The sequence below is a fragment of the Rhipicephalus microplus genome, chromosome 2 (genome assembly GCF_043290135.1).
Source record: "Rhipicephalus microplus isolate Deutch F79 chromosome 2, USDA_Rmic, whole genome shotgun sequence".
In the NCBI taxonomy this organism is placed as follows: Eukaryota; Metazoa; Arthropoda; class Arachnida; order Ixodida; family Ixodidae; genus Rhipicephalus; species Rhipicephalus microplus.
This window is the reverse complement of record NC_134701.1, coordinates 256,105,844-256,177,932: the sequence shown is the minus strand read 5'-3', so window position 1 is coordinate 256,177,932 and position 72,089 is coordinate 256,105,844. Positions and strand designations below refer to the sequence as shown.

General features: G+C 45.2%; 1 long non-coding RNA gene across 1 annotated transcript; it reads left to right on the top strand.

The window, feature by feature from the left end:
• The first annotated feature begins 41,952 nt into the window (after nucleotides 1-41,952).
• LOC142776461 (uncharacterized) lies at nucleotides 41,953-60,715 on the top strand. The gene is made up of 2 exons (XR_012887553.1): nucleotides 41,953-42,225; nucleotides 57,494-60,715. It is a non-coding gene; the product is annotated as an uncharacterized LOC142776461 (long non-coding RNA).
• The last annotated feature ends 11,374 nt before the right edge of the window (nucleotides 60,716-72,089 follow it).

Sequence of the window (72,089 nt, the reverse complement as noted above, 5' to 3'; positions counted from 1 at the left end):
ATTTGCCTTTTCATTGCAATAGCAATTGTACGGACACTCTCGGTGGATTTTGTCGTTGCCGTGACTGTTTGCGTCAGGTCCTGTTTTGTATATAGATATATGTGTGCATAAAAAGGCACTCCAAAAATTATTCACAACACAAAAAAGTTCACAGCATATCCATAGAGTCAAGGATGATGAGTGGGGTGAAAAGCCCATTTGTTTGTGCGTCCATTTGCTCTTCTGTCCGTGCGTCTGTCTGTCCATCCATCCGCCCGTCCATCCGTATGGTCGCTCATCTATCTGTCTGTCTGTCTGTACATCCGTCCGTCCGCACGTCCATCCGTCTAATAATCCGTCCGTCACCTATACAAAACTATCAGCTGTACGAAAACTCACTAACACCATCTAGTATTATTATTACTTCTTGGGACATATATACACATTGCCCTCTATTGAGCAATTCACAAACTAGAGGTGAATACTTACTACTACTACTGCTACTACCACAACTACTAGAGAGGAGGGAACAACTCACAGCCTAAGGATCTCCAGCACTAAAATTCTGAAGCATCCGGCCGGGCATCCAAACCAAACTCTACAGTGCGCATCGTTAGACAACTGGACCGCGCGCCATGTACGTTGTGGCATAATAACCTTGAGCTATTCACACACGATCCACCACTGGCGGTACGCAGAACTCGCTGAAGCTTCAGTGTGTATTCTAGAGAGCAACTTCCCTCAATTTTCTCTCGATTTTGAATCTGCTCCTTGGACGGCACAAAAAAGTTGTCCCTTTCTGTAACCACTCGTGATGTGGAACAAGAAGATAACACCGGATACACTTGCTGCTAAATCATACAATATAAATATTGACGCTCATGCGACTAGTTTACAAAGACACTGCAAAAAAGCAAGGCACCGTCTGACGGTTATTTTTATGTTTCCCGCGATTATCTCGAAATAGAGTGCTGTTCATGTTGGAAACGAGGTTTCTGAAAAAAAAACGAAAAAAGTAAGAAAACTTAGAAGGAACCATCACCTTAACCATAACAAGAGAGATTGTCTTGACTGAGGGAAGTTTGAATTCTGTTGCGCACAGATGTGTTCTAAGCCCGGGGCGAATAGAATGTGCGATTAGCGCCACTTTCAGAAGCAGAAAAAAACTGAAACTTTATTCGCTTTCTCCTTGAATCAAAGTTAAACATAACGCTCTTGTTAAACGCGGCTGTCACCCTTCCACTACTTGAATAGCACCGTTTAAATCCTGTGAGAAACACTTTTGCCGGCTCCGAAGCCTTTTTCCACACAACGCTTCCCTGGAGATTCTCGCAAGGCGACGTTGCTAGTGCCATTTAGAAGAAGTATTGTAATTTAGTTACAAGAACGCAAGAGTGTGGAAAGAACCTAACTTACGAGAAGCCAGCGAAAAAACACTTCGTAAAATAGACTACTGTGTGCAAAGCCCTTTCGCCTAATTAACGAGACGCGCGTCCATAAAACAGGATGCGACGGCTCATGCTGAAAGATCCACCACCACCACAGGGGGGCGCTACGAAACGGTCCTTTCTAGTCCTTCGCGCTCTCACCAAGAGCTATCAAGCGAGCAAAAGAGGGTTACGGCACCGGGTCTCATCATGGGTCGGGCACGGAGTATTTAGAAGAGGCGCCCTGTGACGCACTAAACAGTAAGCACATATAGGAGGCAGCAGTTCGAGAGTGCAGTAAAGCGGGGCCTCTTTCTGCTTTTCCATCAGAGAAGGAGCGATACATAGCGCGGACTCGAGCTTATACCGTGTACACAGCCAGGCGTGCGTCGCATGGCTAGCTAACAGACAGGCATCCTCGTCGTGATCGCTATTTGCCTCCACGTCTCCTCCATCGGGAATATATACAACCCGGTGCGTCTGACAGCTCCAAATCACACTGAAATTCGGGAGCGTAACACGGCAACAACCGAGCCGGCACCATCCCTTTCCAGAGGCGACACCGTTCTACGAATTAATCACGTCCGGGGATTCGTAGCACGAGCCTCGATACTTGTTCTTGTGTCTCTTTTTTTCCTTGACAAAAGCTTCCTCCCATTTACTTTATTTTCTTATTCTATGTCTCACTTTTTTGTGAAACTCGTCCTACTTCTGTATTTCACGCCTAACATTTATTTTTTAAACGCTTTCTCTTTGTCTGTAGGGCAGTCGTCACATTAATTAATCTGCGACAATTATCTTTTTCTCACTTTCTTACATGCTCCAAGCTCACTTTTCACTCTATAGATTCACTTGCCATGCTGTTGCGTCGCACAGCGATGTTAACGAACTTCGCGTAGCAAAAAAAATGCACCACCAAATAGCTTTTGTGGACTCAGTAGCGGCAGTGCTTGGCGCTTTAGTGGAGCCACTGAGCGAGCAATTTAATGACTCCAATCGTTGTATGGAGAAGATGATCATCAGCCCTGATACAGTTTCTCTTTTGTTTATTTCGCTAACTTTGGTGTATACTGTTTTATTTGCTCGCAATAGCTGTGACGTGATAGTCTCCACTGCTGATCTACCACTCGTTCATCACCCTCAGAATTCTTTAAGGGCGTAGGTGATCGGAAGAATTTTCGGTCTTTGCATTACGGTGGATCTTCCAACTTTTTGAGCTGCGCATGGTTTTTTGAAGTTACATCATATGTTCACTAACCACCAGGACCCCCTTTCTCCCCTTCCCTCAGGCCGGCGGCCGACCCCACAAGCGGTTCGATCGCGCACTTTTTTTGCATTTTTTTTCTTGCATTTCACACCGCAGTTTTATTTCCCCGAAAATTTCACCTCTTGGTAGTGATAAAGTGCTTCAACTTGTGATCAACGCGCTACCAGAGCTAAGGCTAGGGGTATGGCTGTTCTAAAGTAAAATAAAGAAAATGAAATGTTCCGTTTTGTAAATTGTTACAATACTAATTTTTAATCTCTTGTTGTACTTGTAGGGCAATTTATTCAGACTAATATTCTAATGATGAATGTTTCAAAAAAAGTTTGAGGCCTAATGATAACAACGAATTGCTTGCAGCTGAAATCGCGGAATGACACCATGCCCATAAATCTTTACTGGTATGTCTTTCATATCTAACAACGCTGAACAACAAAACAGCACTGTACATTGTATCAGAGGACACCAAGAAACTGCATCTTGGCGTTCGGTTTGCACAGTGTGCCGGATGCAACGGATCTGGGTGTGCACGAATATTTACGAAAATCTCCAGACGTCATGAAATATCGCTGGTGATTCGTTTCCACTTGAAATGGTCTGAATACACCAACCACGAAGGAAAGTTTGTTTTGTTAAGTGTTTGACAAAATCCTCCTAAGGCCCTCACGATCAGCAAAAGGAGAGTCATTGAAGCTTGCGGAAAATTAAGAGCAGTTTATTATAGCAGCGCAGTTTTCGTCTTAATTTCATCATTTTCCTCGCGGAGGTTGTCCAACAATCTGGGCACCTGGCCGGAGTATTCAATATTCAACATCACTTTAATGAAACCCCGACAATAAACACGTACTAAAGAGAACCCTCTTACATCAATGTCATCGACAACCGCAAGACGTCGTCGCCAGATGCGCCATTCGAGGGCCCCTCTCGGCGTGATTGCGTCTGTGTGAATTTTTTTCATATTGCCTCCCTTACTCTGACATAATGCTAAGGGCAGCATTACAGCGAGAAACCAGTTTATTTTAATGCAATAAAATAAGCCGAGCTTAGAACCACAGCACATTGAAGCCCGGCAGGCCGTGGCCGCATCGATAGAAGGCTTATTACGCATGCTTCGCTGTTGGTGGAGGTATGCATATCAGCCTAAGTTTGCGGCGAATGCAGCGAAGGAACTGTGGTAGTAAGCCCCTGGAAGTGCATTCTGACAGAATGACCTCTGTTTTCTTGCTCCGCTAATCTGCTTATTTTTTGCAGTATCATTTTTTAATCTAAACAATCTAAACAAAAAACACTTGATTTTAATATTCTCCTCCCAACGTTTATCACGTTCTCTTTGAACCATTTGGGTAGACCCACTTTTGCGAATCCTTTATTCACTGGGCCAAGCCATATTTGCCACCACATCACCAACGCCATTTTGCGCAGGAGTGATGAAACTACTAGAGGCGCTTAAAAAATATTGAGTTCGACTAACGCGGCGATCATTCCAAAGGTGTATCCTTTGTTTTCACTCACCTGTTTCTTTGTATCTGCTTGAAAAAGGTGCTCTTTTATTATATACGTTTTCTAATTAATACTTTTTCATGTCATCATAAGGAACTGTGCTATTCCGTGTGCGGCAAAATGTAAACGGTAAGAAATTATCCTCGAAGTAAGAGTAAAGAAAAGCTTGAATACAAGAGACAGACACGCACACAGTCCCTCGACAAAAATATTTCCCTTTCGTTCACTAAGAGCGAGTGCCTCCTCCTCGGCAGACTTAGTGAATAGTATGCGAGGATTTATTGGTCTGCAGCCGCCTCGTAAAGCGATTACGTACCATGTGACTTCCTCTGACTAGAATTAACAACCTTGTCTATCAGTGACAGTGGCTATCATTACCAGAGATAACAATTACGTAAATACCCAACAAAGTGTGTGTGTTTGTGCCTTCCACCGTATCTCAATTGGTAGAGCAACGGGCCAGTAATCACAACGTTATCGCTTCTGTTCCAACGTATAGACAGGGTGATTTTTCATTCAATTTAAATCATTTTATATAATGTATTTCTTACAACACTACAGATAGAAAGAAGTATTGTCATTCTAGAAAAAACAAAATAGGCGTCTGGATAAAAAGATCACGTTCTTTCGGGCAGATGGGCAGAGTGACAGACGCATGGATGAATGGAAGTAAAAAGGACAATCGAAAGATCTACTGAAATTTAAAGATAGTGTAAGAAACAGCCGTAGTTCAATGTAAAATATTTACTAACAAGGTAACAAAGCAAACACATATTTGTACATCATGAAGGCAAATTAGGAATGTCATTACATTTCTATTTACAGCCATCTTACAGAAGAATAATAACTTATACAATAGAACAAGGAGCAGGTCATCCTAACGTAGTGACCAGTATTCTTGAACAACTACATCGAAAAGTATTCTCTGCCAACCAGCTTTTCACCGCACATATATTTTCTTTTCATGGCCTTCTTTTCGGTTTTCAGTCACCTATTTGGTGGATACATGAGAACAGAAACCCATTCGGACCAGAAGGTACGTCTTGAGGTCCACCTATTTTCGTTTGAAAAATCGACATTTATAACAAACAAGTAGGCAGTCAATGCCTGGCGTAAAACTAGTCCCATCGCCCTATGCCGATATAGGACGGATATCAAAATATTCCCAGCATCCGGAGCTATACCGTTTCATCGGCGAGGAATGTAATCTACGCGGAAGCGTTCAGTCGTGGCAGACATCAAAAGGGCGTTCCCGCGTGTCTGCAAAATTTGCATGCTCGGCGCATTGATGTATGCATATACAATCGCAGACATGCGAGTTGTCCTCCTCTTTTTTTTTTTTCTATGGTACAGAACAGAGAGTATCTTCCGATTGCTGCTGAAACAGTAAAACGACCAATTTGCCTTCCCAGTGTGTGTTTGGTGATGCGGACTATGTAAGCTTTCTGGTTTGTTCTTTTATGAGTAGTTTGAATTATTTCATTTGGATAAGCCACTTAAAAAATTAGGGCTGTGTTTTAACAAGTTTACAGTGTTTTCAAACAGTACAGCTAAGTAGTTCAGGGAAATGCCGACTAATAATATGAAGTAAGTCACTTGGCTTAGTAAAATCTTGCACAACCATATTCGCTTGACCGAGGACTAATGCGTGCGGATTAAATTAAAAAGACGGCAAAGAAGAACGACTGTATGATGAGACGTTGCAACGTGAATGTATGATTGAAATACGCATAGTGCACCCTAATATAACTACTACTGGAATATCAGGTCCTTCACTGTTTCTTGTAGCTACTATCGTCTTCCGCTTTATTTATTTATTTATTTATTTATTTATTTATTTATTTATTTATCTGTTTATTTATTTATCTATTTATTTATTACCAAACCAACGACCGTTCACCCATGCTCTTTTCACAAATATACTGCACCATCGTTTTGCGCAGTACTACATTAGAGGGACAATTATGGGCTGTCCAATGGTCCCGCGAAGCGGCTGAAAGGCTTGTTCTTTCAGTCCCAACGTGTCAGCGGCCCGCTTTGGGCTAGGACACTAGCACGACCTATTGGATCTTAGTAAAATTCTTTCATTCATACCACTAAAGGGAACCATGTGGGGATACGGATACATAAACAGGAGAGAACAAAAGAAACGGAGGAAGCGCTCTGCCGCCACCTCCACCCCACCTCCTTACGCTCACGTGAGGAGAGGGAGGGAGAGTTGGTGCATGCGCAGTGGTAGACTGGACGATTGCCGAGGGATGGGCACGGCCACGAGCATAAGCTGCTTTGCATCTAAAAAAGCAACGAGAATTTCGTGAGAGAAGGGGTAGCAACTAATGCATAAATCTATAAGGGGGAAGGAAAACGAAAAATTAGGGTATTTTCGTTAAAACAGATAATGGATTTGAGCCCTAGTTTCAGAATCACACAGATGAAATAATGAGAAATCCCCGTATTCCACCCTTATAGGTTCATACAGGCCCTCATGAGCCCCATGGCAGGCCGTTTTTCACGGATATCTCCACCTCTTCGTCAATCTTGCTCGATAGTCCTTCTGTTGCCCTTTCTGCAGGCCTGCACTATTCCCTCTGTTATATGAAGTGAAGGCAAACATTGAACGACCGGTTTTATTGGCACTCTTCTCGTACTGGTTTTCTTCACTGCAGTGTGGCATAAGTAGATGCTTTTGCAGGAATTTCCATTCTCGGATCTTTCTCGCTCTTCTCTCGTTCTCCCCATTGCCGAAATGCACGAGATGAAAACGTGTTCTTGCAGAAGGAGGAAAAAAATGTACCCATGAAACGGCAGGAATGCCACTGTTTTGACCAAAGTAGAGTTCCTGAACTGTAATATTGTGGCCTCGAGAAGAACAAACAAAAAGAGCTAGTGAGATACAAATGCGTAATGCAGAACGCATTCCTGTCCCACCCCAGGGCTATTCACTCTCAGATTCCTTTAAGGCTATCAAACGCATTTGAATATGTCGACCTTCTATGATTCAGAAAGGTTTTCTTCGACGTGATTGCAGCGGTGATCTAGTTTAGGAGAACCGCGAAAAAGTGATGGCGGCGAAAGTGGCTCTTTTGTTGTTTCTGGCTTTCGTATTGCTTCCTGAAATGCACTTTCTGAGACGGAAGCGCAAAGTGAATGGAGTAATAGCAGTGAACACGCTCATCACACTGATGTGTTTATCTATATTGCTATGATGATAAAAACTGAACTGTTATCGCTTTCCTTTCATCGGGTTCGTTCCATTCTTCTGCCCTTCTTTGTTTTTTTTTTGCTCTTCTAATGTCTTGTTTTGCTTCTTTCTTTTTCTATTTTTGGCGAAGCTGTGATTGGACCAATGCATTGTACCATTGCTTGAAACTATCACTATTGCCACCTCTACTTTCATGTCACTACTTTTGAGAAAAAATAGGGACTCAGTGCGTCTTTGGTAAGCAGAAATCGCTTAAAACTTCCTCGTTCTTTATCAATCTGATAACATATTTTTGATAAAATTCTTGATGAAATGATAAAATATTGTGCGTTATTTATGAAAACTCGGCTCACAATTGTGTCGTGATGAGTTTTGATGACTTCGTGCTATTTTATGAAAAGAAATAGTGGCGCACCTTCACATTAAGTATAACGTAAACGTAGAAATAGCCCAAGATTTCGTTGTTGTTAGCCCCAGTATAGTAAAATAAATGTCCCCTTAGTGTACGTCAGCTTTACAAGTGTGGTACTGAGTCTTCAATATTACTAATAACATGACCGTGGTGGTCTAGTAGCTGAGGTGGCCGGCTGCTGACCCGCGTGTCGTGGGATCAAATCCCACCTGCCGCGGCTTTATTTTCGATGGAAGCGAAAATGCTGTAGGCCCGTCTGCTCAGATTTGGGTACACGTTAAAGAATCCCAGGTGGTTCCGGAATTCTGGAGCCCTCCACTACGGCATCTCTCATGATCATATGGTGATTTTGGGACGTTAAACCCCACATATAAATTAATTCGATAGTACTAATAAAACTTACAGTAGTCTTACGCTGATTTCGTGCTGGGAGTACTGGCTCTAGTAGTTGGTTACATGTACTGCGAGCAAAATAGTACATGCGAACAGAAACAGGCAAGAAGTGAACAATTATACGAAATACAAGGTCTTAGTGATGCGTGTGACGTTTTGTGCTCGCCGGCCCTTGTTTTCTTTTTTTTCCTCCAATAGGCGGCTGCTTTGAGTGTAAATGATGTATTATTAACATTGTCTGGTGTGTTGATACCATGATTTTTATATCATTGTTTTGTGTTTTGCTTTGCTATACATCTACAACGTTTACGCTACGCGACAAAGACTTATATGTCCTCGCTTTCCTGAGGTAAATCGTAAGCATGATGCGTACACTCCTCCACAGAATGGTGACCCAGTGATCTTGAGATTCACTGCAAGTACTCGGTACTCTATAGGATGGGTTCACAAGCTGGGTTTCGCTGAACTAAAAATTCTACCCTCTTTTCTTCTTCTGCTTTGCTTCCTCCCCCGTGTGAGATATCTTATCGTGAGAAACCTGGTTAACCTCCCTGGTTAACCTTCTTCTATTTTAATATTTGGATTGAAGTCATACATGTTGGGAATGTCATACATCACAAAGTGCTCATTTTACGGTTAGAGTCACTGCCACGCCACCCCGGAAGACTGTATCACGGCCGGGCCAACGGTGTGGCACGCGCACACTCTTTTGCGCGCATGCCGCTTCTCTAGCCCGGCCATGACTGAATATTGTTCACTGTGTCGCTGCCTATAGGTTGGTAGAAAAGTAACGTGTAAATTGCTCTAAAGCGAACATCTGTGTAGCTGATTTTTGCTTCCTGTCAGGTAGTAGCCGTACACATTATCTGTGGTTCGGTACATGGAACCAGCGGCGTTTTTAGGCTGAGCCACTCAAAAGCAATAAACGTTTCACATGACTTAACATACGCCTGTTTACAAAAGATCTTTACCACCACTCGTCAACATAACTGAATCAAGAACAGGAACATTGTTCTATTTTTAGGCGTGGTAAATGCCGAAGAAACGTATGCCGCTATTTTGTAAAGTTCAAAAATAAGTTCAAAATCTTATTATGTGCTACCACCCAAACTCCAGCATTTTCGATTGAAAAGTGCGTTATGTTTTGAGTGAGAGCTTTTAAACGTGTTCGCTGGCGCAACAGTTGCATTGAAACACAGAAAAACCTGGTCTGGCTGATACGGTCCAAGCATGCGACCCGTTCTTAACGAGCGCAGAAATGTTCTTTATGAATATTTAAAACTTTTTTCTCCCGTATTGGATGCGTACTGCCTGATTTTTCGATCACTGTACGTGGTTTTTTAATCTGTTTTGTTATGCTATTATTCGTTTCTTTTTTTTCATGCACGTGCAACTTTTCATCTTTGTAACCTCACTCCTTTTCAACGCTTCTTTTGTCTTCTGCTTACACATTATTTTTTTTAGATCAGTGCATTCACCTTAACATATTAAGTCGTGTAAGATATACATTTTAAACTTTTCACCTTTTTTTACACTTGTCAGGGTGCGTGTTTTTTTTTTTTGGTTGCGGTGATCATTTGGGCCATTTTTATTCTCGAGGCTAACCAGTGATGCGCGAACGGCTCAGTTTGATGCTGCAAATTACAGCCGATGGCTTTTTGATGGAGTGCCTGTACACCTCCAACAGCACTCAACGCGAGCGGACAGGCCACCTTGGTTCGATAAAACAGCGCAGTGGTTGGGATTCCAAAACAAGCAAGTTATTTTAATACGCGGTTGTTGATAGAAAAAAAAAACAATGTATAATCGCTCTGTTTGAGGGATTTCCCAAGCTATAAGGACATCTAACCACACAAGCCAGATTCTCTAAACGAAACATGTTTTATTATCAATGGCTTAGCAAGCTCTATTGATGAACGGTGATGATTATGGTGTGCGCACGCCATGACAACACGCAGGACTTGTACTCTAAAAGATAAGCACTTTACGACCTGAAGGTATACGTAGTTTCGTTGAAGGCTATTGTACTGACCCAAAATCCTTACGCAGCTTTAATTCACACATTTCCATCCACAGAGAGTGGTTAGTTAAATTGTAGAAAACTAGAAGTAGTGTATTCATTTATGTTTGTGGCGGACATACGGTATGTGTGCTTTCGTACTATGGGTGTATTGCGATCTTGGTATACACCAAAGTAGCAAGCTTGACCTATCTGTTATTTTCATAATGCGGGTGAAAGGCCAGGAAGAAGCGGTCACGTCATGCATGTTGGCGCGAAATGTATCTAGGCTTGGGAACATGGGTAAAAGCAAGCAAACGTGTCGCGCTTTACGCCTGCGAGTACCTCTTCTTGCAACAGTGTTCCTTTCTTATGCCAATTGCGTCGAGAGTAATGGGCCACACGCTTTAAAGTGCTAATTAAAGAGAGGTGCGACCCCACTCAAAGTCATATAGTGTATAAGGATTGGATAGGTACAGGCCCTCCAAAACCATCTGTCTTCCCTTTCATGAATTGGTGGCATCGGTTATTCGCTGCGACATGATTGGGAAGGCAAACCGTCACGGATGTCACTTACGAAGATGACCAGGTGAAATATAAATGTTCTCATTAAGTCCAGTCATTTGTAGCAGTCCAGATAAATGAAAATTTTTTCGCGCCCCGCTGCGCGTTGAGTCGTGCACCTCAGGACTTAAAATTTAGTTTCGCATCCATCCACCCATCTCGGCCATTAACTTCCCTCTACCTTAGAGGCTCGCTCAGAACTCGATTGAATGTTGAGTGAGAGCAGCCTCCACCATCTACTAGACTCCACAGCACCCCACACCGAATAACTTTATACTGGTTGTAAGGTCAGTAAATGTTATCTTTTAATGCTTGGTGAGAACTCTGGCACTTTTCTCGAGCTTGACAAGTTAATGTTGAAATACCAGAACGTCTGGTACTCATATTATAGGACGAATTGAAATATGATTAGATTGGAGAAGAAAAGCCTAATATGTCATGCCTAATATGACATTCAACATATTCCTCTTTATATATGCAAATCTGTTCTTATCTATCTAATGTTAATTCATTTAATACTTTTTTGACGTTGGTGCTGGCGAATGGCGTTGTGTTCCGCATATCATCTCACTTTGTAACAAAATATGTTGTGTTTTATTATTTCAATTCCTTATTGTCCCATGTTTTGTGTACTCAGCAACGAAAAGTAGTGGGTGCTGCCGTATAAGCGTAAACTTTGTTTATTAAAAACTTAAAATAATAAAAGTGAAGCAGAAAAGCGACGAGACGCACTATGCAAATTTCGGTTGTTCTGCGTAGGCTATAAGTGGGCTGCCTAACACAAGCCGTAGAGATTTGCCAATATTGGAGAGTTCTAAACGACCGAAAATTAAGGGCCTATTGACCACCTCCTTCTTTAGCTTACTCTTTCTTCATGCACTCGTGCCATAAGCGTCACACAATGCTGCAGGAAAGGCCACGCCTCAGGTATTGATTTTTAATGACGGCTTGGATCGGCTGCCACGCCCACCATAAAACTTTTTTGCCCTAAAAACATCTTTTTCGGAACGCAAACAAAAAATACGATAAAGTAAACATCATTCTGTTTATAAAATCCAGATTTGCCTAGACAGGAGCAGGAATTTCACTAGGACAAAGAAAGAAAATGAACGCTCCGAAGAGGCGTTCGCGATTCATATTTAGAAGTCTATAAAAGTTTCGACAAGTGTGCATGCACGAGTGCTCGCGTAATTCTTATTTTTTTAACAACTTATATGGTGGATAAACTTGAAAAAAAGAATAACAATTCTTCGGGAATTATCGAGTAGGGCATTTATCTTGAATCAGGTCAACGCAAAAAAAAAGAACAACATACCGCACAATACGCTGACCATAAACTGAAATTTATTTTGACAAAAGACGTACGGTACCGTCCACCGTTAGAGAGAACACACTAGTGTGCGGTGGCGCTCCGCGGAGCGCTGAATGCTGGCGATATTTTGAGATGCGGCGCATGCGCACCGCTTCATCAATGTGGTGGATGGCCCACGCCATCTGCTGCCCCTCTGCCCATGCACTCGGCACGCACTAACAATCCATGATCCTTCTCACTATTTGTTTTCGCCCTGCAAAACAACTGATCACAACTCGGCCACCAGCTTCTTTACTAAGCCGATATTTCATAGTCGCGAAGGCGAGGTTGGAATGTTCGCTGCATCAGACTTTAACTGCCTTATCTGTTATCAAGTGCGGCCATTTGCTGTATAGGGGAGATATGACGGGCTCAACGATTAGAGCTTGTGAATAGCTGCAGGATTGAATAAAAACATACATAATCTTACAAGAAAACGTATATTTACAGATATTTACAACGATTACACGCGATGACAATGCCTGGCGCACTGGCGGGCTGGAACCAGTCTCTATCCACTTCGTAGTCTTTTCTTTTAGCCAGGGACCCTCTACCGCTTTATGTCCCAATCCCACTACTGCCTTGTGGCACTACCCCGCGGCGTCAAAGCGCCGACCCGGCGCTTGTCACGAAAGGGGAGTGTTGGGTGACACATAAGGCTTCAGTCTTACGACGTGCACAACAGTGGATGGTGGTGGCATTGAGTGCGCTTCGTCGACGACTCGCTGTATCTCGTAGGTGAGGTTGCTGATCTTGCGAAGGACTTTGTATGGTCCGTCATAGCGAAATAAAAGTTTTTCGGAGAGGCCGATGTGGCGACATGGGGTCCACAAGAGTACGAGAGAACCTGGTGCATACGAAACTTCACGGTGGTGACGATCGTATCGATCTTTCTGAGAGGCTTGAGAAAGCATGAGTCGTTCTCGGGCAATCTGTCGTGCTGCGGCGGCTCGCTCTATGGCATCGCGGACGTATGTGACAGGGGAGCTTGAACCAGCGGGAAGGAGTGTATCAAGAGGCAGAGAGGGTTCCCGTCCATAAAGAAGGTAGAACGGGGAATAGCCTGCGGTGTCATGTCTGGAGGAGTTGTAAGCGAAGGTGACGTAGGGTAACGTTGCGTCCCAGTCACGGTGGTCTGGAGAAACATACATTGACAACATGTCCGTGATAGTGCGATTCAGGCGCTCTGTAAGTCCATTAGTTTGTGGATGGTATGCCGTTGTGAACTTGTGGTTCGTGGAACAGGAACGTACGATATCCTGGACGACGCGAGATAAAAAGTATCGGCCTTGGTCAGTAACGAGCTGTCGAGGAGCGCCGTGATGCAATATGATGTCATGTAGCAGAAAGTCGGCGACATCGGTAGCGCAGCTGGTTGGAAGAGCGCGGGTGATCGCATAACGTGTCGCGTAGTCGGTCGCCACGGCAACCCATTTGTTCCCGGATGCAGAAGTGGGAAATGGCCCGAGAAGGTCGAGCCCTACGCGGTAGAATGGTTCAGCAGGGATCTCAATAGGGTTAAGAAGGCCAGCTGGAAGCGATGTTGGTCGTTTTCGACGTTGACAAAGGTCGCAGCTGGCAACATACTTTTGCACAGAGCGATATAGGCGTGGCCAGAAAAAACGGCACCGGAGGCGATCATAAGTGCGAGTGACTCCCAGGTGACCAGCGGCAGGTTCATCGTGAAGCTGTCGGAGAACATCTACACGCAAATGGGAAGGCACGACGAGAAGGCGGTCAGGGCCGTTAGGGCGCATGTTGTGGCGGTAGAGAACTCCTTCATGAAGGAAATACAAGTTCAGAGAAGTGGGTGGAGTAGCGGAACTCAGGCTTTCTATGATGGGAAGTAAATCCGGGTCGCGGCGTTGCTCAGAAGCGATATCAAGAAAGTCTGATATTGATAAGACGCAAGCCTCCGTAGCTCTCTCTGTGGCGTCTGGTGGATCCACTGGATACCGTGACAGGCAGTCGGCGTCTTGATGGAGGTGACCAGATTTATACACGACCGAGAAGGTGTATTCTTGGAGGCGTAGAGACCAACGACCGAGACGTCCCGTTGGATCCTTTAGCGAGGAAAGCCAGCAGAGTGCATGGTGATCAGTTACAACAGTAAAACTGCGGCCGAAGAGGTACGGGCGAAATTTAGCGACAGCCCAAACAAGAGCAAGACACTCTCTTTCGGTGATTGAATAGTTCCTCTCGGCAGGGGATAAAAGGCGGCTGGCGTAGGCGATGACACAGTCACGTCCATGCTGACGCTGAGCTAAAACAGCACCAACTCCGTGGCCACTCGCGTCCGTACGAACTTCTGTCGGGGCAGTCTGATCGAAGTGGGCTAATATTGGCGTAGTCGTGAGGGCTGCAATGAGCGCCGAAAATGCAGCACTCTGAGGCGAATTCCAAGTAAATGGGACGTCTTTTTTAAGAAGCTCGGTGAGAGGCCGCGCAATATCGGCGAAATTTCGGATAAAGCGGCGAAAATAGGAGCACAAACCAAGGAAGCTCCGGACATCCTTATGAGAAGAGGGCACGGGAAATTGAGTCAATGCGCGAATTTTGTCCAGATCGGGCTGTACCCCAGATGCGTTAACGAGGTGACCAAGTACAGTTATTTCGCGACGGCCGAAACGGCATTTGGAAGAGTTCAGCTGGAGACCAGCGTTCCGAAACACTTGGAGAATACTGGACAGTCGCTCTAGATGGCTTGCGAATGTCGGTGAAAAAACAATTATATCATCCAAGTAGCATAAGCAAGTGGACCATTTGAAGCCGCGCAGAAGGGAGTCCTACATGCGCTCAAAGGTGGCCGGCGCATTACAAAGCCCAAACGGCATTACTTTAAATTGATATAACCCATCGGGGGTTACAAATGCTGTTTTTTCTCGGTCCCGTGGGTCAACAGCGATCTGCCAATAACCAGATCGAAGGTCAATGGACGAGAAAAACTTTGCGCCATGAAGGCAGTCAAGGGCGTCATCTATTCTTGGTAAAGGGTAAACGTCCTTCTTAGTGACCTTGTTGAGATGTCTATAGTCGACGCAAAACCGCCATGTGTTGTCCTTTTTCTTGACAAGCACTACCGGGGATGCCCACGGACTAGATGAGTGTTCGACGACGCCTTTGGCGAGCATTTTCTCGACCTCTTTCTGGATGACAGAGCGTTCGGCGGCGGAGACGCGGTAAGGGCGGCGATGAATTGGGTTGGCATCGCCGGTGTTGATGTGATGGGTCACAACTGATGTCTGGCCTAAAGGGCGGTTGTCAAGATCGAATATGTCCGCATAGGATGTCAACAGACGGTGGAGGTCTTGTGCTTCTGAGGGCGAAAGATCTGGCGCTATCATTTTGGCAATGTCAATGCTTGTCAGGTTGGGCGCATTGAGCAAGTTGACATGCGGAGTAGGTTGCTGAGCCGACAGTTCAGAAATATCACACTCTTGCAGCGACGACATGACACCTAGTTTAATACCAGCAGGCAGCACATGCGTGGAGAAACCAAAGTTCAAAAGAGACAGATGGGTCTGATTGTGGCATACTCTCACCACGGTGTGCGGGACAGCAATGGAGTGCTTGAGCACAACGTCGGTAATAGGTGAAACGACATATTCACCATCGCGCACAGGCGGATCACACACGAGCTGCACGTAAGTCGCGGCTTGCGGCGGAAGATGCAGGAACTCGGTGGCACAAAGGCGACTTTGAGCGTCATGGGCAACAGCGGCGTCAAAAGGCAGTTCCAACTGAAGAAGACCTGTCGAGCAGTCGATAAGGGCGGAGTGCGCAGAGAGAAAGTCGAGGCCAAGAATCACGTCATGTGGGCACTGCTCAAGCACGGTGAACAATACGACGGTCTGGCGCCCAGCAATACATACGCGAGAGGTACACATGCCGAGAACGGCAGATGTGCTCCCATCGGCAAACATTACTGCACACTTAATAGGAGGCGTGATCACTTTTCGCAGTTTAGTACAGAGAGCAGCGCTCATGACTGAAATTTGTGCACCAGTGTCTATCAGGGCTGTAATGGTAACGTCATCCACCAAAAGGTCCAAAATATTGCGGCGTGTAGGAATCGTCAACCGAGGATTTGCAGAATGGGTCGTTAATGCAGCGTCACCTCCGGGAGCTGCATGGTCTAGTTTCCCGAGGTTGAGGGCCCAGGTCGTGCAGGGGACCTGGATCGAGAAATCATCGGCGAGAGAGATCGGCGGCCTTGGGGTGATGGCGACCGGCTGAACCTTCGGCCCTGAACGTTAGTAGGAGCAGGCTGTGGATCGTACGGAGTAGAAAAGCGGCGAGAACTGCCTTCAAAGCGACGCCATGTCCCAGTGTTCCAAGATGAATTGGATGACCAACGATTGCGACAGTAGCGTGCAATGTGGCCGGCGCGAGAGCAGTGAAAGCAGATTGGTCTATCATCTGACGTTCTCCATTCAGCAGGGTTCCGGTAGCGGGAAGGGTAGCGTGAAGGGTACACCGGAATCTGGTTAACAGAAGCCGAGCTCTCGGTGGTGCGAACAGCGCAAACAGGTGTGATGCCGAGATTTGCTATTTCTTGGCGAACGACGGCTTGGATGAGGGAGACGGTGGATGCGTTGTCTTGAGGACCGTCAGAGGCGATGGCTGCCGGAGCCATTGCTTCGAGTTCGCGACGAACGATTCGGGTGACATTTTCGGACGATGTAGCTGGCGTGAACTTGGGGCTGTCTTCACAGGTCGAAGTGGCTGCAGTATTAGGCAGACGCGCAAACTGGCGGGTTATGCGACGGTTCTTGACGTGCTCGAAGCGCTGACACTCCTTCACAACCGCGTCGACGGTGGCGCAATCTTTAGCAATCAACAGATTGAACGCGTCATCGGCAATTCCCTTCAATATGTGAGCGATTTTGTCAGTTTCGCTCATGTTCTCGTCCACCTTTCGACAGAGGCCCAATACGTCCTGTATGTAAGAAACATACGATTCTGTCGATGTCTGCACGCGACATTTCAGGTCTTTCCTCGCGGCCTGCTGTCGCCCAAATGGCCTGCTGAATAACTCGAGAAGCTTCAGTTTGCAAACGTCCCAGCTGGTCAACTCCGACTCATGCGTCTCATACCAGGTGAGCGCCGTATCCCGCAAGTAAAATACAACGTTGGCCAGCATCAACGTAGGGTCCCACCTATAGTATTCGCTCACGCGCTCGTACAAAGCGACCCAATCTTCAACATTCACCTTGTCCTTGCCTGTGCCCGAGAAGGTTCCGGGGTCTCGAGGAGGCAGGAGAATCAGAGGAGGCAGCTGCTGCTGCTGGTGCTGGTTCTGCTGGTGCTGGTGCTGCTGGTGCTGGTGCTGCTGCTGCTGCTGCTGCTGCTGCAGCTGCGGCTGCTGTTGCTCTTGTGGGTGGGCCTGTTGAGCCATTGCAGAAAAATGAAGGTGGCGACCACTCCGAAGTTCCGTGTTGGTTTGCCGGAAAAGCCAGGTAGGCGTACCCCGGCACCTCCACCAATAATCTTACAAGAAAACGTATATTTACAGATATTTACAACGATTACACGCGATGACAATGCCTGGCGCACTGGCGGGCTGGAACCAGTCTCTATCCACTTCGTAGTCTTTTCTTTTAGCCAGGGACCCTCTACCGCTTTATGCCCCAATCCCACTACTGCCTTGTGGCAATATTTTTATTGCGGCAGCAATTATATAGACACTCTCGGCTAGATTTCGCCCCCAGCGTTGGCGTAGACGTGGATGTCGGCTCGATGTCATGCACCGTATATGTATACGTATCTATATACATGTAAACGCAAGAAATAAAAAAATCCCAGAAAAATGACTCTGGCGCGCGGATTCAAACATGTGGACCTCCACGTCATCAATGCGAGGCGTTACTCACTGAGCCACCGAGAGGTACCTCCTTCAACGTTCAAACGGCAAGCTATTCATATCTACTACTTACCGCTGTCGGTGGGTATCTAGTGGGGGGGGGGGGGGAACTATCGTGTTTTCAGCATTATCAACGAGATGACGCAGTGAGGGCGCGGCGGCTCACATATCTCCCGCGTATTTTGGCCCGCGTAGAGAATAAAGGGGTGTATGCTCGATCGCGTGCCCTCATTTTGCAGTGGGGAGAATCATACGTCTTGGCTAGCCTTTGAGTTTCGTCGGATCAACTCTGTTCTAGTTAACGGGCGCACAAAAGTTACTGCAATCGTTGGACAGCGTCTATTTGCGAGAAGCGCGTGCTTTTCAGACACAGCGAAGTAACAACTGAAAGGTTTATTCGTGTTAATCTGTACCTGTGATGACGTGAAAGACTTATTCGCTTTAATCTGTTGCTGTGCGTACGTTTCGTGCGCTCTTTGTGCGTCAGCAACGAGGGGCACGTTGCCCCGCCGCGGTGCTCTAGTGGCTGAGGTACTCGGCTACTGAACCGCAGCTCGCGGGTTCGAATCCCGGCTGCGGCGGCTGCATTTCCGGTGGAGGCGGAAATGTTGTAGGCCTGTGTACTCAGATTTGGTTGCACGTCAAAGAACCCCAGGTGGTCAAAATTTCCGGAGCCCTCCACTACGGCGTCTCTCATAATCATTTGGTGGTTTTGGGACGTTAAACCCTACATATCAATCAATGAGGGGCACGTTTTTATCTGCTTGTCATTCTGCGCGTGACCTTCCAATTTGTTGCTTTCGCGTTCAATGCTTTATTGTGGCAAAGCTGTGACATTTTTTTGTTCTTCCTGTAAATTCGACGAGCGGATGCAGAGTGACAGCTGGGTAAACTGCATTGCAAAAATGCGAAAGCACTTTCCAAGGCTTTATGGGCGCAGGATAAAAAAGCCACAGGCAAAACCGGGCGTGCTGCACTCTTATGATTCTATACGCATGCGCATATTTGCGTATCTTGCCGCTAGTTAGCACCGCACTACCCACCAGCCACGAGCTCACGTGTTCTCCCTGAGAATGGGCCGTGAAGTAGATGAACACATGCTTTAGAGTTCCTCATCACAAACGCTATACTAACCAGGAAAATTACATAAGGGAAAAATACAGGTAAGGGATATCCATCATGATGTCCCAATGATATTTATCTCCAGTACTAGATGGTATAAAATATTACGTGAACTATAATTCCACTCATCGACTGCGTAAATGTTAGTGGTTGTGCGTCATAAATGGTACTCGCGATTGCCCAAGGTAGTAATAAGGTAGTAAAATATATGTAGCTTATTTATGAGATGTTCTCTCATTTACTTTATCATTTTTATTATCTTTTATGGACAACGTTTGTGGTGAATATTACATTGTTTATACTGGAACGCTTAGTAAAAGTCAGTTTGCTTGACATATTCTAACATTTATGACGAAAGAGTGTGCACGAAAGTGACTATTATGACAAAGGGGTTTTATTAGAGTGTGTGTTAGTAAATCGCAGAAAACCAACTATTTTTATTCTCGTGAGACCAAGAGACACTCCGATGAGATCAAAATGTTTCTAGATTCAAGACAAAACTTAGAACATAGATGTAAAGCACAGTCTTGCGTACAAAAAAATTATAAGTTGACCCATCCATCGTAAAAATTAATATTGCCACGTTCCATTTCCCAAGTTTTGTTATCGTCCCAAAACACTTATCGTCAGCCACGTCACGACCCCGTGACAGTATAACACGTGAATAATGCGCTCTTTTTTTTCTATTCTCAGAGGCTGGTGAGAGGCTCTTTAAAAAGCTGGGTACATTTGTTTAAGATATATATATATATATATATATATATATATATATATATATATATATATATATATATATATATATATATATATATATATATATATATATATATCAAGCAAATCAAACGTAACAGCTCAGCGCGCAGTAGCCCCTCCAACTCACATCCTCCCTCTGGGTTTACCCGATCTGACGCAACCTTGCAACAATCAAGGTCACAGATATACTGGTACTTAGGCATCTTTTACATCGTTGTCAAAGCTGCTTGCACGATAGGTTTGACAGTTGTGGCTGAGCTGCAAAAATACAATGTAACAAGAGCGCAAACGTCGGATAGTTTCATCAGCTTTGTTGAATACAAAAACGATCACCACGGGCCATTCTTCTTTTGCTTTGACAGAACCTAACATTGGGACGTTGCAAGATAACAAGTTTTGCGACTACATAACACGGCCATTCCAATCTCGCAAAGCGTTTTCAGAAATGCCATTGATACTTGGGGTACTTAGATCAAAATCACGGAACAAAATATTAAGATCCATGTCCATCCATAGGTGAAGTAAATGTTGTCTGTAAGAGAGAAAGTCCATTACGCACTTAGCTTCACTGATAAGTACACCAAGTAAAATGAAAGCACGTTCCCTTTTACTATTTGCGTTCGTAAAAATGTTTTAAAAACAAAGCCTGTTTTATTCCTCTGACGGGTGGACATTTTACTGCGAGGAAAACAAATCGTCCATGGCTCACAACAATTACACCATCATTTCTTGCGGCCAGGGAAGACACTGTGTCCGTATACCCACGATGCCATCTCTACGCTTTCTCGGTTGATTGCTTTAGGCGTCCACTGCCGTGCTTTTATGATGCAATCGTTCGCTTGCGCAAGATTATTAAGGCCCGCGGAAGCAAACTGAATGTCAGAGAGAATGACTGTTTCCCAAACTATGTTTGCCCCGGGATCGTTATTTTTATTGACCTTCCTGTCTTAGCGTCCCTCGATGAAATTCAAGACGCGCGTAAAGTGGCAACCCTTTTCTTTCGACTTCACTTCCCGAAAACACGAACATTGATGTCGGAAAGTTTTGTTCATCCTTCCAAATTATGCTTTTCGTTTGCTACACATATAGGTTGTAAAGGAAGGTACCACATTGTCCGATACATTTTTGTTTATTGTATCCTATCGGTTTTTTAAGGAATTTCTTCCACATTAGTTGTTACGTTTTTGAAGCTACAGCGTGGTAAAAAATTTAAGAAATTAAAGTAGTGAATGATATGACCAAACTTATCCGTAAACTCTGCCGAAAAATTTCTCAGAAATTTCGCACTCTTTCATCAATACAACTTCGGTTTCATCAGAAGATAGCGAGACACGCCACGAAAGTATCTGTTAAATGAAATTCAAAATGATTAAGCAGGATTTAGGTATATCATTCAACATACAAAGAAGCTATACTAGAATAGCTTTCTGAAATTTATGTAAATTGATGTAGATGGAGGAAGCCAGAATGATCTTGCTGTCAGAAATTATCTAAAAAGGGAGACAGGGAGACTTACGACACAGAACAGAAACTGATGCACAAGATCATGATAATGTTTCATGTTATTGGCATCTGCCACATCCACGTGGAAGCTATGTGCATGAGAAGACTACGAGAATGACTGAGTGGTCTACTTATTAATTCATTATGAAATGCCTGATGATTGAAATAAAAAGAAAAAATGGCAGTATATCTACGGGGTGAATTATGGAGAGTCGGGCGAAGCATCCGTCCGTCCAAGCGTTGTTGCTTCCGTCCGTCCATGCGTCCGCGTGTGTGACCGTTCGTGCGTCCATCCGCCCGTCCGTGAGTGCGTCTGTTCGTGCGTCCACACGTCCATCCGTACGTCCATCCCTACGTTCATCCATGCATCCGCCCCTGCATCCGTCCATGCGTCCGTCCATGAATCTCTCTGTGTGTCCCTTCGTACATCTAGTCAACACTCCCAGTACCACCATCTCGCATTTTTTCATCATATATTCCGCATATAGAAGCGCCGCCATCCAGCGGGCATTGCAAGGACTAAACACACACTTTCTTACGGCTCGCGCTTTTTGTCTTCTTTCCACCTTTAACCCCTTCGAGTTCATGGTGTATACTTGTTCACTATATTCATGGCACTGTGGTCCAACACTCGCTAAACCTTTCGAAAACCAAAGAGGTTACGCCCAGCGTGTATAACGTAGCAACCCTTTCTTGTCAGATAGGGCTCAATGTACATGCCAATGACTGCTAATGGGGAAGGAAAGAGTGGAGAATTCGGCTTTTAGTTAACGTGCACGCTGCGAAATTTTTATTGTTCAACAACGCGCAGGAGAAATCTCCCACCTGCACCACCTTGCAGGTTAAAGCGTAAGACATGTTACGCACTACTACGAGGTACAAACGGTTGCCGCTTTTTGACGAGCTTCGCCCCTTAGAAAAATTTTTTCACCATTTTTGTAAAGGGATAGAGCTGCAGTACACATCATTGGTGGGCACACGTGCAACAGATTGAAAGATGTTGCAAACTGTTGCTCACAAGTACAACCACGATTTATCGGAGAGGTAAAATTATGAATTTAGGTGTGTTCGAATACAACGCGTCATTATTGCATAAACGTGAAGAACAATAGTGTCAATTCGCAATCACTAATTATTTTGCGTCTTTTGGGCAATTTATTTTGTTGTGTTGCCAACGTAAATTTTATGTTTTCTTGGCTAAAACGCCGGGAAAGCCGGCGTTTATGGCAGTCTCTCTTACACGTACTTTTTTGATAGTAAATAAAAAGATATCAAAGAGTTTATGCTAAATTCCAGGGTAACATATTTCGTTGCGAAATCGCCATCGTATAAGCTGTGATGTGGCCTGACTCTTTGCTGGAGTGCTTCCTTTAGCTCAATGATTGTAAGACAGCGCTGTTAATGAAGGAAAGTAGGCAACGGCAACTCACCTTTCAACAATTGACACCTTAAATGAAATATTGCTCACGAAACACGATTCAGCTTGGGCGCCTACCAGTATGCGTTTATATAGACCGATTACGTAATTTTACATGCCAGTGACACGTGCCAGCGATGAATCAACTGGAAGCGCTGCCATCCACGAAATTCCGTTCATACAAAGTGCAGCAAAAATGAACTCTAAACAAGACGCAGGCAAATGGCAATATCTTTTGTTGTTTCATCCAACACACTTCAAAAGATTCAGTTTCAGCACCTGATGTTTACAGAAGATTCGCTTTATGGTAACGTTAGCAGGCAGTATATTCACTGTATGTGTAGCGAGCTTTCTAACATAAAGAAAAGCTTTCAAATTAGTTAAAAAAGTTCCATCCACGCAAGTATTTTGTTCTATGCAGGTATTTCATGGCCTAGCGTGTTATTCGCAAATTATAGGAACAATTCAACATTCATGGCTAACGTCAAGACAACCTCAATACCCTCAAACCTCCCGATTCCCTCCAGTGACCTTAGTACACGTATAGTTATTAGTTATGTGACTACCGGTTCTCAGTTAAGGATGTGACACAACTGGGGTATCACTTAACAAAAAGCTACTCAAGGAGACGTGGCGAAAATAACTCACGCATACAGACGTGAAACATAACGGCGTTTTTATCCTGCTATCTACGATTTATATTTAGAGCAGCGTTTACAGCGATGTCCTTTTGGCTGGCACGTTTTATAAGGAGCATTTTGCGTATTATCTACGCACATATTGAGAGCTTAGTGAGCGGAACAAACTACATCACTAGTGCCTTACAGCTGACGCCCAAAGAGCGTTTTATAGGTATTTAGCTGAGTATTTTCCACAATACTATATAGTTGAATTTTGTCACGTTACTAATAATATTACGGGAAGTAAGAAGAGCAAAGGTTAGGGAAAGGAAATGTTATGTCGAAATACACATATGCACTGATCTATTTCACGTTTGTTTCAAGCGGCATTTCGTTTCCATGCTCTATTAAAGGGAATAAATTGAGCTTATCAAGCCAGAAACATTTTAAGGACGCGAAACAATACCGTATAAAAAGAGAGGTTCGAAAATTATAAAACAAAATATCGCCGGTGTGTAAAATTGTTCTCTACAGGTCGGGCGTGTAATTTCGTCAATCGCCGCTTTTTTTATTACTTTGTCTTTTCTATAAACCCACCTTATTTCAATATTTCTTCCTGTTTTTAGGGTTCCCCTTTTAATTCCTCTTTCAGCGGCATCTCATTACTAGCCTTTTTTTCTACTTTAATTCTCATCCCAATCAGTTCTAATCTTTCTTCCTTTCTCGTTAAACAACCGAGCTCTTTTCTCGGACGAGACAACGGCAGGCAATTGGCGGGACCAAATCAAGCGGCTGGTCAAGCGGGCAATCGAAACGGCCTTTTCACCGAGCCCCCACGTCTCCCACGTTGTCCAGGTTTCTTTCTTCTCCTTCCCCGTCTTTCCACTGAACGAGGAGACGTGACTCTCAGTGAGGCTTCGTAGGATATGAGCACTTTCTTCTAGCGGCAGTGTTTGCTCCAAGCTTACCGTAGCAGCATTTTTGGCCATCGAGGGATACGAGGAGGTTGTGTTTCTCTGTTTTTTTTTTTCAATGTAACGAAGAAACTTCTATTCCGAAGATGAAGGCCTCAAAAGTGGAAACCGCAAAAAGACTGTCTTACCAAGGGCATTGATGGAGTAGTGGCCAGGCAGGCTGCGGAAAGTTGTCTTTGGATTGTCTCCCTAATGATTTCAAAGCAAGGCAGTTTGTTATGAACTTTTGTGTTGCTGAAAGCAAACCTCAAACGTATTGACGGATATAAAACTTGTCGTTGCAGTGAAAGAGCAAGAAGTAAGACATTGAGAAAGTGTTGATGAAGTAAAGCAGCAGAGCGAAAGATAGCTTTAGGATCTGACGATAAAGAAACACTTTATTTCCTACTGAAATGAACGTCGCGGCACAACAGCACTTCTATACAAGGAGGCCTTGGCTCTGGCTACAACTTTTTTTTTATTGTGGACATAACCAAGAAAAAATTCAAGTGCGAGAATGCCATCTCATTTGTGATGAAGTCTAAAAGAGCGCTTTTTTGTTTTTACACCAACTACAGTGGCAAGGGCATCGAAAAATAGTATGACTCACCCGCCTAACGGACCCAGCACGATAGAAGTTTATAAACGCCTTCATACGCAAATATTTGCCGTCTGTTGAGACATTATATATATATACATATATATATATATATATATATATATATATATATATATATATATATATATATATATATATATATATTATGAGACCACGTCCGGTACGGCAGCAACCAGGTTATCCTTTTCTAATCCAGGCGCACGAGCCAGAGAGCCAGCCCGCGTGACATATGATGATGATCACTACAATGGTTTGGTCATGCAGATGAAGATGAAGTACATAGTCAGCGCTCACACTATTTTCCCCCCTTCGCGAAAGAGGGCAGCAAGTTAGAAAGGGTTGGGACGCCGAATATATCGTTTCAGTCGAGAGACGTGGGCGATCTCGGTGTGGCGGCGACGACGATCAGGAGCCGCGTTGACAGGAGCAACGCGATAGTTGACTTCGGATGTTCGTTCAAGAACGGTGTATGGACCGAGATAGCGGTGAAGGAATTTTTCGCAGAGCCCAGGTACACGAACAGGTGTCCCCAAAAGGACTTCGTCGCCTGGGCGGAACACAACAACTCGACGCTTCGCATCAATGTCGATTTTTCTCTTGTCCTGAATGGTCGCAGTGTTGGCGCGGGCGATTTCACGGCAGCGGGCGACGCGAGCGGCGAAATCTTCCGGGAGAGATGAAGATGGATTGGAAGATGTGGACAAAAAGGTGGTGTCCAGAACAAAAGTCGGTACACGGCCATACACGAGAAAAAAAGGGCTAAAATTCGTTGTACGCTGTATGGCAGTGTTATATGCGAACGTGACAAAAGGAAGTATTGTGTCCCAGTTTTTGTGATCTGGTTGCACGTACATAGAGATCATGTCGGACAAAGTTCGGTGAAAACGCTCAGTCAGACCATTAGTTTCTGCGTGATACGCTGATGTGGTCTTGTGGATGGTGTTAGAGGCCTTTAAGACTTCAGCAAGGACATGTGAAAGAAATGTCTTGCCACGGTCACTAAGGAGCACACGCGGTGCGCCATGTCGTAAAATAATGGCGCGAAGGAAAAAATCGGCTACTTCAGAGGTAGCACCAGATGAAAGAGCTGCCGTCTCCGCGTAGCGAGTAAGGTGGTCTACGGCAGTAACAATCCAGCGGTGACCGGCTTGCGTAAGCGGAAGAGGTCCGTATAAGTCTATGCCCACAAATTCAAAGGGAGTAGACGGGCACGGCAGTGGTTGCAGTGGCCCCGCGGGAAGAGACGTGGTACGTTTTCGGTGCTGGCATGACGCGCAGGAAGCGACGTACTTGGCGACAGAAGTGGAGAGGCCAGGCCAAAAGCAGCGAGTCCTGAGGCGGTCGTAGGTCTGTGGAACCCTAAGTGGCCAGCTGTCGCATCGTCATGAAACGCTTGTAGAACTTCGAGACGAAGTGAGCGAGGAATGACGGGAACCCATTGGTTACCGAGAGGATGGTAAATTTGCCGACATAATGTTCCCTCTTGAAGCTTGAAACGGGCAAGTTGTCGTCTTAGGCGGCTGTTTGGAGCACGCGATAAGCCAGTGAGCCGATCGATGATTGTGCGGCAGTAGGTATCGGCATGTTGGAGCGAGGCGAGATCTGTGGACGAAAGAAGGTCCGCCGAGGCAACTAACTGTTTCGAAGGAGCAGCCGTCTGTTTGGTCACTTTGGCAGGCGGTGACGAACAGATGGAAGGTGACACTTCAGCGCTTTGCGAGAGCGGGCAACGGGACAAAGCGTCGGCATCTTGGTGCTCTCGGCCCGACCTATATGTGACGCTGTAGTCATACTCTTGCAATCGTAGTACCCAACGGCCAAGGCGTCCCGACAAATTTTTGAGAGACGATAACCAACACAGAGCATGATGGTCAGTCACTATTGTGAAATGCCGGCCGTATAAGTAAGGACGAAACTTTTGGATGGACCACACGATGGCGAGACATTCTTGATCAGTGAGGCTGTAGTTTCGCTCAGCATGTGACAGAGTACGGCTCGCGTAGGCCACGACTTGTTCTTCGGAAGCTTGGTTCCGCTGAAGAAGGACAGCACCGATGCCAAGTCCACTTGCGTCAGTGTGTAGCACAGTAGGTGCTGCAGGGTCGAAATGGCGAAGCACTGGCCGTGATGTGAGGCATCGCTTGAGGGTGTGGAAAGCGGCTTCACAGTCATCCGACCAGACAAAGGGTGCGCTCGTGGTCAGAAGTTTGTGCAGAGGAGCCGCAATAGTAGCGAAATCACGTACAAAGCGGCGGAAATACGACGCTAAGCCAAGGAAGCTGCGGAGGTCTTTCTGTGTGGTTGGTGTAGGAAAGTGCAGCACCGCGGCAACCTTGTCGGGATCGGGCTCAACGCCATGTTTGCTGACGACATGACCTAATACCTTGATGCTGTGACTGGCAAACCGACACTTCTTAGTGTTGAGCTGGAAACCGGCCTTAGCTAAACACGTGAGGACTTCGTCTAGCCGTTCCAGGTGCTGTGAGAAGCTCGACGAAAAAATGACAATGTCGTCCAGGTAGCAAAGGCAGGTCTTCCATTTTAATCCCCGCAGTACCGTGTCTATCATCCGTTCGAATGTGGCTGGGGCATTGCACAGGCCGAAAGGCATTACATTGAATTCAAAGAGCCCATCTGGCGTAGCAAACGCAGTCTTCTCTTTATCAGACTCGTGCATTGGAATCTGCCAATAACCGGAGCGCAAGTCGAGACTTGAAAAGTACTCGGCACCTTGTAAAGTATCAAGAGCGTCGTCAATGCGAGGCATTGGGTAGACGTCCTTACGAGTGATTTTGTTGAGTGATCTGTAATCAATGCAAAACCGTACCGAGCCATCCTTTTTTTTCACTAGTACGACAGGAGAAGACCATGCGCTTGTCGAAGGCCTGATGACGTTGCGCGCGAGCATGTCGTTGACTTGTTCTTCTATAAGCTTGCGCTCAGAAGCCGACACACGGTAAGGGCGGCGGCGAATCACACGGGATCCGTCGGTGTCGATACGATGGGCGGTCACTGTTGTTTGACCCAGACCTTCGGAACAAACGTCAAAGCAAGTTTTGTGCTTCATTAATAACGCTAGCAAGGCATCCGTTTGCGTTGGGTTGAGATGTTCACACAAAGTGGCCTTGAGAGCAGGAAATGCATCTTCCGCTGGCATACACTTTGAGAATGACGAAGCAGATGAACCAGTGACGACACAAAGCAGTGCTTCTTCGGTAATGCTGGCAACAGTGGTCCCCTCAGGCAAAAGAAGTGGTTCTGGCGTCGTGTTGCAGGCCGTGATGCTTGCATAACCACGGGAGAACCGCACTAAACAAGATGCGATGGTGATCCCTCGAAAAATGCAGCGCTTGCAAGGAGCAACCAGAGCGTCACCATCTAGAATGTCTCGTGACTTGATCGTAAGGACACGTTCTCGTCCGGGAGGCAGGAGGAAATCAGCAGCTGTCACAAGGTTGGGCGACGAAAGGTCGGCAGCAGAAGAAAGCTCAGTGTCCGTAATACGAATGAGAGGCCGACCACACGAAATTACAGCAGACGCCGCTGACAAGAAGTCCCAGCCTAAGATTATCTGATGAGCGCACGAAGACAGCACAGCCAATTGTATGTGATGACGGATTCCATTGATGAGAATACGAGCAGTGCACAACCCGGTCGGGCGAATCGGACTGTCATTAGCACCGCATAACATGGGACCGGCATAAGGAGTTTGCACTTTACGCAGGCGAAAACACAATTCACGATCAATTACCGAAATTGCGGCTCCAGTGTCTATAAGGGCGTCAACAAAAACACCTTCCACAGAAACAGGCAGTAAATTAGCTGGACGAGACGGAGGAGTTGTAGCGTTCCGACGACAAGCAGTTTCCCCTCCAAAAACTGCACCTTCTAGTTTTCCGAGTCCCGAGAGATCGGAGCGGGACGCAAGGGTGATGACGTACGCCGAAACGGTGACGGAGAACGGCGGCGAGATGAACGAGAAGGATGAGGCCCAGCATGAGACCGTGGAGGGGAGGGCGACTGACGGAAGGTGGATGGATACGGTGCGGGATCGTAATCATCGGGTCTCGGGGAAAAGTCTCTCTCGTAAGCTAAGTAACCACGTCGTTCATCCTGCTGACGGCGGCGGCAGAAACGGGATATATGACCCCTTATGCCACAGTAGAAGCAGATGGGGCGGGGAGGACGCCATGTAGAATAGTGGCGTAGCCTTGGCGCTTGCGTTGTCATCGCAGCCACATGGTGGCATCCGACGTCCGCAGGCACGGTTGGAACTGGTGCAGGGACCCACGATGCAACTTCTGCGTACGAAGGCACTGGGAAGCGCACAGGAGACGGGGCATGTGCAGCGCTTGTCATTGATGCCAGTTCGTCCTTGATTATCTCTCGCAGGTTGGGAGGAGGTGTGTGGACAGACGCAACGGTAGGGTTGCCTGGAATAAGGCCGTGAAGTTCTTCTCTGACAATTGTGCGGATAAGGGCCCGCAATTCGTGCTCTTTGGTAAAGCGAGCGTCGCAGGAGGCGTGTGGAAGGCGCATGGAATGAAGCGCGTCCAGGCGTTGGCATGTAGTGATGACGTCCCGGACGGTAGTCGGGTTCTGAATCACGAGAGCATTGAAGGCCACAGAGTTGATGCCTTTCAGTAGATGTCGGACGCGATCGGCCTCCGTCATGTCATTTTGTGCTCGGCGACAGAGAGCCAGAATATCTTCAATATAGGACGTATACGATTCGTCGTCCCCTTGAATGCGGGTTGCGAGCTTCTGTTTCGCTACTAGAGAACATCCTGCAGACGTGCCAAATACCTGACGGAGATGCCCCGTGAAGGCCGACCAATTGGAGAAGTCGCTCTCGTGGTTGTAATACCAGGTTTTAGCGACGCCATCGAGGTAAAAAGGAACGTAGCGCAGTTTGTGCGCCTCGTCCCAGTAATTACAAACGCTGGTTCGATCATAACTGTCGAGCCATTCTTCGACGTCTTCGTTGCGAAGGCCCGAAAATACCGGAGGGTCTCGATGAGAGGTACTCACGGTGTAGTGAAGCCTAAGTGGCTGAGAAGGAGCGGTTGCAGCAGTGGGCGGGTTGGGTTCTGCCATTGCTGTTGCTTGAGGGCACAACCGTCGACCAGACCGGAGCTCCAGGGGTGACGGGTAGAGCAGGAGGACGTGGGAACCAAAGCACGCTCCACCACTTATGAGACCACGTCCGGTACGGCAGCAACCAGGTTATCCTTTTCTAATCCAGGCGCACGAGCCAGAGAGCCAGCCCGCGTGACATATGATGATGATCACTACAATGGTTTGGTCATGCAGATGAAGATGAAGTACATAGTCAGCGCTCACAATATATATATATATATATATATATATATATATATATATATATATATATATATATATATATTTATTTATTTATTTATTCATTTATTTATATGAGATATAACACACAATAATGGCAAGGAAAGTATAGGAGAAGTTATTAGACCGAATTTCATTGTAAATGTGAAGAAAGAAAAGTGGGTGAAAAGATAACTTGCCGTGGGTTCCTGTCATGGCAATATATATATATATATATATATATATATATATATATATATAATTTATCTTTAACAGTTACGACTGATGAACTGGTCCTCGTCAGGGTTGCCGAACCTGACGAAGACCGGTCCACCGGGTAAATACCGTTGGAAATAAAATGAAGACAACTGCTAAGTTGTGTCGCATGTATATATTAATATATAATAACGTATTTCACACACAACGAACGTTTTCGCACAGTTTAGTCTGACGTTTCAGCCGTGGGACCAGCCTTCATGAGCGCAATCTGGTCATAAAACAGAACTGCCACGTGCCAGTTCAGTTTTATGACTTTCTGAGCACATGTGGTCACGCTGCTATACGTGCTATCGTATTACCTGACGTCTATTTCCTTCTTTGTTATTTCCTCCCCGTTTACCCTTTTCTTGTGTAGGGTAGCGAAGCAGGTACAGCTTGGTCAACCTCCCTGCCTTTCATTTGATTTACTCTCTCTCTCTCTCTCTCTCACGTGCTGCACACAATTGTGCTTTCTATTCTGATTACTTCCCGTCCTCACTAGAGGAAATATCTTTTCCAAACTCGTTGAGCTCATTGCTGTCAGTGAAAACGCAGAGAGATTCCTTGTTTGCTGCACGTCAGACACAAAAAAACAAAAACAAGCCAACCTAGAGAGACAGCGAAAGAAAGACAGCAGAAAATGCTGTGATCAGGCGTAGGAAACAAACAGCTCTCCCTTTGTACTAGAGGCGAAAAAAGGTCTTCATTCTGGCCGCAGTAGCTGAACGCCCCTGCTAAATTGGCAGCCGGGAAACCAAGTCGACCCCGAAGGGATGCACGTGTACCAAATAAGGCGAGTCAGAGCTCTGGCTGGGACTCGGTTCACCATTTTTTAGCTTCTCATTTTCATCCGTTTCTGTAATGGGCTGCCTCCTACGTTACCCATGAGCCCACCACGTTTATTCGCTCTTCTTGAAGTATCTCTCTCTCTCCCAGTTTAAGTGAGCTAATACGTCCGACGCTGATAATTAATCGCATGGACATTTTTCAGGACAAACACGCAGCTAAAATGTTTATCTGGACTGAAAATTTTGGTGGAGTTCTTGTCCGTCCAGCATGTTCTTTTACGCATTCAATCTAGGGGACATGCTGCGGTAGGTTAAGACGTCACTATAACACGTGATCTAACTTAGTCGATATATATTGTCACGTTAAAGAGACAGGAGACGTTTTTAAGGCGTCCTCACAAAAGTCCGAAGAGCGGTCGGCTCAGCGCAGCCAAAAACAGAACAATGGCACGAGGGGAACTGCCACTTCGTCTGCCTCTTTTGCGCTGGCAGATCAAGCGCGCGGCACTGCCCCTCCTCCCTGAAGAGCATCGCCTCGATGCTAAACGAAGCGTGTATCGTAAAAAAAAAACATTGTCACAGTGTGTGGTACGGTTTTAACCGCACCACGTGCACAATCTCGGGTCGTAGCTGTCGGCGTCGGGGTGGTTGGCTTCCGTCCGGAAGGACTTCGTAATTGACGTCGCTCACTTGTCGTAGCACTTTGTACGGGCCAAAATACCGACTGAGAAGCTTCTCAGAGAGACCTTTGCAGCGCACAGGGGTCCAAACCAACACCTGGTCACCTGGTTTATAATCGACTTGTCTGTGGCAGCGGTTGTAGCGCTGTGCATCGACGCCTTGTTGTTTCTTGATGTTTACGCGGGCTAGTTGACGTGCTTCCTCGGCTCGTTGCACGAAACACTCAGCATCTTCGTCGAGATTCTCGATGTTGTCAATGTCGCATGGGAGCATTGCGTCCAACATCGTCTGAACGTCCCGACCGTATAGAAGACGAAACGGAGTGAATCGTGTGGTCTCTTGCGTAGCGGTATTATACGCGAATGTTACGTAAGGCAGTATTTCATCCCACGTCTTGTGCTGTACGTCTATGTACATAGACAGCATATCAGTCATCGTTTTGTTAAGCCGCTCGGTCAGTCCATTTGTCTGAGGGTGATACGCTGTTGTCTTGCGATGCGTGGAGTAACTTAACTGAAAAACTTGTTCAAGGAGCCTTGCTGTAAACGCTGTTCCTCGGTCTGTGATGACACAGGATGGAGCACCGTGGCGTAATACAATTCTCTCGATGAAAAACTGAGCAACTTCACAAGCCGTGCTTTTAGGAAGCGCCTTAGTTTCAGCATAGCGGGTTAGATAATCTGTAGCGACGATTATCCACTTGTTGCCGGAAGATGACAAGGGAAACGGACCCAGGAGGTCCATGCCGACTTGATCGAAGGGTGTTCTGGGTGGCTCGATAGGGTGAAGTAATCCCGCAGGCTTAACAGATGGGGATTTTCGGCGCTGGCATTCGCGGCAGGCTTGAACGTACTGTTTAACGCAAGCGGCAAGTTTCGGCCAGTAGTAAGACTTTCGTACCCTAGCGATGGTTCGGGTGATGCCCAGATGGCCCGATGGAGGCTCGTTGTGGCAGGCAAATAGAATTTCCTCACGCAGCTCTGCGGGGACGACCAACAGGTAAGTTTTGTTGCTGGCGGCTGCGTTCTTCTTGTACAACACGCCCTGTCGTAAGCAGAAGGATGACAATCCGCGAGTTATATGCTGGGGCAGTGATACGTTGCGGCCCTCTAGATGTTCAATGATAGGTCGCAATTGAGCATCTGCTCGCTGCCGTAAAGCCAAGTCTGTTACGCTTACGGAGCCAAGGAAAGGGCAGTCCTCTTCGAAGCTCTGAGCGGCAGGCTCAACTGGCGCGCGTGACAACGTGTCCGCATCTTCGTGTGCACGACCGGACTTGTACACGATAGTGACGTCGTACTCCTGCAGACGTAGGCTCCACCTTGCCAGTCGTCCGGAGGGGTCTCTGAGGTTCGCAAGCCAGCACAGCGAGTGATGATCCGTCACTACTCTGAATGGACGGCCGTAAAGGTAAGGTCGAAACTTAGCAATTGCCCACACGACAGCAAGGCACTCCTTCTCCGTGGTACTGTAGTTTGACTCCGGGCGTGTTAGGGTTCGGCTTGCGTAGGCGATAACCTTTTCAATTCCCTCCTGCCGTTGGACGAGTACCGCGCCCAGACCGACGTTACTGGCGTCGGTATGAATTTCTGTTTCGGCTTCCTCGTCGAAATGTCCAAGAACAGGTGGTGATGCCAGGCGAAGCCGAAGCTCTGTGAATGCTGATTCTTGTTCAGCACTCCAAACGAACGGCGTATCGTCTCTAGTGAGTCTAGTTAATGGTTCGGCAATTTTCGAAAAATTGCCTATAAAGCGCCGGTAGTACGCGCATAGACCAAGAAACCGCCGCACACTTTTCTTATCGGCAGGAGTCGGGAAGGCTGCGACAGCGGCGGTTTTCTCAGGGTCAGGACGGACGCCTTCTGCGCTTACGACATGTCCAAGGAACTTTAGTTCTTCGTAACCGAAATGGCATTTTTGCGGCTTTAACGTAAGGTTAGCCGTCCGAATCGCCTCAAGTACTTGTCGTAGTCGCTTCAGATGTTCGGAGAAGCTGGTTGAAAACACGACCACATCATCCAAGTACACAAGGCAGCTTTGCCATTTTAAGTCAGTCAACACAGTGTCCATCATGCGTTGGAAGGTAGCTGGCGCAGAGCAGAGTCCGAACGGTAGCACCCGAAATTCGTAGAGGCCATCCGGCGTGACAAAGGCGGTTTTTTCGCGGTCGCGCTCATCAACCTCAATTTGCCAGTAGCCACTCTTTAAATTCAGGGAAGAAAAATACTTCGCTCGTCGTAGTCGGTCAAGCGAGTCATCAATACGCGGCAGCGGATAAACATCTTTTTTTGTGACGTTGTTGAGCTTTCTGTAATCTACACAGAAGCGAAGCGTACCGTCCTTCTTCTTAACCAGAACGACCGGTGAGGACCAGGGACTGTTCGAAGGCTGGATAACGCCGTCGTCGATCATTTCTTTCACTTGCTGCTTGATAGCTGCGCGTTCTGTCGGCGAGACGCGGTATGGCTGTTGGTGAATAGGTCTTGCGTCGTCGTAAGTGATTATCCTGTGCTGTGTAATTGGCGTCTGACTCACTTTAGACGACTGAGCAAAGCACGCCCTGAATTCAAACAATAGCTCTCGCAAGGCCCTCTGGTTCTCTTCTGGCAGTGCACTGTTCATGTCAACATCTATTACGGTTTGTCCATTGCGGCTACTGTCTTCACAGGCAAAACACTCAATGACGTCCTCCAAGGCTTCAGCGTAGGCGACCGCAGTGCCCCGGAAAAGGTGACGATGCTCATTGGTGAAATTTGTAATCATGACCTCGGCTGTACCGTTCCGAATGTCAATGATGCCTCGTGCCACAGAAATTCCAAGCGCCAGCAGCAGGGAGACGTTGCACTCTGCCACTGTTTCACCGTCACTGGTTCCTTCGGAAGTCACCTGAATTAGGATACTTGCACGAGGTGGTATTGTGACACTGTCGTCGGAAACACGGAGGGCGGTTGTACGGCGGTTGGAGTCCCTTGACGTAGCGTTGACTGTCGAAAAGGAAATGCAGCGTCGCCGTAGGTCGATTACGGCGCCATATTCCCGAAGAAAATCGAGGCCGAGAATTAATTCGCGGGAGCAGTCACGTAGCACGATGGAGCTGACCAAAAACGTGCAGCCTCGTATTTGTAGCCTGGACGTGCACAAACCAACCGGCGTTACAACATGTCCGCCAGCTGTACGTACATGCGATCCTGTCCAAGGCATTATCACTTTCTTCAAGGTACGTGCCAATTGTCCGCTAATAATCGAGTAGTCAGCACCAGTGTCTATTAAAGCAGTTAAATTGCGACCGTCGAGCAGCACAGGTATGTCCATTGAAAAGTCGCTCAGCTGGGATACAGGCGCCGGCGTAGTCGAATTTTCGTTGGTCCGATGTCGCGTCGATTGGAGGGCGAGGTCTTCATCACGTCGAGAATCAGCGGCCTCGCCTCGAAAGGTCGCTGGCGTTAGTTTTCCAGGCGAGGGCTCGGAGACCGTCCTTGCGGCCTTCGATTTCCGTTGCCTGAATAAGATGACGACCGCGGTGACGGTGAGCGCGACTGACGCCTGAGTGGGACGTTCTGCCGAGCGATAAAATCTTCAATTTCTGGTGGTCTCTGTCCAAACCGGGGGCGGGGTGAATTGGCAGGAAAACCCTGCAGCCCAAGTCGGCGGTACTGGCAGTCTCGGTAGAGGTGACCCGCTTCACCGCAGTGGTAGCAAAGCGGTCGTCGGTCGGGCATGCGCCATATGTCGGATTTACGCATGACGGGTCGAGTGTCTGCAAAATTAGGGACCACCTGTGCGGACTGCAGTGTGGCGTACGGGGTTGCGGCTGGTAGTGGGACTGGTGCAGGTGCGTTGTGTTCGAACGTGTCGGTATAAGTGGTGCGCTGGAAACCACTCACTGGGGATGGTGTCGTGGACGACGGAACGGTGCGTCTCAATACGTCTGCGTAGGTCACCCCTAGAGGTTCACTTGAAGTTGCGAACGCCTGAAGTGGTGCAGCAACCTGCGTTGGTGTCTCGCGGCGAGGTGTGCCGAGCGCATGCTGAACTTCGTCACGTATGATGGTGGCGATGCAATTCGTGGAAGGCTGCTGCTGCGCCTGGTTCAGCTGTTGCAGCTGTTGTAGCTCGTCGCGAACAACCGAACGTATCAGCTCGCGAAGCGCTCCCACGTCGGTCGGGAACGAGCCTAGCCCGGTGGTATAGGTAGCATTCACTTGCCGATCGTACTGGTTCCGCTGCTGCAGCGCCTTTTCCATGGCGACGGCTTCAGTGAGGAACTCCGCGACCGTTCTAGGCGGACTACGAATGAGTCCAGCGAAGAGCTGCTCTTTCACACCTCGCATCAAGTGTCGCAGCTTCTTGTCTTCCGGCATGGTTGGATCAGCGCGAGTGAACAGATGAACCATATCCTCCACGTATGTAGCCACACCTTCATTAGGCATCTGCATGCGGGACTGGAGGGCCCTTTCAGCGCGCTCTCGACGATCGAGACTCGAGTACGTTTCGCGGAGCCTGTGGCAGAACTCATGCCACGACGTTAGGAGGCCCTTGCGGTTCTGGAACCATGTGCGAGCACCATCCAGAAGACTAAAGTACACATTCTTGAGCTTCGCTACTTCGTCCCACCCGTTGAAATCCGCTACGTACTCGTACTCAGCCAGCCAATCTTCCACATCTTCATAGAGGCCACCACGAAAGGGACTCGGAACACGTGTTTTTTGTAGCGTGTAATGAGTGGGTGCAGCTGCGGGTGCAGCGGTTGGAGCAGCGGCGGCTCCAGCGGTAGGGGAAGCGGTGACAGCAACAGTATTCTCCATACCAGTCGACGTACTTGTACTGTGAGGCACAAACTCGGGGGACAGTCCTCGAATCCTCCGACTGAAACGGTGTACCGGCGTAAGCTCTGGGTTTTGGGTCACGTTCCGGCTGCTAGAAGGAGTCTGTTGCATAGGTGAGGTTACCCAGCACCTCCACCATTAAAATGTCACGTTAAAGAGACAGGAGACGTTTTTAAGGCGTCCTCACAAAAGTCCGAAGAGCGGTCGGCTCAGCGCAGCCAAAAACAGAACAATGGCACGAGGGGAACTGCCACTTCGTCTGCCTCTTTTGCGCTGGCAGATCAAGCGCGCGGCAATATATATATATATATATATATATATATATATATATATATATATATATATATATATATATATATATATATGTGTGTGTGTGTGTGTGTGTGTGCGTATGTGTGTGTGTGTTTGTGTGCATGCGTGCGTGCGTGTGTGTGTGCGTGCGTGTGTGTGTGTGTGCGCGTGTGTGTGTGTGTGCGTGCGTGCGTGTGTGTGTGTGTGCGTGTGTGTGCGTGCGTGCGTGTGTGTGTGTGTGTGTGTGTGTGTGTGTGTGTGTGTGTGTGTGTGTGTGTGTGTGTGTGTGTGTGTGTGTGTGTGTGTGTGTGTGTGTGTGTGTGTGTGTGTGTGTGTGTCGCTGGTACTGTTCTTGGCGAGTTGTTCGAATTCCATCGGTGTCTAATCTGGTGTCGCGGATGGCCAGCAGACTGCCGAAAAATTCGCCGCTAGCAAAACTTCGGCAGAGGTTACTTAGGCGGAAGTTTAGAAGAATTGAAAGTTTGAAAATGCGTGTTATTTTTCGAGTCAAAAGGTATGCTTCTACAAATTTTGCTTATTCTTTAAATATTGGTAATCAGCCGTAGCAGGTCAAGTTCCAGAGTTAACAAGACGAAGAAAGTCAATTCAAAGTAATACATTCAGACGAAAAGCCTAATGAAGCTCGCATTGAAACAAGGGTTCTTGTTCCCATTCTAGTTGAAACAAGAACCCTTGATCATAAACTAGTTGGCTCAGGAACAACATGCGGTGTCAGAGCAAACATCAGTGCTGTTTCCTGGTTGTTCTTCATCCCGTCGTCTGCGCTGTTTTGCCGCAATCACATTGAAACTTCGCAATAACGTTTGCCTCCTGACAGTGATTCGTCGCTGAGAGTTACAATATTGCAACACGAGCAAAAATACACTGGATGCGCAAGAGACTATGAAAGTGTTACTCACAGCCTGTGCATCATCTTTTGATCAAGAATTACTGTTCAAACTTCGCACTGCGAGCGTCTTCTCAAATTCGCTTATTCATTGAAAGTAGAACAAGGAACCAATTTTACATTTTCATGAAAAACTTATGGCTCCAAATTTTTTTGCACTGAATAAGCATCATCTGTTTTATCTCTGGTAAAACTATAAAGACGCTTTATTTCTGTGTTCTCGATTTCACGTAAAATACGCATCGATGCGTACTTGAAAATTAAAGTGCACACAGATCTTTTAGGCAGAAACACTCGGATTAATCAGAAGGTTTCAGTTGAAATGAACATGTGTCTTTTTATTAAGCTTATGTGACCTTTCAGTACACTCTTTGTTTCCTAAGGTAAATGTTGGTTTACACTGATCTTTACAATGTACGACCTATAACAATATTTCGTGTGGCCATATCGATGAGCATGCTTAACATCTATAACTCGACAGCTCCAAGAAGAGCCCAATCGCAGTGACTCGAACGCACCTTTTACTGGGCTCCAAACGAATGTTTCTATTGGTAAAAATTTCTACACCGGAATGATTACATGAATCAAGCCCGCGACCTCAGACTTAGCGGCGTGGCGGGGTTGAGCTCGACAAAGAAAAAACACCGTCTTCCCACACAGGTTCTTTATTTATTTCTTCATTTATTTATCTAGCTCAATAAATAGACGGGAGTTAATCGAATCGTGTTCAAAGGTGGGGGGGGGGGGCTTTTAAGCATATGTAAGTCAGAGTTTCCGTGCCACCAACTCGCCTTTAATGGCACTATCTTCGTATATGGCTTATAGCACAGGATTTCATCTGTTCCTAACTTGTTTTATTTATCCGGGTTTTGGAGAGTCATCAAGTTGGAGAAGGCATTTGCCTGTAAAGTTGTTTGGTGTTGTCACTTCTTGCCATTAAGGGTAACAAATATGAGGAACAGATAGACATACTCATTATTTATGGGCAATAAATTAATAATGAGGAAGCTTTATTGCGTCTTTCCCAACCATCAGTGACGCGACGCTGAAGCCAGCCTGTGGCCGACGCCTGCAATCGTCGTTTCGGCATAAACCAAGTGTTCTGCGGCGTCCGGCAATGTTTGCCTTGGCGTCGGTATCATCGGCGGTCAGATGTCGGGTCTCCTGACCCCTGGTTCTCCCTTGGGTACTAAAGATGCCACGTTCAGAAGTCAGGGTTCAGCCTTTTCCAAAGACGGAGAGGAAGAAGCTGGTTTGACTTGTTGGAAGCTTGGTTGGCAGAGGACTTCGGGGAAATAACGACCGCAGCATGGCCTGTCACAGGCTGAACGTGTGTGGCCCACCTTATTGGCTGCATTTGAAGCCGCAGAGACTTCACCATTCAGTCTATGTACTCTTCGAAGGCACCCTTTCTTCCACTTTCTGGTCATCCGCGAACTACTTCTCTGTTTACACAGTCAGCTGCGCGGAACGCACCCTTTGCGTTTTCGTTGACTCGCTGCCCGGTGTATGTACGTGCAATACTGGTCATAGGGTGATAACATCGACGGCGCCCTTCGGTTGTCAACGTGTGGTGAGGGTTTATGACTTTCTTCTCTGGTCGTGTCCGCTTGCCGATAGATAAAATCGAAGCGGGCGCACTTTCTTGAATACACAGTGCCGTTTTACTATCCTACGTGTGTTTATTATGACAAATTAAAGCTGTCATCGGGAATATTGAACGACCCAACTGAAGCGTCGACGTCCAATCTACATTGAGCTTTTAGCTAGTCTTTTTTAACGACAACCGATCGCAGTTTGACGGCTGATGAAAAATGTAGAGGAAAAGTTACCGCACCTTCTTTCTTATGTTTCAGTGAAAGCTCCAGCTGACACGTCAAAGAGAATGGGAAGATAAACGGACTTGTTAGTTCCCTTAACGATTTCACCGACACACATTTTCATAAACTTGACAAAAATCGACACTAAGGGTTAGAGTGGCTCTGCAGGTACTTGTATAAATAACAATAAATAAATAAAATAGCGGAGTTACGTGTGTACGATATTATCAACAGATGGCAAATGAGATACGAAAGTCTCACAATACAGATCAGAGAGAGAGAACGCAGCTGAAGCTGGGCTTTAAAATCTTGGAATTTCGTGATTCATCAGCGTTCTCGCCTTAAAACTTACAGATTACGACCCTCGAGAATAAAATGCACGGAATCCATAGACTAAGCTAAAGAATTCAAAGAAGGAACAAGATGATGAGTTGTAGTTGGTGGACGTGCATCTTTAAAATTGATTCGAAGTGCATCGAAGACACGGGCAATCTTCTCTTCAATTCACGTTCACGTTTTCGGTGCGCTTCAAACTAGTTTCAAACATGACGAGAAGGAGAAGGAAAAAAATTAGCGGACCCTTAAGCTCCGCCTTTAATAGTAGAACGCAATAGCGATATTCTGTTCCTTGTGCGCACTTCAAGCACTTAGTGCATGAATTCTTTTCGAACTTGCTATGCATCAACTACTTAGCCCTCAGGGTGCATTAGCGTGTGTGCCTTTTGCAGTGGGTAACTGGCTTTAATCTATGCAGTCATGCCAAAATCCGTGTTCTGACGCCCCGAAGGCAATGTACGCTTGCACCCCGCTTTATTACTCCAATATTTCATATTGAATTCTGAAGCATGCATACAGGACGCGTGTGTTTGTGAAGCATGAAAACTACTTTCACTGCATTTCCAAGCAGAGGAAAAAAGTTTCATTGTATTCCCGAGCAGTATTCGCCTGTAGACCCAGAATGTTTTATTCATTTTATTTGCATCTTTCTCAATTTTTTGGCGACACAAACATGGCCGATTTGGCGGGCACGCGAAGATGATAATTTTTCGCTCACAACCGATGACGCCGACGCCGATATTCATGCGAAATGAGCTCTTTGACGCTCTCTATTTAAAAATATAGGTGCTTGCTTCAGGCAGACCAATCCTTGCAAGATTTATTGGCAGGTGCTGCATCTAACCTGAGCTATCAAATACAACTAGCTGTGGCAACACGCCGCACGTCATCTGAACCCCTTGGGTCACAGAGATAGTACGTGGTGTTTTAGCCTTCTTGCCATTTAAACAACAACCGTTTAGTGACGGGCTCGCATAGCCCCTCCTCAATACACCGTTTCTATGAACATGTAACCTGACACAAGAACGACCGCAGTAAACTATAGCGGCATTCTAAATCTAACAAAAAATAATAGACTAAACAAGACTTTGGTCATTACCAGGAGCTCGATCCAGAGACCACGTTAGTGTTCGTTCATACGCTACTCTCTGAATAACAAAGAACCAGTTAACAAGTTCATTGTCGTGGTAGCCACCTCAGGAAAGGGAGCATGCAATCGATGGTCTTCTTCACAGTTTCTCAACGGGCATGTCTTCTTTGAAAGTTCTGAGAATTCTACAAACACAATACTGCGTCAATGCATTCAATTCCATATGATCTCGCTAAGGCAAAACTTATGAGACTGTGGGTTCTGTGACGGTAACACTTCATGCCTTAGTATAATATTAGAGTGTGTTAGCGCACAAAACAAGGTGCCAACGGGAATAACCACCTGGGAGCCACGGGGGGTCCGGCTTTATAGTTGGAGCCTTGATTACAAACAATTTCTGGTGCACCGGACTCGAGAAGTGGTTATATAACTCGCAGCTTTTTCACATGAAAAGGCTCACAACTTGGGCAAAGGCACTTCGCTTTCTTGGTTGAATACAGTTTTATTAGCGTCGTCATGATGAGACTTGCGGCAAAACAGTAGAAATAAACAAAATCGCCTTTTAAGATCGTGACATTAAACTCGCCACACAGAAAGTGATCATATTTACTTTTCAGCTTTCTAGATTCTTCTCGAGAAATCTACATAACGCATTGTCGCAATGTCGTTACAGAAACAGAACTCATCACAGGGCTGCCACTGGGTCTTGGCTTACTGGATATGTCCTTCACTACGCAAATAATCCCTGTACCCTTGTCGAGTCAGTTTGGGATTGCTTCTTTCGCAACCAGAGAAGACCACTCAACCAAATGGAAAAAAACCTGCTTGTGGACATAAGCCGATGGGGAGCGACTTTCCGAAGTTTGCCCAGCTATGGTCACAAAGGACACCAAAAACAAGCGATGGAGCGACGGCAACGCAACAAATCGAAACCAATACCGTGAGTTTGGGTGAGTGCACGTTGCCGCGAAGTAACTGGATATTTTTTTTCATTCGTATAAGGCTCCACGTGCGCGTACTGAACTTGAGTTTCAGCTAACACTGATATCGGGAAGTGTAAGCAGCAGGATACTGTTTCAATGTAGCTTCAAACATTTTATATTTGCACGCATATATGCTCGAAGTACACAATATTTCATAAACAGGATTACGTAAAACACAAGCATCGAAATCAGGAAGAAGAGAAAGCTAGAAGGAAACATAAGTAAAGGGGAGTAAGGCAGAACATTTTTTTTTATTTCTTAAACTTTCCTTGGTTATGCGAGAGAGAGAGAGGGAGACTCAAAGAGAAAAAGACTACAGGAATATATACCGAGAAATCACTGGTTCTTACACAATACACAAGCAGTCACCAACACGCGCTGAGAGCACCAAGTGAAGCCTAATAAACGATATTTTTACCCCGAATATGTCCTAGTCTACTCAAGCTTGAAACGCCAAAACTCTTATCAGATAACTGATCTACGGGCCAATTTTCATAGAGTTGATCGCATTAAAAAATATGTTATAACTTTGAGGTGGCAAACTATTCAGGTGTCTAAGATTTTTACCAGATTTCCGACATTGTGGAATTAAGGGAGAAAAAAGAAATTGTCAAGTTCAGAATGCTGAAAGTCCACCAATAAATAAGACGCCATGTTGTCAAATGCAGTTTTACTAAGCATACAACCTCAATAAGTAATAATATTTGAGATTATTGTATCCTAATATCACAATGTGTATATGAAGAATGTCTTAGTGGAAGACTTTCTAAATTTGGGCTAGCTGGCGTTAGCACCCAAATCAGGGCACACGCACCTTGACTGTTTCACCTCCAACGAAATGCAGGTGCCGTGGTTTTCATTAGATAAAGCAGTCTTCATAAATTATGCATTGACTTTTTTGCGTGTTCAGCTATAGATTACAGCGTGGAACAAACTGTTGAGTGGACCAACGATTTCCTTTAAATTGAATATTCATGTGTAAATGTTTCTCGAGCCCGACATCGGGTTAACGAACGCAGCTTGAATTCGGGTTTTTGCTCAAATCAACAGCTGAACCTCTCGAGCAGGCTACCACTTAGATTATACAACGTGCCACCGGTCACAAAATCAGTGCTTTTGACAATTCAAGTTCTACCCCACACTCAAAATGTTAGGTCAAAACTAACAATCATTTCAACTACCGTAGTTGTAGACGAGCGTTAACTACTAACTTGAAGAGTTATTATAGTGCTCATAGCCTTTACATAGGTCAGCACAAAACAGCAGGCTTTGCGCAATCAATACCTTGTGCCCAACTGCGCTTGTCCTTCCGCCATGCCAACAACAACAACAATAACAACAACAACAACAACGAAAGCATCAGCAACAACAATAACAAAACACCACCACAACCAACACCACCAAAAACAAAACACCATCGCAACCAACAACACCAACAACAACCATGAAGATGGCGATCACACTCAGGGAAGCACTAATGCTAGTCGGCTGAGACAACAAAAGTCCAATTAGCTTGACTCCAGAAGCTCAATATATCCCATACGTTCTGCCTACTACTGCTCATTCTCCACCCATGCTGTTCATGCCTAAAAGTTCTGGCGCGTCACGAAAGGTCGTTAGCACTTCACGCATGGTGCCCAAGAGCGTACAAAGGCGTGTCTGCCGGTGAGCTGCTGTCTTTTAAAGACGATAGTCTTTCTTGCGACCTTCGAGGCGAAAACTTTGGTCTGTCTGTCTGTCTGTCTGTCTGTCTGTCTGTCTCTCTGTCTGTCTGTCTGTCTGTCTGTCTGTACAGTTGTCTGTTTGTCTACTCTTAACGGCACCGGGTACTTGTAACGGCCGACCCCATCCGCAGCGCCCACCAATGTTGCTCAAGATTTAGCGTTTTTACTTGTGCAATGTCAATAAGCAGTTATTGCGCAAGCCTGGGGCATCATAACGACACGTATGTATTCTGCATGCGCAATCTTTTACTAGAAAAGGCATACATTAGTAATTCTAAGGAGCGTAGCGTTTATCACGCTGCGCTGACCATGCAACGCTTGCACGAAAAGGTGGGTGTTTCCAACGCTTTGCTATAACGCGATGGTACTGGCACCTACCCATCGCCTTGCGTTCTACACCTTATCGCCTCTGAGACAGGCACGCACACTCGTCTCAGAGTCACGTGCTTCGTTTTCCAAGAGCACTACCAGGTGGCGCTTATATCTAACGTGCGATGTGACTTGATGCGCTCGTTCACCTCCGCTACACGCTTTAGGCACTCTGACGCATTGCCTCCAAAATACCGTTCTCCAATTTTCTTGTGCAGAACATCAAATAAATTGTTCGCTCTCTCCACACTCAAGATATTTTGACGACATTTGCAGATTACATGCAGATACGGGGACATTTTTTTTTTTTTTACTGTTCACTGTTGATTTCATTTCTGCAAAAGGTTGATGAGACTAGGAAGGCAACGGGAGCGCAAGGTTGGTAGCGAATTGGAGATGGGGCCTCCGAGTTTCTTGGTCGTTGGCCTTGATTAGTGAAAATGGTTGATCAATCTCCGTATTGATTTCCACTTGACCACTGATATCGGCATGGCTTGCGTACCCACTTTAGAAGCCCAGTTTTAGATTCGCTTATTAAGAATGACACCTACTTTACCTTGCGCATTTTACATCTGATAGTGTTCTAGAAAACGCTTGCACGCTTGCTGTCGTTTTAGGTCAATATAAAGAAGACAGAAAGACCAGCAAAGTTCTCATGAATCATTTTTATTGCAGTGTACTGTTCTTTTTTTCAAGGTTGGAGATGCCTTACTCTCAGTGAGAGCACCGCACGTTTTTGCTCTTGGAGTGGCCTATATATTTCGCAGGCCGGTTTGTACAAATATGCTTAGATGGAGGTTTAGGGAATCGGTTTTTGCCCTGACATATACGCCTCATTTTCTTTTCATTTACTTTTGCTCAGCATGCGAAAAAAGACTCTCCACTAACTGAAACGTCAGCACAAGTACTGTTCGCTCGAATTTGTGTCGATATATATCACGCGAGTATGACCTGGTCGTTGATTGTTTCTTTTCCCGCAGATCGAAACTAGTCTTATTGGACTAAGCCGGCAGTACAATAATATATATATATATATATATATATATATATATATATATATATATATATATATATATATATATATATATATATGTGATGCGCTTTTTCACTCACTTGTGACTTGTGACTCGCCGTGGCAGCCCCATGTATAACGAGTCCTGCCGTTAAGCCCAAGGGCTTGGGTTATATTGTCGGCAATGTGGATCCTACTTCGATAGAGGAATGTGTTAAAGGTGGCCATGTGCTTTTGTTTAGGTGCATTTGGAAGCACTCTGTGCTCTCTAAAGCGCAATGGCCTAAATATTTCGGAGTTCTTCAAGAGCAGATGACTTATAGTATTATGGTAGTTCTGGCTTTCGAAACCCCAGGAAGCATTGCTATATTATCGACTTGCTGATTACTTAAGCATTTTTTCTAACGGGAACTACCTGCATTTTGAGTAACCAGTTTGAGAGCCTGGCCATTTTTTTTCATTGTGATATGAATGAGGTAATGATCGGCACTTGATATTAAACATCTTTGTTGGTTTCTGTGCCACTAATACATTATGCCGTGTATTTCATACACTTGCATATCATAATAAAAACTGATTTTGCATGTCCCACATAATCAGAAGCAGAGAACTGTTGGTGCTACATCTGAGCGCTAAAGTCTTCTTCAACTCTATCGATACCAACACTTGAAAGTTTTGTGAACATCAATTATAACACCACCACAAAAAAAACACCTCTTTATTCGCTGTGCCATTTATACATTGCGCCACTATGATGAGAAAGCTTTAAGTGAATCATCTTACTGCAATCATTTGAAGAAATTTAACAGAAAATATTCAGCTATACGAGAACACATAACCTTGCTTGACTCATGGAAGTGTCTAGACGCAGCATCTAAGCGTACACTGAGTTGATGAATTTCTCGTCTTGGAGCTCTTTCTGTTTGCTTTTCTCACTGCCAGTCACAGCAACGAGCCATCCATCAACGCCGAGTAAGACAAGCTCTTTGTCACTGATGGATTTAAGGAGAAAAGCTCCTAGTCGTTATGCCACGCCTATTGCTTTTGAGCGTCGGTTCACCATCGACTCCTTTCTCAGGCGCAAAGCCTTTATGCTAAGTCTAAAATAAAGCGCCTAACCATAAACCTAAGGTCTCTAGTCTGTCTGTTTATGCTAGTGCATAGAATGGCAGTGTTTTTGGCACAAAAACACTATGGCAGTGTTTTTGTGAAACAACACGCGACGCATGTGCGTGTGCCCGCTTCCCTCATATGTAGTAGGGTTCGTCTATCCTTTGAACAAACGAAGGAGCACTCGCACATACTTCGTCGAGGTGGTAACACGATCATGCGTTGCTTTTCAACGTTAGGGAAGGCTAAAGGTACTTAATAGACAGTGCTTCATGCCAGAAAGATCACCATCCCTGCAGGTCTATCGACACTGCTTGAAGCATCAATATACAAGTAGTTGTGCCTGCTGTGTGTATCAAACAACAAAAGCTCTGTCAGTAGACTGTGCCACCACTTCAACCTGACTTGTTGAACTTCCCGCTCGGAACATAAGTACGTAAAGGTCGAGAAGAAGTCTTTGAATAAAAGCGAGGAACCTGTGTGAAAGCCGATATCTCAGTACTAGTGGAGGAAAGCTGTTTTCTGCACTCGCAGACATCAACACTTCTATTACTGGCAAACACGAAATAACAAAGATGCAGCTGAAGCACGGCGTTCTCCACTTTCATGAATGGTCAATAGTAACCACCTCAACCACCCAGCCTAAGGAAAAGCAAGAGGAGCCGCAGTGAAGCACACCACACGGACACTTCGCGAAAACAGCTTTTTTTTTTTCGCCCTAAACGCTATCGTCTTGCTTGAGCGTGACGCCCGAGGGGATCGCTCTGTGGAAGAAACAACTCACCTCAACTTAAGACGCCAAGAGAGCATACCTCTGCGGAAGGAGTGTCCTGGTCTAAGAAAAGGATCATCGTGAAGAGGATGAGAATGCGGCTGGATCGGGTGACTCGCCTTGGTGTCGACGGCTGATGCGAAGGGAAGGCAGGGGCAACCCGGTGAAATCGGTAACGCGTGGAGACAGGATGCGAAGGCGGCCACTCGCTGACGTTGACGGGAGAGATAAAAGGCTGACACTCAGCCAGACGCCTATCGATCGTGATTTTCGTCCAAGGTACACGTCCACCTTGGTAGTACAGATTAGAAAAAAAAGTGCGACGAAATGGAACATACAAAGTGAAACGTTTAACAGTAAGGGCAATGGGTATGTTTTTTTCGAGTGCAGGAGGAGCAGCAGTCCCTGTGTGACTTTTTCTTTATTTTCTTTTCGGTTGCCCAAATGGTTCTTCGGGCTTAAGTCACTGTTGTTCAAATTTCAAAAGCAATAAATGTTGCTTCAATCAAAATTTCAAAATTTCAAAATCAATAAATAATTAGAGATATCAAAGAGCTCAGTAATGTTAGAGGTAACACCTCAAGGCCGTATTCAGCAGTTATTATTTTTCTATCCCACTCTCCTTCCTGACTTAAAGCAACAAGTAAGGGATTTCTATACGCTTGGCGAATTCTTTGCTTTTCGTAAAGAGTTATCTCTCCCTCGAACGCATAAAAAGAAATAGTTCTTGCCTACTTCTCAAACATCGTCGCCTTACTCAAGCGAAAGTTCAGAAAACAAAACACAGTATGAAGACTAGACCTGGGACTGTGGTTACGCAAAACGTTTACACCAAGCTTTCCACCCTGTAGTTCATTTTTCGCATTATCTTAGTTATCACAATAGTGACTCGTGTTGCTTGTACCTTCTGTGAGCGTTTACCTGTGTTCGTTTCCCTCTCAGTATTCAGCAACACCCGTCTTAATATTAGCATCCGTAGGATGCCTCTGGAACTTTTTGATCACTGAGTGTCTACCCTTCTCACGGCACTCCTGTTGTCATGAGGCACCACTAAAGCTGTAAGACGAACTTGAGAAAGTGAGAAAAATAGCTGTGCCACTTCCGAATTACTATTTTCTGACATGGTGATGAAATGGACATGTAGAGGGTGTAGCTAGGGTAACCGTAGGTCATGAAGAGTTACCGACTAGAATACAGGAGAAGCCAACGCTCGAGGAGGATAAAGAACGTTAACAGGTCAGATGAGTTTAAGAAGTTTACGGGTACAACGTGGCCACAGTAACCATATAACCGTGTTGATTGGCGGAATGTGAGAGATGCGTTTGCCCTGCAATGGACATAGTGTGGCTAATGATTATAGTGGGTATGATAATGATAATGATCAATTTTTCGTAAATGAAGTGAGATGAAACTAACTGCAGATGGGAAACAACGTTTAGTGAAGTTCTTGTGTGTGTCAAGTTTTACTGCGTACGCCGGGTACGCATTGTGATAATTATTTTGTTGTGAGAAATGAGCCACGATATACATTATAAATTCTAAACATGCACTTTCATAAATGCCGTTCGAAGCCAACGATGTTTGACAACTAAGTGCAGAAACATCCACAGTCATCACGCAATCTCCTTGGCCTGGTTATTTTCACTACAATTAGCAAACCAAGGTTATTTCATTCGGTTCTTCTCTGTATCTCTTTTGCCTATACTTTAGTGGCGTAAGTTAAAGTAAGAATAAATAAGAATAAGTAGGCAGGTTAAATGACTTGAGGAGTGACTTGCACAATCATATTTCTTTTTCCTACGAAGCAGAATAGCGTAGTGTAGAGCAAGAAAAAATTCGAACAAGACATCTCAGATCCCACCCGTGCTCGTCATGCCAGAAAACTTCCTTGATGCAACCTCCAGCATTTATGACTGCAAAAGTGGCACTTTACTGTCAGTACCTCTATAAAACTCCATTCAGAAGTTCTTCAGGACACAAACAGAAAAGTGCTGGAGACATACAGTGTACGGTATGTTGACTGCTTCACAAATGCGAGCATCGCACTCTATTTTCTGAAATGTTGCAGAACGATGCGTTGCGAACTCTTTCCATTCGAGAAAAGCTCTTGAATTCGTCGGACGTCTTTCTCGACGAAGCATGGAAAAATGCGGGAAGTAGTAGTGCTCTCTGTACCTAAAAAAAAGGACAGCTGGTAAAAGGGAGCTCTTTCTACGGTTGGCCTTTGCTCTATCCCAGGAGCGGCTTCTTTGTCACTGCGCATGTCGTTTTATAGTTCACTCTCGTGTTTTTTTATCAAAGCCACTGTGCAAGGCGCTCAAAAGCGTCGGATACACGCACACGCCTCGTGTTCCTGGAGGCGCTTTCTAGAATGGGAGCTAGCTCAGACATAAGTCGATGCTTTCGCTAGGTGATCCAGAAGTTTGGAGAGTTCTTTCACCAACACGATGCTTCTCCTTTTGAACTTGCTGAGTGCGGAAGGTGAAAGCAATTTGACCCTACGTGTGTAGGAGTGCACGTTTAAGTGATGGTTAGGTGCTGAAGCAAAGATGTTGTTACTGTTTCAGGTGCAATTAATTTTAAGAAAACTGTGTTTCAGTAGTTTTTTTTTTTGTGTAGAAGACACGGTGTGTATATCCGTTTATCACTTCTTGCACCGTGACCCAAACGTTTAACACTCAATTCTGAGAGTTCTCTCGCCAGATGTCTAGAGCCATTCGTTGGTCGCAGAGTTTCGCTTGTTTTGTCACAATTCTAAAACCGCTTATTTGTGGTCACAATATAATTAGAAACTTCAATTGAAACTGCTAAATAAGCTGTCGCTACTTTTCTTGCATGTATATGTCATCACTTTTCTTTATCGCTTGTAGGTACTTTCTCTATTTCTTGTTATCCTTCAAACTTATTCCTACGTCATCTCTCATTGTATTGTTACGAGCAGAATGGTCAAGTTGGTGTTCGTACCCACTCTTTTATGACAATAACAATGGCACTTAACAACTATCATGATGGCTGTCGAATAAGTGAACTTTTATGCTATTCATATCTGTTCACAAATATTCCTGATAAGCTGTTATTGCACGCTGGGGCACGTTGTACGACACTTCTTTCTAATCGAAAGTTTTTTATGCATTAAATGAAGCATGCCAGTTGGTGTTTCGGTCACGAGAGGTCAGCATGAATCAAGGGTATAGAGGAGGTAGTTAGAAGCCACTGCACCTCGAGGTTGCTTGTGTTGTGTTTCGTGACGTTAACAGGCAACTGCATTAAAGAAACAGCGTATGGATGAGCCAGATCACTACTCATTCACCCTTGAATTTCGTTCACACTGCAAAGAATAGGTCCTGCAGGAGCAATCACATGAATAAACGTAAACTTTGCATGCAATCTACTTGATATATACCAATTATTGAGCTACATCGTCAACCACAGAAAGCCAAATTTTTGATCAAATTTGTGAAATTGTATCACATCAGTGGACACCGTGAATCGGTTTACTCTTGTCCAAGCCGTGGATCCTCACCGGGGCTTTTCGTAATGCAAGAAAGGGTCCGTACTAAGATAAGAAATGCACCCTTCTTCATCATTTTGGTTTGGCACTGAAACCAATAACCATCCATCAACCTATAGATGGCAGTAGCAGGGGTCTCAATATAAAATTGACCGTTTGACGGACCCCCTCAAATAGTGTTCTGTCGGGACACTGCTTTGCGGGAGTTAGGGTAGGAACGGGCGTGGTGAATTGGTTGGTAAATCGTGCTGGCTTGTCTGAGCTGCTGCGCACTCTGCCAAGAAGAATAGTGACTCTGTGGGGAAACATGAAAGTCGGCCTATGCACAATCAGTTAATGGAACGATGTCCTTCGTTCAGTGCATGTTTGAAGGAAACCATGTATGCAACAATAAATATATGTCTATGGAATGTCACGCACGCACAGCTCAATGAAATTAAAACTATTTTAAAAGGCGTTTCGTGCATTTTACACTCTCTGACATTTGAAGGGGAACGCGTGATGAACACTTGTTAAGGCAGCGAGTGAAATAATCAGGAACGAGAGTTTCCGCACAAGATAGTTTAGCCAAAGTGAGAGAGCAAGCAACAAATTACTTTCACGTTCTTGGTGGATCACAATGTTCCACGTTCCTGTTCTTTCGCCAAGTAATCAACGTATACGTAACAAGTACTGAAAGCATCCATTTTTAATATGTTGTTCTCATACTTTCCCAGGCTCAGAAAAAAAAGGCCTGAATATAACAAAAAACTGAAGGTCTCTTAAGGGTCACTGGGGGGACTCGAAGGTGAAAGGCTGAGTTTCAACAATGTCAATAGTTCAGCAAAGTCATATATAATTTTAGATCAGAGCCAGCCAGGAACAGCGAACACAGCGCAACTTTTTCAGTGTTCCTTGTATTGGTCTTTTTTTTTAATCTAGAACCTGTGATTTGCGTCATTAGGTAATGACACGGCGCGTAAGAGTCGGAGGAAGCGTTTGCGTGGCCGTGCTTCATTTTGTGCACGTCGAGCCTCATCTGATGTATCACATTTCTTCAGTTCGGTGTGTTATTCACTATGCTTCGGAGCAGCCTTTTTCATAACGCTCAGCTGACTTTTCTTGGCCAACTTCCAGTTGACGATGGCTTTGTGTTCAAGGCCAACATGACATGATACAATTAAAGTTACCACCTTAATAATGGTAAGGTAAACTTACGCTCCTTGCATATTTCCAACTACAGCGCACAAAAAACAGGTGCTAAACACACGAGAGCTGCAGCGACTCAAAGATGTGCGATGAAATTTTTAACGAGATGGCATTACAGAGTTTGTTTCACGGAAATTGCGGCGTATGTGTCATTGTTTGTGAGCGAAAAATTGTCCTCTTAGCATGGCTGAAACATTTACAAAGGTGCAAATAAAATAAATATTAAAATTTTCGGGTTAGAGTTGGAATTAAAGTGGGAACGTTTGCGTGGCAAGTAGGTGTTCGATCATACAGGCACGCCTATGCTTGTGAATATACACTGAAAATAACTTCCTCTGCTTGCAAATCTAATAAATGTAACTTTCACGTTTTACAAACATACTCGTCCTGTCTACATGTATCACAATACAACATGAAGCACTGCCATATTATTCCTACGCCATTGCCATCAGTCGTCAAAACATGGAATTGTCATGACTTCATTGTTTAAAACCAGTCACCCGCTACAAAAGGCGCACACGCTACTGCACCCTTAAAGCCACGTAGTGGGTGTATAGCAAGTTCGAAAAAAATTAATACCCCAAGTGTTTGAAGCACGCACTAGAAACAGAATATCTCTATTGCGTTCAACCCTTAAAGGCGAAGCTTAAGGGTCTCCCAATTTTTCCCGCTCTCTCCCTATATTCTTCAGTGATTTCAACTTGAATACACCGACGCTCTATTTCTCAGGGTAGTTGCGCGCCTTTTTTCATTCACGCTGCTCGATCGAAATTAATGATGGCGTGTACTAAGCGTCCGTGCGCTTGAAAGTCGTGGAGGCTTAGAAAAAAAGGAAAACATGAAATAACGCTAACAAAGGCAGAAAAGTGATTTTTAAGGCCGTCCATCCATCATGTGGGATACCCATCAATCTAGAGAAAGCTTGTGCTAACGACTTGCGCCAAGTATTTGCTTTATGAGTAGAGTTCCATTTTATCTCATGTTTACGAATATTTTTGAAGAGCTTATCTTTTTTTTTCGTTCGAGGAGTTTAGTTTGGTTTTTGAGACGTAAAAAGCTATCATGAAAAGCTGATACGCTTATCTCGGGCGAGCTTATCAACTGAGACTGGCTAGTAAGTTTTATGTGACTTTCCCGACAAAAAACGTTTATTTTGTCACCCACGTATGGAGAAATAAGGCTCGGTGCACATTTGCATCCTGTAGCTAGAAAACTTCATTCTACAGACCTTGCTTCTTATGCATTCTTGCTAAAATGAGAGAAGCGACCAAATATTGACAGAAAGCTTTGACATTTGCTGCTGTTTATTACGTTGTTGTCAAGACATTTTGACTGCCATAAGTGCTTCTCTGTACTTTCTTGATGTGCAATTCTCGCGTATTATTTAAAATCATAACGAGAATGTTTGACAATTTATGGAAGCACCTTCGAAAGTGTATAAAAAAGAGGGGCTGCAGTCTGCAAACTCTTTTACATTACTTTTCAAAGTGTTCTTTGGTGTTAATAAGGAGCCGTGCCCCCCAGTAGAGCCTGCGTTGATAACTCTTATGGATGAGTGATCGCTTAGAGTGCATTTTAAACAAGAGAAATGTGCCCTCAGAAGAAACAGAAAGCATCGAGAAAGGCAAAAAAAAGCGTTGAAAAATACTGAACGAGAAAGAGGAAATTACGTTAGGTTGACTTTATAAGAACTTGCAATACCACCGAGCATGGAGCATTAGAGACGAAATATGAATAACAACACAATCAAAGCTTGTTGACTCGCAGGCAAATTGAAGAATATGTTCAAAGTTTACAGAAAAGGAAAGACTAAGTTTATTGAAAATGGCAGAAATATTGTCATGAAATCAGCTAGCAAAAAAAAAAGTTAAGTGATATTAGCAATGTCATATACACAAGGGATACAATAACCCCGCTGGAATCATGCAACAAAATCAATACTTGCATCTTGTTTATAGTGTTCACAAGAGCAAGTTTTATTGGAGCGAACCCTAGTTCAGAAAGGTGCAAAAGCTGAGTCCTCCTCGAAATACTTTGAGAATGGTACACAAGTGATGCTATGGTCGATTCTTCTTCCCTTGCCTTCTTAGATTACTGGTTCATGTCGAAAACAGCCACATGATAGGAGCGGTTGAAGATAATCTTGCTGAGCGAGTTCGTAATAATCTATTATTAAATGTACTGCAAATGTAAAAAAAGAAGAACACAAGCACAGCGCCGGTTATCAACTGAAATTTCTATGAATAACGTACACGACTATATACTTAAAAGCTAAGCGTGTGTAGGGAGAACCAAACACGGAAATAAAAGACGTATTCTAGTCACAAGCACTAAGGTAATCAACTTCACCCCGCCGCGGTGGTCTAGTGGCTAAGGTACTCGGCTGCTGACCCGGAGGTCGCGGGGTCGAATCGCGGTGGCGGCGGATGCATTTCTGATGAAGTCGGAAATGTTGTACACCCGTGTGCTCAGATTTGGATGCACGTTAAAGAACCCCAGGTGGTCGAAATTCACGGAGTCCACCACTACGGCGTCACTCATAATCATATGGTGGCTTTGAGACGTTAAACCCCACATACCAATCAAATCAAGGTAATCAACTTCGATAGGGTGCAACACTATCGATCGCCTCGCGACAGACGCATCACCACCTCTGTAGATGAAGAACGCCTCTTCAATTTCTCGCTAAGTTTTGCGTATACGGACCAATCGAGAGCATCTACGCATTCTACAGCACGTGAACTGCTGCAAGTGCTACAGACGTGCCCAAGAAAGACAAGACATGTCAGGAGAGAACATTGCAGTTGTTTTCAGTATTTTGAGGGCTTATATTAAACGGCTCTTTTACATGCATGGATGTCACACAGTACACGAGCCTCTACCGTTTCACCTTCATCGAAATGCCACTGCCGTGACTGGGTCCAACCCGTGGCTCAACGGCCATGCACCGTAACCATTATACTACCGTAGTGGTCTCTGTTGTATTCGATCCACTGGCAATCCGATAACACTGCCCTGGGCGATGACCTAATGTTTGATAGTGCAGGTGTCCATGAAATGTTGACAAGTGCAGCAACCACCTTATTATTGTAACCAGCCTATTACTAACACAAACGTGCATGACGACAATTCGTCTTCCTGATGGAAAAACAAAAAATACTTTAACAAAATAGCTTAGCATATTTCAACCAATCTTAGCTTATGTAACTTAACACACGTGGACGAAGTCTTGCCTAACCTAATCATTGGGCATGGGACCTTGAAAAAATGGCTCAAAAGAGCGCGTTAGAATTCTGGTTATTTTCAGAACAATGTTAACAATGTATCCTGTAGCTTCCTTGTATGCGTGTAGAACTAAAATTATAAAACTGAGATTTTCTTACATTATTACAAAAACAAATGCTCTGAATTCTTTTGCTTTGGTGCAAAACACTTGGAAGCCCTCCTATTTTGTTCTCTCGAAAGTTCCTTTTCACTGTCCTCCCTGACTACTTATCCTTTTTTTTTACAGTTGTAGTACCAACGCTGTTTCTTCAGTCCACCAGGAATATGGCTATTATATTGATAAAGTGACCTTCCCAACTGAAGTAGACATCTCAAATCGAGGGATTACTCTCAATATTGGAAACTGTCATTCTGCCACGAGGAAAAAAAATACAATATTGCCCGTCTCGCAGCGAAACCATATATTTTTCTTCAAGGACGTGACCTTTGTGTGCACATTGAAAGCATGTCGTCCAAAATAAGTCTTCAATGTCTATCTCCGAAACTGTACCGTCTGTGCCTGGCTGGCACTTAGTGGAACCCCCCAAGTCACATCCTCTGTGACACATACGCGCCGGATTCACTGATCTCCTTGAAAAATGGGCTTCTGAGAGCTTAAAATGTAATGCATTGGCTCCATTCCGCATCAGTCTACGAACATCTTGCTTTGGGGTTATTTTATACTTTTTTTTTCTCGATGGCATCTGGGCTGCATAAGGTAATTATCGTGCAGATAGTAATGTACTAAAATTACTCGAAGCTTGTTTTCTAACGTTTTATTTGTAGACATGTTATATAGAAGTGTTTTGAAGGACATCGCTCACTTTGTGCTGCTTTTTGATATTGTGCTGCTTTTTCTTTGAAGTTCTTACTTCAAGGGCAGGCATGAAGGCTATCCTCTTTAATAAGTCTATTTCGTAAGACCATGGGGATGATTTAGCCCTTTCATAGCGGACTAATAGACTACAGAAAGGTAACTTCACTCACTGCAGTGGGTAACTTCGCAAAAGTAGCATGCTGCTCATATACATCAAAGTAACAATTCTGACTCACATTCATTCAGTGCATACTTTTTTGTGCGATCTTGCTGTTTGAACAGGGCGCTGCAAGTTTCGACCTACTTCCGTTGTTGACGTAATATTGTATTTTGTTTGCATAGCATTAATTGCTTCGTCATTGTGATGAAACAATCTACAATAAACAATCAACTACCAATGTGAAGACACGTTTTACAATCGCGTTATGCCGATTTCTATGAGAGTGATCAGCCGTGTTTTGTTTAAAAGGTATACGTTCTGTATTGTTAATGTTTACCACAAAACCTTCGCCTCACACTTGCTATTGCTGAAAAAATGGCCTGAAAATGAACATTACCTCAAATTAACAGATAGGCTATGATCGCTCACGCGATGCATCAGACGTGGCTGTACGATTTCTAACCTGGGAGGCTTCATTGTTGCAGGCATAAATGCATATGCGTACTTTACCGGAGCGTAGCTCGACTGTTGTTTAGACGAGTGATATTAATCAGTAAATAATTCAACGCCTGACTATTCATGCGACGCATATCAAGTTTAGTGGTATTTTCACGCTTAAAAAAACAAATGTGATGACTGTGCGTCGAAAATTTTCTATGACCCATGTTACGTCCCTGTTACGTGTCCCCGGGAGGACCCTGGATGAGGGACATGTAATTTTTTTGCCACGTGAATCTTTAATGCTTTAGCTTTAACTGTCACCAGCAGTTCACACGGGCAAGATATGGAACATGGCGACTAACTGATGCAGCAACGACCTTTTGAGGATAATACCAAAAAATATAAAAAACGGGCATCTCCATGAAGTGAATCATGAAGAGTGGGTGAAGCTTTGGGTATCGTTTGGGTGAGTAACAACATATTGCCAGAGCATTACCTCATATATTAATTGTAAATTATGTGACATAAAGTGACATATTGAATGGATTAAAAAACTTTATTTTGTCAAGAGGCAACTATAGCGGACAATTTTGTGTTAGCCATCATCCCAAGGTTGACCAGTCTACCCCAATCCACAATTCTTGTTTGGACGATTGAGTTTGCGGTAGCCTCCCAGGGCTGGGGAGAGGAATCATGCATAATATGCTCCACCGGTGGTACCATGCTACATTTTCACAGTATATGGACATGTGTTGTCACTGCCTAGCACCACTTTCATTGCGGCTTATCTCCTCTGCGTATATTTCGCTCAACAAGTATGGGTTGAGAAAAGATCGCGTCGCAGATTTTTTTTTTTTTTTTTTGCAGATGCATTCCTGCGCCTTACTCAACCACTTGGGCGAGGGTGGACTTTTTAATGATTGGTGATGTCGTAGAAGGACATCAGCCCACGTCTGGCGGAGCTCTCCGGAACGGCTGGCTCACCTGCCCGGCTGACGAAACCTTGAGCATTTAAATGAGCCCCCTCCTTCTCAAGATTTCCAGAGTGTGCAGGTGCCCCTAAAATTGATATTTCCTGAATTTGTCATTCCGTGGCTGCATGCATCAATCGTGCGGTGGTTACCAATATTCTGCCTCGCGCCAGATATGGATTCGACTACAAATTCACGTCCGAAAGACCACACTGTCTATGCTGAATGTGCCAACTAGCAAAAAGTAGTGCTTGTAGGGGTTTGATATTGTTCTGTCAATATTACGATTTTCGTTTGTCTATTGTAAGGTTTTTTTTCTTTATTCACATACATATGCTTCTACTGTAGAAATGGTTTTCTATATACAATGAAAGCAGACAGTGACAGTATGTGAGTCGACAATCAACCTAGCACCTGAAGTCCGTAATGTGGACATTGAAGTGATTGACTTGCATAAAATACTTCTACTCCTGTGTGTTTTATATTTTTCTGTTACAATTGTGATTGATATTATTTTACTCTTGACCCTTTGTTGTGTTTCACATAAATGCATCTCCCCGCGCCAACGGACACCATGTACGTAGTCGGACTTGCCTCGGCTCTATGGTGCTTCACCCCGAAAATGTTAGCACCTGTCTCGTTGCAAAGACTCACCCATCCAGACACTACCACTGCGCTGTCTCAACGTATGTTGTAATACATTGCTAACACGGGCAGAACAGATTTGGTGGCCTGCCGTGGGGGCTGCACTTGTGTACTTCAGGCTCAAGTTAACATTCAATGTTCGAAATTCATTCGGATTGGCCCGTTGCGGCTTGCTTTAATGATGATATGGTGAATTCGAGCTCAGATTATTTTCTCAGTTATTCTGATCGGATGATTTAACATTTCATGCACTTGTATTTCATCACTGCTGATTTGGGCTTCACATTGTGTTGGCTGCAAAGAACAACCACAATAAATAATAACAACAACAAAACGCTTGGAAGCACCACCACTAGGAATAAGCGGGAAGTGCCAAGAACGCGAGATGGATGCAAAAGTTGGTGCACAGCGGCACGTAATCCACGTAGGCTTTTGACGAAAGATCCGAGGCATGACGTATATGGGCACGCGAGGCAACCACAACAGCTGGACTCCACGGCGCATTTGAGCTGTTTTCGAGACCTTCGGTTCTATGCCACAAACGTGCCGAGCCTTCGGAATGCTCTACGGCAGAAGTATTTGTTACAAAGTGTCTAACATAATTACCTTTTTTATTGTGCATTGTTTGCGTCCGATGTTGTTGGGATTCTGAAATTTCGCAACACTCTTGTAACTGCTTGATGCGGCGTTTCTTTTTTTTTGCATGATTTCGTCTAACGTTTCCCTTCTGTAGCGGCCACCCGTTTTGGGTCTGTCAGAAAAAGAAAGAGCTTTTCGGTAGCACCCATGCTTTTCGTGATAAATGTGCGCTTATACAGAGGGCGTCACAAGAATGTGTGCAATGCCGTATTGTACAACTTGCCTGCTGCTTGTTTCTTTACATGCTTTTACGAAGCCAGCATGTGTAAATCTACGATAAGTAAGCCGAGAATTTATTGTCGCTTTCAGCGGGCTCTTATCCACCATCCATTTTCTGGCCAGAAACCTCTGCTATTTTTTTGATATCCGCACGCGAGAAATAAATCTGTGTCTTAAACTATGCATGTTTTTTTTTCTTTTCGCAAATTATGCGAGGCGCTACAAACCACAAATTTTAATGTCTTTTTTTTTCGGAATGATGTCTATACCTCGTGAGTTCTTAGCGAGTTGATGCCTTTCTGCAGTTACTAATGACCGCTTTATTATTGTAAGGTGAAAATAGGCATTGCGTGTTTCGAATGTTCGTTCAACAGCAACACTCTCTAAGCAGCATTCATTTTTACTCTCAATGGTGAGGTTGTGACCCCGATTGATTCCTTGCTATTTACGAACATATTGTATTATTTCGATTTGCCTGTTATGAAGGCAACACTTGCAAAGCAAACTAAAACTGACAAAGCTTCCGGGAGGCAACCTCAAGACCTCATGCTCAGCATCGTAGCGACATCACGATTAAGCATGAAAGAGGTTTTTGAAATTGAGTTTCATATGATGTGTCTGGTAAATGAGTTTTTCGGATAGGAAAACTACCAATCTTCGTCAAAATTGCAGCCAACATGGCTCATTGTCAGTTCAGATTTTAATCATATAGGCCTGAGTCAGAGTGTGTGCAAATGTGTAAGTTTACTAAACCTTCATTCCGCTTACAAATGTTTCTGACAACTTAGCAATTGTTTAATGCAAGCTTAAGTTTTTGCAGAGTAACTATGATTTTGACTGATACTTATCTGTGTTCAATTCTTCTCCCTGGTCTTTCTTTTTTCTTCGTTTATTTTTTTCTTCTTTCTTTCTTGCCATATGGGGAAAGGGTCACCACTGAAGAACTGCGTAATAGCGATACCTGCCTTGCAGCAGTTAAAGAAATGCTTGTAAGGATGCTGGCGTATTAAGGCAGAGCAAAGAGCCCTAATCAGGCTGACCACCGCATTCGGAACACTACGCTTTTTCCTGGCTTGCTTGTTTTCGTGCAGCAACCACTTTTGGGGTCGAAGTCAGCTATGGGCTGCAGCAGTCTGCATCCTGGGCGGACAAGAGAGCTTTCTGTAGCTTTGTCTCTACCTGGAGGGCTTGTTGCTTTACACCGGTAGCGTTATGTAGTTGCTCCTGTATGAAAAACAAGGAGTCGGCTTAGTTACGTAAACTATAGTGCCATGTTCCTTTTCTTAAGATTTGTTATCTCCCAGTTACACTATGTTCAGCGCTATCCGCGCCTACAGTGTTAGAGAAGCTGCGAGGCTGTAGTAGATCGTTTTTTTTTTTTTAAGATTAAGTTCACCTCGTGGGCCTTTCAGATTATGCTGGAATGTACGTAGCCGCAAGCCATAGCACTAGAATTTTCGATGGCAAGTGTATAAATGCCGACATGCTTTACCACTTGTCAGTTGATTGACGGCGATGCTCTGTTCTCCGTTACCATGCCAGTGTGTATCGCTTTAATCTTACTTTTTGTTTGTTGGCCACAAGTTCGGTCCGAATAAAGAGTTTCATCTGATCATCGAGTCTGCTGTCTTGGTACACGTCACGACCTCGTGACAATAGTTAAGGCTGTTTTGACAAAGGCGTAGTGACTCGAGACACTGCATCCCGACGAGACTTCATGGTTGATATTTGTTGAACACCGGTTGGTATGGGGAATGGTATGAACGCGAACCGTCGCCCCGTTCCCCCGCTTTTTTTTTCTTTCTATTTTTGCTTTACAGTGCATAGCACTTTAACGGGTAGGACATGTCCATTCATAGATCTGATGTTCCGAGATCTTGACACTAATGAAGTGGTCAATGCTAAAACGAGACAAGATATCTCAAAGCAGCGTTTAAAAATTACACAATCTCCCTCTAAAGGGAACCATGTGTAGGTGCGAAGCAGCAGGCACTAACGCCTACACTGGTGGTGACGTTGACGCCGGCGCCCATCGCGGCGTTGCGCAGGAGAGAACCTGGAAAGGCGCAAAACTCATAGTGATGGACTGGTGTTTCTTACTGGAATACGCCAATCGCTGCCAATGGGCAATAGGGGAGAGACGGTTCTAGCTGGATACAGAGACCCGCCATCCGCTTTTAGGTAAAGCGCGCTGTGAATGTTTATTGTTCAAGTACGCACAAGGGAAATCTTCCACCGGCACTAACTTCGAGGTCAAGATCCAGTGCCTATATATATAGGAAGTGGCCAGTGAATGGTTGTGGAGCGCGAGCAGTCAGTTTCTCCAATAAAAAAAAAAACAAGAAAAAATTGGCAGCTCCCACGTATTTTGGAATCGACGTTATGCGAAGCAAGCGGAGGGAAGGTAACCACGCTGCATTTTTTTTTTATTGAGCGACACGTCAAGATATGACGCGAAGTATATGTACAAATGTTGCACGTACAGATATATGTTGAAGAGTTTCAGATGTTTATATAACTAGTTGTCTGCACTTGCGCAACGATGTCAACTGGAACATACGTATTAGCAACACCAGAAGCTGATATGAAGCGCGGATGCTCGCGAGGATGCTGGCCCTGGACAATGTTACATAAATGATCTTCAGCGGATGGCAACTAACCACAATTGACGTTAACCCGACGTGACGGCTGTATAGAAAGAGTACATATGTAATGTTTATAAATTTGGTAGGCAGCAGTGCAACCACTATTGACGTTTCACGAAGAGTAGCGTCTATTCGAAAAGTAGTTCTGAGACCTGGCGTAGCTCTGTGGTAAAATGCCTCATTGCAACGCAGAATGGTTGGGTTCGATTCCAGCTGGGACCCTGACATTTATTCGTTGCATTCGTCGGCTCGATGCTACCGATGTCGGGTATTTCGAAACGCTCGCGTGTTAAAATTGTCTATGCGTGTTCTCGTCGTTCCTGGGTAGACAATAAGTGTCAATCACCTGTGGCACATACCCGCATACCAGCGGCACACACCCGCCCGTGGGTATGTGCCGCTGTCTGGCGGGAAGTGTTTGACGGCGTACGCGACGGGATTGTGACATTATGTCTAGAGCAGCACGTCATATTCGTCAAACCACCTTACCCTCCCATGCTAGTTTAAGTTCATGGCAAGTTAAGGGAGTGACCACGAGAGCACCCACACGTTAGCGGCTAGATAGATTGATACGTTCAGAGTCGCCAATGTTCGCTAAGAGATGCTTCGAATTTAAAATATCGCTAGCAGACGCTGCCTGCTTCGGTGTTGTGAAGCGAGAGAGGGGGAGTGGACGCACATGCGTGGTAAGTGCGCACACGCCGCACACCGTATTGAGCTCGACCCTAAGCTGGTTTGCATTTGATAAACGCAGAAGGTCTAGACTAATATCAACAGGAATGACCCAGAAGTAATCGCAATAGTTACTGAAAATACCTAAGGAAGCTTCCGGAACATGCGGTTTACACCCACGCCGTGCAAGAAAGGGTGCTGCCGTTTCGACAAGCGCGCGATTGGTCCTCCCACCAGTCACAGGGCCACAAACTTCTGCATGAGGTAATTCTATGACAAAAATTAACAATAGCACAACGAAAGTTGCTGGGCGCCTGAGCAAGGCACTTTCTGAGGCTTTTTTTTAATGAAGCTTCATTTAGCGCTGGTCTTGAGACAGACGTACGGGCAGCTTGTGACTGCTTATATAGGAGCGGCTTTTATTGCCTCCATCTGCGAGCATCGTTTTCACATCCCTCAGTTTCAGACTTAGCCGACTTCTACTCATGCATATGTGACACCCTCAGTTGAGTTTCAACTTAATGACAACTTGGTAGCGCACTGAACAACTAGTTATACCATAGGGAAGCACTCAGACCCATCAATAGTCAGTAAGCACTGGGCTCGTCAACTTCTGTAATGACTATCTTGTGTATAAACTTATGGGTAGATAGTAGCGTCGTCCCTGCATTTTTCGTAGAGCGGTGATGTCAGCATGCCGCAAGTATTGAGTTTGTCATCTCCTTTTTGAGAATGCTGCGCATGTCCAAACCAGGTGATCTAAATCTGCTCGGCACAGCGCCGACAATGTGTGCATCACGTAAGAATTATTTTCACTCGAAGGTCGCTTAGCTTGCTGCCATTTGTCTATTATGTGTGCTGTGCATGTCAAGTTGATCATAACTTTCTTCCAAAAATTATCTTGTTGATGAGTGCACCCATCTCGCAATTTAGCATAGACGCCGATGTAGGTTCCAGCAGTTCTTTTTACTGTGTGATTATATATTAGTGTGAATGTAATGCATCACTGCTCTGCTGGGAGAGCCTGCTGCTCAGATCTGAATGCAGGGACTTATTTACCTTACTCCTTGCCAACCTCATCCCAACTGTAGTCCTTTCCTTTTATATAGGTCACAATCATTCATTCTTCTTCAGTGGATCACTCTTGAGTTATAATAATTACCCAACTTTTGTGGCACATACACGTTTATTACAATAGTCGATAAGGTGTAGGACGTATAAATTGCTGTGGCGTATACCCTTTGTTTGGCGTCTTCTTTTGTTGCCTTCTTTGGTTTTAGCAGACAATTAGTCAGTAGTGGGATTTTACCTGCTTTATTTGAAACATACATTCTAGGTCATAAAAACTACGGCGGCCTTACGAAGTCAGGTTGCTAAAATACAGTACGTCAATAAAACCATCTCGAAAAGCAGCACTCCTACAAAATCTGCTCCTAGCTATATTCGACAAAGCATGGAAATGCTATACAAGTAACAGTGCAGTCATAACCAATTAGAATGGTACGTATAAACTTGGTAGCCTACTTTAGAGGTTTGAAACTCTTTACAACGCGACAAAGAAAATGAGGAAATGGCCAAGCCGCCGCTGAAGAAGGCGAACGGGAGAAAGTTTCTGTAATTTGCCACGTTTTAACAGGTTCATAAATTACCATTCCGACTCTCCTACTCTGCAGCTTTAGGGGACCTCATTCAACCGTTCCGATAATCTTTCTGTCAGTACTTTTTTGTATTTTTTATATCACATACATGTGAGAATAGGCCGAACGTCAATGCTCACCCAGAAATTTAGTTTCAATTGGCCCCTGGAGAACTGCGTAAGACCCGTGGTTCAACGCCCACAGCCCCAGCTTCCAACTGATGCTATCCGAGGAAAATAAATCGTCTTTCCGTAACACTCTCCTCTCTCTCGGTTTCTGTTAACATTTTGGGAGGACTGCCTTCCTTATTTTTTTCTTATTATAGGTTGTTGAAGTACGTACAGCATGTAGGGAACGGTTTTAAATGGAAGATAAGAATTTAAGCATACACGGTAAATCTGTAGTCGTGGGTGTTCATTTTTCAGAATTCTTCCTTATATTAATGAAAAGACTGTATTATTGTAAATATTCAAGATTTATACTTTCGGCAACTCGCTCATATCATGAATCTTAAACGTGCCTTCAATGGCTTTGTACAAAATTGTTATTAAATACATTTTGCGCAGTGTATATTATCATATAAGGCGGGCACGCATGGCAGCTTTTTCAGTATAAGGAGAGGAATACATGCAGAATCTATCGCCATATAGAATTGCGCCAGATGGTAAAGTACAGACAATATTATTTGCTAAAAATCGAGAATACTAATAATTTACGCCTCACAATATTGCTTTATCATTTCAAGCATTTTGACGTTAATCAATTAAAACGGTTTGCAACGTTCTCATAGTTCATCGACAACTGAAAACAACCTAAGAGTGTCGCTTGTGATAAAACACTACCGCTCGGGCTGTACAAAGCAAGATTATTGCATTTTGCTTAAATTTGTAAAATGTTAGATACTGCCGTTCTGTCTAGCTGAGCCAGACCTAAAAGAAAGTGTTCCTCTCATGAAGGACGAAATGATGTCAACTGGACATCATCGACGCTTGTCGCGTTCTTCGTTCGTCTACTTTATATATTACACATCCTAACAAAATTGCACCGTTACAGTATCTCGCTGAAGCTTTGAAAGATCAGAAGAATAAGAGAGAGATTCCTAAAAAGTAGTGCATCGTGGACCCAGCCACGATATATAACTTGAGATCCAAAACAAATCCAACTGAAAGAAAAGAGATAGAGACATTGAAACAGATCTAACATCAAGGAGCTTTTTTTCTACTGGACACAAGAGCCAGAAAAAAAACTGAGAGGTAGAGAATTAAGAGGTGAAGGAAGAAATACGTGAGCAAACGGAAACCCAGAATGGGGTTTCATTGTCCGAACATCCAAGTGGAGTCGCAAGTGAAAAAGCAACATCGTTTGAAATACGGAAAACTGGCATCACCTTAGTTGTAATTTAATTTCCTTCAATTTTTCATGGCGAAGCATCGAAAATGGAACGGTTGGCACCTGTGCGAGAGGTAAAAGGAGGTCTTTTTTCTGTCTCGGATATGCAAACTTAAGTGGCTGCCACGGGCTGAAGCTATTTACACCGTCAAACCACGACTTTCGTTTCCTTGCGTGAAACACATGACAAGTCGCCATACGCTTTGGAAGAAGTTTATTGCAATCTTTACCGTGTAACCCAGGCTTAATAGGTGAAGGTGATCTTAATACGTGAAGCTCGCTTAAAATAAGACTACCTCTCGTTCATCTAGAGAATGAAATGCATGCTCTACTTCTGATCGATATTAGTTGGACATTCCTACCACTCTGTTAGATATCGAATCGTTTAACTCTTATAAAGTGCAGTGCAGGCGCGCTAGATAACTTATTCGGTTTCGTGATGGTTTCATGGTCATGCATTGCGTAAATCGTTTATATTAGGTCGAATGAGAATTCATTATATGCGCACCTAGGCATAGGTAGCAGAGCAATGTTTGAACACCATGCACGCAAAAGGCTAGCCTAATATAGTAGATGCAACAATACGTTCAAGATAAGCAGATGCAGAGAGAGAGTAAGTTTAGTTAATCAAGGTGTCTCAGCCAACTTTAACTAGCATAATCCAGTCTCCTAACCTACCTTCAGAAAAAACATAAAAGTTACGAACACAAGGTATGTTTGATGACGCATGTGGCACTTACAGCCTCGGATATATTCCTAAAGCTTGTGAGGTTGTGCGCTTAAGTGGACGAGTAGACGAGATCAGACTAAAAGCATTGTTTGCATTGTATTCTTCCTAGGTTTTATGGAAGTACGTGCAATTATCACTTTCTTCCTCTAGAGACGTCTACGTGATATTTTTGGAGAGTACATAGGAGCACCTGGCATGTAAATTGTCGTTGCGATCCCGGGGCTGATATGCCCCTCTGTTCTCCACTGTCAACATGCAGGTTGAGAGGTGCGTAGGCACTCTCTTCGCGGGATAAGTGGCACTGCCTCGAGTATAGCCGATTTTGCGAAACGTGATGGATTGCCATGCACTAAGAGCCATGCGAAAAATAGCTCGTCGATGAGGAACTCATCGTGGCGTATTGCGTGAGCTCTAGATGAATTTGTAAGCTCCTGTTGCACGCACTGCAGTGCCTAATCTTGATCAGCTTGTTGATGATCAAGAATGCTCGAAGTGCATTTACTACTAATACACGATGGTTAGTACCCAGGTGCCTTTGGGAGGCGTCATTGTTCGTCTCCCAAAGATAGTTTTGTACGCAAGGCGTCAATGTGTTCTACTGTGGCTAACCTATTTTAATGTTCAATTCCATTTACATTAGGTGTGATACTTTTTAAAGACGATAGTATAATCACATTTGGGATACTTCGGCAAAGAAATTTCGGTCTGGGTGTCTATACGTATGTCTGTCTTCCTGATTCTGTCACTCAATTCAACTACCAGAAAGAAAGTTTACCTCATGTTGAGTGATCACCCATTTTTATCTCCTAGTTGCGATCATAGGGTGGGGGGGGGGGTAAACAACAAGAGGGAAAGGCAGGGAGGTTAACCAGGCACATGCCCGGTTTGCTACCCTACGCTGGGGCAATAGGAAGGGGACATAAAGATGAGAGAGAGAGGAAAGAGAAGAGAAGGAGAGAGAGAGAGAAAAGTAGGATTGTCAGTCAATCGGCTGGCGCGTATGCAGCGGTGGCACTACACAAAAGTTAAAGGTGGTCACAGAGGCCTGTAGTCCTCAAAAAGCACAAGACAGCTTTGACTGCTTTTTGAGCCGACGAAAGGCAATGACGGTGTTCCAGTAGCATCCGCACAGAGAGAGGCCGATCGTCCAATTGTCGCATTGCATCCGAAAGCTTCTGTCTTTCAGAAGCAAATCGAGGGCAATGGCATATCAGATGGTCGATGTCTTCTTTGGTGCAGCAGACGTCGCCTTCCGCATTGTCGGTCAATCCGATGTGGGTTCTATATGCTTTTGTGAAGGCAACCCCCAAACATAGGCGACAAAAAAGTGAAGCTTCACGTCGACGAAGTCCGGATGGAGGTCGAAGTTCGAGTCGAGGGTTTATTTGGTATAGTCTCGTATGTCTTATGCTTGGGGTGTTCCACTCCTGCAGACTAAGCCTACGTGCCAGGTGACGAAGTTGATTTGCAGCGTCAATCCTTGACAAAGGAATCGGAAGGGTGTGTTCTTCTTGGTGCAATGTACGAGCCGCGTTGTCTGCGGAATCATTGCCACTGATCCCACAAGGGCCAGGAAGCCACTGAAACTTGACCTCGTGGCCTGTTTCTGTGACGTGGTTAACGAGCTTGACAACTTCGTAAGTTAATTGTTCATGGCAACCTCGTCGAAGGACTGACTGCATGCTCTGTAGGGCTGGTTTTGAGTCGGAAAACACAGCCCATTTACTAGGTCTTTGGGATTTGATGTACTCTATGGCGCCACGCAAAGCCGCAAGTTCTGCCGCTGTGGATGTAGTGGCATGTGACAGTTTGATTCGCAGAGTGATTCCTCTAGCTGGAATCACCACCGCACCACCAGAACCAGACGCTGTGGTTGAACCATCGGTGTATATGTGCACGTGGTTGTTGTACATTTCGTGCAGATGGCTCAAGCTCAATTGTTTTAAGGCTGACGAAGGCAAATTTGATTTTTTCTGTATTCCTGGAATTGAAACACGTACTTGTGGAAGTGTCAGGCACCACGGAGGATACACCAGTTTCTCAGCAGGCGTAAAACCTGACGTAAACGACGCACGATGAGCGCAGACAATTGCACTAAATTTCGTGCGGGGCCTCTCAATAGCGAGGGTTGCCAAGTGGTGGGAAGGATTTCTAGCATGTTGCCTGAGGTACGTACGCATCGTTTCAATGGTGATGTGCGTCATGATCGAGTAGTCCTGTGCAATGGCAATTGTTTCAACTGTCGATGCACAGCGGGGTAAACCAAGGCATATCCTAAGCGCTTGGGCTTGAATATTTTGGATTGTGCGCAGGTTCGTTTTGCATGTGTTAGATATAACAGGTAGGCTATACCGCAGGAATCCAGTAAATAATACCTTGTACAGCTGTAACATAGACTCGACAGACATTCCCCAACTTTTTCCAGCAAGAAACCTGAATAAGTGACAAGTGGCAGTCAGCCGCTTTTTCACGTAGTTTACGTGGGGTGTCCAAGACAGGTTTCGGTCGATTACGACTCCCAAGAACCTGTGACTCCGGCTGCATGACACCAACTGCCCGTTAATTGATATGCCGTAAGCGGACATTGGTTTTCTGGTGAAGGCCACGACTGCACACTTCTCACTTGTGATTTCTAGCCCTTGTTTGCTTAAGTGGTACGATGTCACTGATGCTGCCTTCTGAAGTCGAGCGCGAAGTTGAAGTCGAGTCACACTTGATGTCCACACACAGATGTCATCAGCATAAATGGAAAGTCGTACACTGCTTGAATGCTTGCCAACTAGTTCAATGAGTGTTAGGTTGAACAGCATCGGGCTTAGCACTCCGCCTTGCGGGGCTCCTCGGCTGCAGTAATACTCGGGTGTCGGGCCATTCTCTGTCTGCACGTGAAATGATCTATTCTGTAGGTAGCTCTGAACCCACGTATATATCCTGCCACCGAGTCCCACTCTTTCTAGTGCGCTGAGAATGGCTTCGTGGGTGACATTGTCGTAGGCCCCTTTAACGTCAAGAAATAGAACAGCAGATAACCGCTTGCAGGCCTTCTGGTGTTCTACATATGTCACCAAGTCAACTACATTGTCAATTGACGAGCGGCCTCATCTGAACCCGGACATGGCATCTGGATATATTTCGTAGAATTCTAAGTACCATTCCAGACGCGTTAAAATCATCCTTTCCATAACTTTTCCCACACAGCTCGCGAGGGCAATCGGGCGGTAAGAGGAAATGTCCAAGGGTGACTTGCCGGCTTTGAGAAGTGGAATCAGGCGACTTGACTTCCATTCCTGTGGAACCATGCCAGTTTGCCAGGAGTCGTTGTACAGCTGCAAGAGTACCTGCCGAGCTTGATCTCCTAGGTGACACAGAGCGCGGTAAGTAATGCCGTCAGGTGCTGGCGCTGAAGAACGTCTACACAAAGCAAGCGCAGCCTTTAGTTCGTCCATTGAAAACGAAATCTCCATTCGGGGATCACGTGAGGATACAGAAAAGTCGGGCGTCTTTGTCCCAGTTGAATTTGAGCCGCAGGCAATCCTTCGATAGAAGGAATCTGCGACATGAATCTCTTCGCAGCCTAAGTGAATTGCCAGAGATTTTAATGGGCAGCGCTGAGTAATGGTTGTACGAAGACCCCGGACAGTTCTCCAGATTAGTGACAGAGGCTTTTTGGGATCCAAAGACTCGCAAAAAGATACCCATCGTTGCTTGGCTAACTTGTCCATGTAACGCTGTATTTTCTTTTGTGTGCGTCTGGCCACTCTCAGATCATCAAGTGACCTCGTGCGTCTATAACGTCGTTCTGCACGACGACGAATCGCTCGGAGTTTCTCGAGATCAATGTCCATATCAGTGCGGGATGAGCTCACCGGAAGCGAACGCGTCGTTGACTGTAGGGCACTCTTTATTGCGTCCTCTAGGTTAAAAGGTGAGGCGCCAACATAGTCTTCCATGATTAACTTGTATTTTTGCCAATCGGTGCACTGGACGGCTCTGGAGGACTTGAGACTTGGAAAGCCGTCAATCTTCAGGTATGTTGGGATGTGGTCACTACCCCCTGTTTCCAAATCCGAAAACCAGTGCACTCTACGTGTCAACGAGCGTGAAACGAAAGTGAGGTCCAAGCAACTGCTATAGGCCGATCCGCGCAGATAAGTAGGGCTGCCATCATTCACGAGGATAAGTTAACATTCAGAAGCGAAAGACACTAACTGTCTACCTCTAGTGTTGACCCTGCAGCTTCCCCATAAGTAGTGGTGGGCATTGAAGTCACCAGTTATCACCCATGGCTGGAGAGTTGAATTCAAAATTCCGCGCAAGCGCTCTCGGTCTAGACGACTTGATGGATGTAAGTAGGCTCTGATGAGGGTGAATGTGGTCTTCTTGTTTTTTACTGTTAGGCAAACGTACTGGTTTTGTCAGGGGGTACAGGGTGATGAACATAAGTTAAGTCGCGCCGTATGAACACAACGACCTTGCTGCGTTCTCCATGGGTAGAAGACATAAAGCACTCATATCCAGACAGTCTCATCTGGGCTGACAGGTTCGGTTCACAAATCACAATCATGGAGAACTGGTTTGTGAATACATATTGCCGGAACTCGGACATACGCGCCCTAAGTCCTCTGGCATTCCACTGAAGGACAGATGCGTTCTTGACCTCCTCGCGAAAGGATAACATGTTGCGGGCCATCGTTTTACCTTAGAGCTGCAAGCACCGGACTCAAAGTGTCCAGCACTTGGAGTGCGCTCTGCGCTGATGGGGTGTTCATGTTACTTAGGAGCATGCGCATTGCGCTCATAAGGGTCTGCAACGTGTTGATGACCTGGCGTTCCTCAGTTGTCTTTTCATCAGTGGTTCGTGATGGCATCGAGGTTGGCGGGGATCGATGCAGCTCTGAAACAGGCTGTGTTCGTGGAAGTGATGGCCACTCTTCACGATGTGGGAGTCTTGACCCTGATTCTGTTTTCGGTGTATCCGTCTTCGCAGAGCTTGACGATGGGGGGCCAGTTCTTCTTGCTTGAGATGATGGATCTCTATCGGCAGATGCCACGTTGCGTGATAATCTTCTGTGGTGACGCCGACGTCGCCTGACAGTAACAGCGGCTTCCCTGTGCGTTGAATTGTCGCGCACCATACGTTTCAACATCGCGCGTTCATTTCTCACTCGTGGGCAATCTTTAGACGACGCTTTATGAGCGCCGTGGCAATTGGAGCATTTGAACGCAGTTGCGTGGCAGGTGTCTCCTGAATGAGGTTCGGCACACCACGGGCACACGACATTGCTGGTACATACTCCTTTGACATGTCCCATCTTGAAGCATCTGAAGCAATGTAGGGGCTTCGGTATGTATGCACGGACCTGATGGCGAACGTGGCCAACTTTGACGTGTGGGGGAAGACTGTCTCCCTCAAAAACAATCTTCAGGCATCGTGACTGACCAAGCCTTGTGATGTGCTTGATGAGGATGTCGTCTGTAGTTGGCTTTATCAAGATTGGGAAATCGTCAGCGGGAATGGAAATGTCCACGTCATAAATGACGCCAACACTGCCCTTGCAGTCAGTGGGGATCACTGATTTAACTGTCACTCTGTCGATTTCCGAGATGTTCTGCAGGCTTTGCAGCGCACTATGGTGTAGAACATCAACTGTTAGAATATTCTTCCGTGAGTTGATCCTGACGTCTTTAATTTCATTTGGAGCGAGTCCTTCGAGGTATGCAGAGAGTACTTGCCTGTTAAGCCGCCGTAGGTTGGCTGAAGGGTCCACTGCCATGAAGAGTATAGTGTGTGGCCAACGCTGCGCGGTAGCCTGCACGGTGGATATACTCGTCGTCGACGATATTCGTAGCAGTCTTCTTTTTGCATTGCGGCTCATGACGACTGTGTAGTCGTCATCCGATGACTCGAAACCGTCG